Source organism: Phaseolus vulgaris, chromosome 1 (genome assembly GCF_000499845.2).
Source record: "Phaseolus vulgaris cultivar G19833 chromosome 1, P. vulgaris v2.0, whole genome shotgun sequence".
Taxonomy (NCBI): Eukaryota; Viridiplantae; Streptophyta; class Magnoliopsida; order Fabales; family Fabaceae; genus Phaseolus; species Phaseolus vulgaris.
Genome location: NC_023759.2, coordinates 28,286,295 through 28,358,383, shown reverse-complemented (window position 1 = coordinate 28,358,383; position 72,089 = coordinate 28,286,295). Strand labels below are relative to the sequence as shown.

Genomic DNA, 72,089 nt, shown 5'->3' with positions numbered 1-72,089 from the left:
GCCTAATTTTGGCCATTGTACTTGTTCTTAAGTTCTCCATAGGTTATTCTCCTTCAAGACTTAGCCTAGACTCTTTCCTAGTCAGTTGGCCTCACCTCTCACTCTTACAAATTTCTAACTCCATTTCAATCAATGGAAACTCCTCTTGAGTTTCTTTAATACTTCCGCTCCTCAAAACTCCTTCATCATCCATCCAAAGAAAAAATTACAAATATCACTATTAGAAGAAGAACGTTTTTCCATCATTTGGTATTCAGAGCTATGGTTGTAAGATCTTCTTCTATTTCTTTCTAATTTTCGTGTTGTTCATAATTTTCTTGAATGTTTACTGATTGATTTTGTGTTTTTTGTCTTTTTGTTCGATTCAAATTAATTGTTCTTACTTGAACCTTCATGTATGTGCTTTTAGGTGTTCTTTTGTTCACGTTCATGTGTGCTTTTGAATTTTTTGTGTTTTCTTCAAAATGTGTTCGGTGAAATTTTCTTATATTTGAGCCATTTTGATTTTATAATCATATATGTTTTGTCTAGAGTCATGTTTAATCCAAAAATTTTCATAAACTCCATCGGTTAAACTTTTTGAATTTTTTTTCAAATTTCTTTATAGATTAGAGCTCTTGAGTGCTTTTAATTTTTATTTTTGAGTTCATAAATTGCTACTAGATCATCAACAATTTTCTTTGAGTTAGCTTTCCATTATCATTCTCTTCAAAAATCATTTTCGAAAGTTCTCGAAATTTGTCCGAAAATTTTTCGTGGTTCAAAAAGAAAATCAAGTGGTGTGAGCAGTAATGTGAACTGTTTATGAAAATTGTTGGATCTGCGCTGCCAATAGCAGATTTGGTTTAGATTTTCAGATTTTCCTCAAATTTTCTCTGCGATTTGTGTTGCTGTTCTTCATCTTCTGAGTGTTCATGAAATTGGAATCGGAACAAGTCCAGTGTGAGTGAAATTGGTGCGCGACGCTTCCACAGTTTTCGCACTACAAGACTTCGGGAGTATGATTTCGTCTTCAACTGCGAACGGCGCCGGAGGAGAATTTGAATCTGGAATAGGAAGTCAGAAAACAGAATCTAAAGTTTCGGTTCCTTTCGTGCTTAGTCGGAATTGGTTCATGTAAGTTCTTCTTCTGCTTTCAATTCCGATTCCGAAAATTTTGGTTCTGCCTTTTGCGTTCATTGTTCTTCGTTTTCCTGGAGCAACTGTGAAGAAGCAAAACGGAGAAACATTGAGGTGTTGGAAGAATCGCGAACATAGGTTTTAGTGGTTTTCCGACAAACAGAATCAGTGCACGGAGAACTGACCGATTAACTTCGTCATCTCAAACGAAGAGCATTCTCAAAGGAATTATAATCGTTCGCGGATTAAGTTTCACATTCTGGCGAAATGTTGAAGATGACTGAAGTAGATGTTGATTTCGAAGCAAAACATTGATCTTGATCGGGTTTAATTTGATGAAGCAAAGCAGTGACGAATGAGTGAATCGCGATTTGAAAGGCGCTGAAGAATTTCTGCTGATGTACCGATTGAGCATTTGCTGGAATTGTTTATTCGTGATTAAAAGGTACAATTCATACATATGAAAAATCAGATGAATTCGGCATTACACTGAGTTTGAAAGTTTAATTCATTTGATAAAGATGTTTCAAAAAAAATTCTGATTAGAATCAATTCTTGTATTTTCTACAAATTAAAATTTCTTTGAAGCTTTCTAACAAACAGTTTACACGCTTGATATATTCAGTGAGCATAGCAATTGAAGTTTTGCACTTAATCAATTTAACGGTGCAGCTGAATATCAGTAAAATAGTTGTGCGGTTCTCCTTGAAATTCTGAATTTACGGTTCTGGAAATTATTGGCGAATGAAATTGGTTGATTGATTGAGAATCGTTTGGAAACGGAAGAACAATTAAGGTGGATCTGTTCCAAAATTTGGCTTCACGAGTGCAATCCACCATGATTGAAGCTCTGAGTTGTGCCACGAAATGATTTGGATTGCATGAATTTGGTGTTGAGTGCAAGTGTTTAATGCATTAAGGTGTGTGTGTCAACTGTTTGATAAAAGTATTGAAGGAGCTATTCGTGAAGTGATGGACCGAGAATTGGTGATTAGAATTGGTATTTAAAAAATAAATTGTGAGATTGAATTCAAACGGTGACAAATTTTCTGCAGTTGCAATTTTCTAGTTTTTGTTGGTGCAGTGATCATCTTGAATTGCAAATTGGTTGAAATTGTTGATCATTTTGGTGCAGTTTTTAATTTAAAAAAGGAGTATGTCTGCATTTGAATTCAATTTGTGAATTGCAAATTGATTGAAGCTGATGCAGTGAATTGTGGGGTCCGTGAATTTGAAGAATTTGATGAGAAATGGTGTGTCGAAGGTGCAGCGTGAATTAAGTACTAGCAAGGTGCGCAATTAATTGAAGAAATTAAAGTAGAATCAGTGAAAGCAAATGTATAAGCTAAATTGGTGAAAGCTGAAGCGTGTGCTGAAAGCGTGATTGTAGGTGCTTTTAACTAAAAAAATTGGTTGTGTTGAGTAATTAGAAGTGTGTATTGGCAGTTATTGGAATTTGCAATCACACTGTGGGACCCATTCTTTAAAGTTAAATTCAATTTGTTGAATAAGGGAGCCTAAATTTTGGTGAGAAATTTGGCAATTGGAGATTCTTTAGCGCGGGACTTGCGGGAATTGAATTCTTTGGACCAATCTACATGGGACCAGCAACATTTTGGATTTCATGCTTTACTAAGAAATTTGGTCATTCTTTATTTTAATTTTGTAATCCATTTTAGTGTCTATCTTTAGGTGTTTTCTTTTGAGTGCTTTCTTGAAAACCTTTAATTTCTTGCTTGTCTTGAGATAATCTTTGTGTTTGTCATCTCTAATCTCCTTTGAGTTTCACTCTTCAAATTGAACTTTTATTACTTTTATTATTAACCTCTTGAAGTGTAATATACCTTGAATTTGTTCTTTGTGAAAATTGAGCTAATTTCTAGGTAGCATCCTAAGAGAAGGCAAAGGACTTTGCAAGAGGTACTCACCTTTGGAGGACAAACAAGTAAAGGCTTGCAGAGAAACACTTGTGAGAGAACAGAACAGAAAAGAACTTTGAATATTATTTTTTAAAATTTTGTGTGATTTCAATTGTTTTGTAATTTGGCCATTATCTTTACTTTAGGTGTCCTGGAAGAGCCTTTGGTGTTCTTCCATCTCTTACAAATTTCTTTAATTTTCTTATTAGATACACGCTTTAGACGGTGAGTGTGGCTTGAAGGTTCATAAGTGCCAACAAGCCTCACCATTAGGAGTCGTCTTGTTTAAATTTTTGCAATTTAAATTCTTAGTTTTTAAAAGCTTTCTTTTAGTTTCTTTCTTTAGAAAACTCTTTGTTTGTGTTGAAGAAGTTTTCATTTGAAGGAGATTTGTGAAGTGCATTGAGATAAGTTATGGCTAGGAAAGACTTTGATGGAGATGTGCCTTCATATTTTCGGATTTCTTGATGAGTTGCGGAAGCTTCACGGATTGAAGATGGAACAAGGTCCTCCTAAGAGTGATGGTGACCTTGAAGGTGCATGAGAGGTAGGATTTGAGAGTGGTGAGGCCAACTCTACTTGGAAAGGGAAAGTTTGCGAAGATTAAAAGCCTAACCTAGGAGGTTTTGGGCAAGAAGTGAAATTGACACAATTTTGGCAGCAATTCACTAAAGTATTAATCTTGAATTTACATGACCCAAGCTCCTCTATATATAGCAAGAGAAGGCTGAATATGAAAAGAGAATTGGAGGGAAATTCAAATGTTGGCACATGGGAAGGTGACTCCTAAATTCAGCACATGTGAGGTAGGTTCTAGAATTCTTCCATGTGCTAGGAGATCTAGAACCTTACGCTCCACTTAGGCTAAATGTGGGTTGGACCTAAGTTTAATTAGGAGTAGGAAACTCTAATTAAACTTAGGTTAGCATTTTAGGTACCACTTTGCATGTTTCAACAAAAATACAAAAGAATTAAACTATGTTACTTTTGACAAAAATGTAAAAACTATTCTACACTAGAGTTTATGACATGTAAAATGTATCCTCTTGACCCCTCTTTGACCATAACTCTAGTGGTTGCCTCAATTTGACATTTTGGTGGCCTATTAGTGGATTGGTGCCAGGGCCTCTTCCATCATCCCCTCCCTCTTGAAAAAGGATTTGTCCTCGAATCCAAGGCTTCGTCATCGTCATTAATAGGGGGATGTATGTGGCTGGATAGTGTCCATCATCTCCTCCTTCTCGAGAGGATCTATCTGTTGAAGAATCCAAACCCTTTGAAGTTTGATGGAAGGCTGGATGTGCTTGTTGTTGCTGAGCTGTCTTTAGATAGGATCTGGGGTAGATTATATGTGTTAAATCAATTCTTGATTGAATCCAAAGCTTAAGCATTCTCAAACCTTTTAATTGAAAAGTGTTTTTCAAACTAAGTGAAAAACAAGTTGTTGTTTTGTCGAAACAACCGATTGTTTTATACTTAGGTGTTTTTAGAAAGGTTGAAAACTGTTTTTGATGGTTGACTTGCTGTCAAACCAAAACAACCGATTGATTCGAGCATTCAACCGATTGTTTGTTTTGGGACTATAGCAGAAAACTGTTTTGTGCTTTGACTGAGCATTAAATGATTTTATAACTGATTACGCTCCAGTTTTAAATGCTTTGACCAATCTTTGAATGCAATAAATAGTTTGTTCAGTTTATGTAACAAACAAGAACTGAGATTTAATAAAAGAAAAACAGATTTGAGTTTTTCACTGATTTTGCTTTTGAAGAGTTGGAGATTGCTTTGATCAAAGAGAGTGTGATATAAGATTTTCATCTTGTATTGATTTCAAATCTTTTCTGTAACAAGAGTAATCCTTTTGTACTTTGAAGAAACTCTGTGTGTGAAGATGAGAAGTGTTGTGTGTTCTTGAGGTTGTCAAGATCAACATTCTTAGTGGTGTTTGTGCTGAGCCAAAGGAAGTGTGTGTCTTGAGGGGATCAAGGTCACTTCTTTGATGGTGTTGTAATCTAGGGTTGATTGCTTAGTGGATTCCCTAGTCGTTTCTGGGAAGACTGGATGTAGCTCTTGGTTTAAGAGTGAACCAGTATAAACCTCTGTGTGCATTCTCTCTATCCCTTGAACTCTTTAATTTCAGTTTATATTTGTAAACTGGTATAAACAACCGATTGTTTATGCGAAACAACTGATTGTTTTTCTGGTGCTGCGCTAAATTGCTTTGTGTTTTTGGCAAACTGAATTCTTAATCAAGTTTTCTCGAAGTGATTTCATTCTAGACTTAAAAGTTTGCGAAAACCCTCTTTAAACCATTCATCCCCCTATAGTTTAAAGCCATACTTTCTTACACTATCCTCAGATCTGTTGAACCATGTGGTGTTCAATGTTTTGAAGAATCCAAATCCTTTGAAGGATGTTGAAGCCTTTGCTTTGCTTGCTGTTGCTGTGCTGGTTTAAGCTTTGTTCTGGGGTAGTTTAATGTTGTAATCCACCCTTAGATTGAATCTCAAGCAATTAGCATCTCAATCTTTATCAAAGTAAAATGTTTTTCAAACTAAGTTGAAACAACCGATTGTTTTGTCGAAACAACCGATTGTTTACACTTAGGTGTTTTGAGAAAGTTTGAAAACTGTGTTTGAATGGTTAAAACTATTAAGTAACAAAACAACCGATTGTTTGTTTTGTAACCATAACAGAAAAACTGTTTTCTTTGACTGAGCTTTAAATGCTTTAACTGAATACGCTCTAGTCATTAAATGCTTTGACCAATCTATTTTAAATGCAATTAAGAGTTTGTTAAGATTTGATAACAAACAATATCTTTGTACAATTTCAGAAAAACTGTTTTTAAGAAATAAGAATCTTGAGACAAAGTTTTTAACTAAGAGTTTTTCAAAGAGTTATGAGATTGCTTAAGAGTTTAGAGATTGATCAAGGTGCTAGAATAGGATTCTACTTGATTTGATTTCAGATATTCATCTGTAACAAGTGTAATCTTTGTAAACTGCTGAACAATTCGTTTGTGTGTTTTGCTGAGATTGGCTGTGTATTCTTGAGGTGTTCAAGATCAACAATCTTAGTGTTGGCCAAGGAGAGTGTGTTTCTTGAGGTTTTCAAGGTCATTCTCTTGGTTGTGGTGTAAGTGATCAAGTGGTGATTGCTTAGTGGATATCCTCAGGGTTTATGAGAAGACTGGATGTAGCTCTAGTTTGGAGTGAACCAGTATAAACAACTGTGTACAATCTCTCTATCTCTAACTCTTTAATTTCAGTTTGTTTGTTGTTTGCTGGTATAAACAACCGATTGTTTCGAAGAAACAACCGATTGTTTTTTCTAGTACTACAGTTTTTGCTTGCTGTTTTGGCTAACTGAATTGCTGAATCAATTGGTTTCTGAAATAAATTCATTCTAGCTTTGAAAAGTTTGCGAAAACCCCTTTAAACAATTCACCCCCCTCTAGTTTAAAGCCATCTTTTCTAACAAGATCTACATGGTCGATCTCGAATAACAGCCTTATTATTGAGTTGACAACTATACTCGTCCTCCTGGATTAAATGTCCATCTATGGGAGTCATCAAACAAAACAAATGAGTTAGTTTGAGCAGTTGTATAAAAATCAATTCTATTAAGTTGCCATGCCTTTTGTTTTTCTATTGTTTTTGGCAACTTAGCATAATATTTCTCTATTTGTTGTTGTATTTGTTCTTTAATCCTCTCATGCATTTTTTTAACAAATTCAGTTTTTGTTATTCCTTCCTTAGGCACAAATTCTTGTGGATTAGGAAATGGTAACAAATCAAAAGGAGAAATATTAGTAGTTATATGAACTACCCTATTGTATTCAAACTCAATATGGAAAAGATACTCATCCCTAGAGTTGTGGTTGTCTTTCATGATTACCCTAGGCATAATAGAAAGAGCTATATTTTCAACTTTGTTTTGACCATTCGTTTGAGGATGACTAGAAATTGAAATTTTCAACTTAGTTCTAAATATTTCCAAAAGAGTCCTCAAAGGATGACATATAACTTTTGGACCTCTATCCAAAACTGTGCTTTTAGGTAATCAATGAAATCTTACCACTTCTCTAAAGAAGAGTCTATTCACAACCATAAAAATGGAGTCAAAACCTTTTGTTGTCCTAGGAAGTTCTAATATAAATCCTATGCTTATGTCTTCCCATGGAGCACTTGCAAAAGGTGAAGGAGCATAGAGTTCATGAGACATTGCCTTAGAGTTAGTTTTAAAATAAGAAATGCATCTAGGGTAATGTCTTTGAACATCATTCCTCATGGGTGACCAAAAGAATTTTCCTTTTAAAAGCTCTAGAGTTTTATCAACTCTAAATTGGCCCATGAGTTCTCCTTCATGAAGAATTTCTTCTTTATGTGTGACGGTAGTCTCGTTGGTACGACCATGAAGCATGGAATTTTGAACACTTTGCAATGGTCGTCTCAATAAGACATGACAAGTTTCTTTAGAGCACTACATCACATAAAACTTTATCTTTGTGGGTGCCTATAGATAACACGACCTTCACTTGTTGGTTATTTTCTATTTTTATATTTTCTTCACTCTCACTATTTTCTTTGTCTTGGATACTATTGTTATCTTTGTCCCTTAAGATCAGATATCTTTCATTGGAACACTGAGATGCTAAATGATCATTACCAAAACATGGAATTTCTCTAGTTTGAGTGTGTGAGATATGCTCGTATTTGGGTAGGTTTTGGGAAGGTTCTAGAGATGTTTCTTTTATATGCTCTTCCCCTCTTTGGACCTTTTCCTTGTCATAAGATACAGAATTTGAACTTTGTTTTTTACTTGATTGTTTTCTCAAAATTTGTTTTTCAACATTAATGCTAAGTTGAATCAAGTCATTTAAATATCTATAAGGTAAAAGTTCAACTTTGTTTCTTATCTCAAGTTTGAGACCACTTAAAAACCTAGATATGGTGGTTTTGTTTTCTTCATTAATCTCTGCCCTTTTTATATATAACACCATCTTTTGCCAATATTCTTCTACACTTAGATTTTTTTGTTGGAGTCTTTGGAGCTTGTCCATTAACTCCCTATTATAATAGGAAGGAAGATGGCGACGTCTTAAGGCTCCCCTAAGGTCATTCCAATATTTAATGGGAGGGTCTTTATGAAGGCGCCTTTCTCTCTCAAGGGCAGTCCACCAATACATAGCATTTCCTTGAAAACTTAAGGTGGCTAAGGGTACCTTTCTTTCCTCACTTACTCTATGGCAAGCAAACAATTGTTCTACTTTCATTTCTCAATCTAGATATGTTTCAACATTTTCTTTTCCATAGAAATGAGGTAGCTCTACCCTAACCTCCTTTGGGTTTTCTTTTCTTTCCTTTTTAGCTTTCCTAGGGAATGGTTGATAGTATTTGTTGATCCTAATGCTTTGTTCCCCATATGATTCATTACCCCTAGAGCTAGATGGATGTGAACTCTTTTTGGATTTAGTGTATTCATCTTTAACCATTTTTAAATCATCTTGTATGTGAACAAATTGATCTTCATGATGCAATTGTCTAAATGAAAGTGCTTGAACATTTTGAGCAACTTTTTCCAAAAGTTTTTAAGAATTGTCATATCACTTACACTAGAATTGCGAGATGGAGAAGACATGGTTAAAGACTTGTGTCCTAAGTATTTTTCCTTAAAAAAGATAAGGATAGTAGTGAAGGTAGCTTTCCAGGAAAGAGAGGTGAGTCACTAGGACTTCTTAAGTACCAAGTCTTTCCTTGCCAAAAACTATCCCTCAAAACTTGTCTCGCACCTTTTTCTAAGTAAACTACGTGAGTCACAAGTAGAATGAAGACACAATTTTATGCAAAGCAATTAAAAATACTAGACAAGTAATTAAAGCAAAACAATTACTAAGCACAAATTAAAAATTGTTAACTAAAAAGCTTTAAACTAGACGATTCCTAAGGTGAGGCTTCTAGACACTTGGAGCCATTGAAGACACACTCACCGTCTACACGTAATTAATCCACTAATTAATTAAAGTTGAATGTAATTACAACTCAAAGGAAATACAAAAGAAATTGAATTACACAAAATAAAATTCAAATTTCCTAAACTATGCACTCCTTGGCTTGTGATTGATCTTCCTTGTTGTGTTCTACAAAGTGGGTGTATTTGTATTTGTATTTGCTGTAGCTCCTTGCCTTGACCTCTTATGGTTAGTGATGGCATTTCATGAAGGTCTTCTTGAATCATGTAAGAAAAGTGGTGCGGAAGCTATGAAGGTGTGTGAGCAAGATCCTCCTAAGAGTGGTGTTGATCTTGAAGGTGCATGAAAGGTATGATTATAGGGAGGTTCGGCCAGCCCAAGGAATGGTGAAGGATGTGAAGTTTAGAGCCTAGAATTCTAGGAGAAGCAAAGCTTGACACAAAATGGCAACATAACTTTACTCACAATAAACTTGAAAATACAAGGTGTAGGCTCCTCCTTTTATAGGCTAAGGAGGACCATAATGCAACCCTAATGCTAGCCAAATGAAATGTAAATGTGAAGCACATGGGTGCACATGGCACATGGGTGCACAAATGAGCACATGGGGAGGGGTGTGTCTAGCTTTTATGCTCACCCCCTCCATGGGCTTTCTAGACCGGCCTTGGTAAATTTAGAGGTTTTTTTAGAAACTCTAAGTTTACCTAGGTTGGTGTTTTAGGTGCCAAAATTAATTCTAAGAAAATTACAAATAAAGTTCCTATGCTAATTTTGACAAGAAATTAAAGTCTACTCTACACTAGAGTTTGTGGCATTTGAACATGTAAAAGAACGTCTTCTTGGATCCTCTTGGCCATAACTCTATGGTTGGCCCAAATCTACCCTTTGGTGGGCTTGCATGTGGGCTTGTGCTTGGGCCTCTTCCATCAGTTAGCCAATTAAAATCTTCAAAACAGTACCTACTAAGTAGGGATGGACTCACCACAAGGTTAATTTCCACTTAATCAAGCACCTATTTGAATTTTGTTCACCAACAACTTAGAGGTCAAGAAATGAAAGCAAAGAACAATTCAAATTTAAAATTAGGACAACAACAAATGAATTTGATTTATAGGACACAACTAGAAGGAGTATTGAATAATATTGGACAAGCAATAAAAAATAGGCACTCAACAAAAGGTGGCACACAAATTGAACCTAGAGAATGACACTAGAATTGATTAGAAAAACCAAAACAATACTACTAGAAGTTTTAGTTCCAAAAAGCGTGACTTATAAAATTTATGCTAAGTTGGCTATTTGAAATCTGATTCTGAAAATTGAACCACAAACAATTCAAGGTCTTAGCAAACTTTTGGCGCTGGAATCACACCAAAATTATGCACCAAATAATTGTGATAAATTTATTAAAATTCTTGTCCGATTACCGTTTCTTTTGGCATTAGGATGCACACTTTTTTTTGTTTGATTTATCATTTTTTTTTCTGTTTTGTCTTTTGATCTGATTCTTTTTTCTTGATTTTCTAATACATCAGTCTGTATAGATCTAGATTTTCATAATTTTTCTTCAACGTATTTTAATTTCATAACAAAAACAGCCAACACAGAATTTGAAAAACAGAGTATTCCTAATTCTGGAATTAAAAATAGATTGAAGAAACTTCAAAAACACAATGGAGTGGAAGTATATGAATTTATATGGATCTAACACACAAATATGAACTCAAACTAAAAAGAAAAATGCACCAAAGGATCAACAAACATAGAATTATAAATCTGGACTCAAATCAAATCAAGAAACCAACATTATCAACAAAATCAACACTACATGGAATTGATGACAAATTAGGAGAAACATGACTTAGACAAAACACAATTGGATTCAAAAATTTAAATGACTCAAGACACACAATATGAACCGATTAGAATTGCAAATAAGACTCAAATAAACTAAAAACAGAACAGCAACACAGTAATATATGGATTCCTACACAAATTTGAAAATTAGAAGCTCAAGAACAATTTGAACACAATGCACCGATTGGATTTCTCCAAACGCACCTAAATCAAATTAAAATGTAAAAAACAGCAAGACAGTATGGAGAACTTGAAGAAAAACACGGAAACAAGATGAACACACAAATTAAAATAAAATAAGGCACTTAGCTCTTGAAGACCATGGCTCTAGATACCAAATGATGGAGATGTGCCTTCATATTTTCGGATTTGTTGATGAGTTGCGAAAGCTTCACAGATTGAAGATGGAACAAGATCCTCCTAAGAGTGGTGGTGACCTTGAAGGTGCATGAGAGGTAGGATTTGAGAGTGGTGAGGCCAACTCTACTTGGAAAGGGAAAGTTTGTGAAGATTAAAAGCCTAACCTAGGAGGTTTTGGGCAAGAAGTGAAATTGACACAATTGACAGCAATTCACTAATGTATTAATCTTGAATTTACATGACCCAAGCTCCTCTCTATATATAGCAAGAGAGGGCTGAATATGAAAAGAGAATTGGAGGGAAATTCAAATGTTGGCACATGGGAAGGTGGCTCCTAAATTTAGCACATGTGAGGTAGGTTCTAGAATTCTTCCATGTGCTAGGAGATCTAAAACCTTACGCTCCACTTAGGCTAAATGTGGGTTGGACCTAAGTTTGATTAGGAGTAGGAAACTCTAATTAAACTTAGGTTAGAATTTTAGGTACCACTTTGCATTTTTCAACCAAAATACAAAAGAATTAAACTATGCTACTTTTGAAAAAAATGTAAAAACTATTCTACACTAGAGTTTATGACATGTAGAATGCGTCCTCTTGACCTCTCTTTGACCATAACTCTAGTGATTGCCTCAATTTAACATTTTGGTGGCCTTTCAATGGATTGGTGCCAGAGTCTCTTCCATCAGACTTGGTACTTAAGAGTGTCCATTGTGACTGACATCTCTTTCCTGGGAATTTACCTTGCGTGCTAAACTCACTTTCCTTATTGTATACTTAAGAGTGTCCATTGTATACTTCTCATCATAGTAGAAGTGATTCAAGTTCTCCATCAAAACAATTGAAAAATATTTCTCAAGAACTTAAGTCACTTCAACTGTGGAGGCAACAAGAGGTTATTCAACAAGAAAAGAAAAGAGAAAAAATGTTGATAGAAAAGGAAAGTACAAAAAATTCTTTTTATGGAGTTGAATCAGATATCGATAACATTTTATCTTCTCTAAAAAACCCTTGTGATGATGTGCTTGAAGAAAAATCTATGTTTGGAGCTGAACCATATATAGATATAAATATTTCCTCCACAGAAAATACATAAGAATGTTTGATTGAAAAAGAAGAAGTAGAGGAAACCCACAAAGAAGAAGAGTCTTTTATGACACCCTTGAAAGCATGCCTGAGAAAGAATCCTTAAAGGGGGGTTGTAATACTTTTAAGTCTTCTTTTCAATTATATAATGCTCATTCTTCTTTACAAAAACCTCAAAAACCAAACTTTGTGATGTTGTTGCCTAGCTTGGTCAATAAACAACACAAAGTGAACAAAAATATTTTTGAAAGGGCCTTATATTTTTCTTTCAAAAGAAATTTAAAGATAAATGGCCTTATTTTTGTTTAGTTTTCTTTTGTTTTAATTTTCTTTTAAAAATGAAATTTATCTCATGTTTGTTTGATGTTTATTATAGATTGACATTTGACCCAGGAGGAAAACATCAAATAAATAGAGGCTGTTGTCATTGAGCATCATTCAGATCTAAGGACATATTCTTTTCAAAAGGGAGGGGATGATGGAAACTGTCCAGCCTCGAAACTTTCGGCCAAGAAGATAGACTAAGATTGAGCTTTAATGAAGAGTTTGTAGAGTCTTTTTCTTCTTCTTAGCCTTGTAAAAATTGTATAGAGTAGTTAGGAAGTTTTGGGCCTTGTATTTTGGGCCAAAGTAGAGAAATATGTAAATAAAAAACAAAGTAAAGTGTAAAATAGTAAAATAGGGGTGCAAATAGAAATGTAGGCAAGGAAGGCATGAGGTTCCACATGTCTTCTCCTAAATGGAGAGGATTTGCACCAATAAGGTGGTGACACTAGTCACACTCTTATTTGAGAGTTTTTTAGAGACTTTCTCCTATAAATAGGAGTCTCTTATACATGTATTTTTTAACTTGGAATTAGTAATGAAATGCTCTCTAATTTTGGCCATTCTACTTGTTCTTAAGTTCTCCCTAGGTTAGTCTCCTTCAAGACTTAGTTTAGACTCTTTCCTAGTCAGTTGGCCTCACCTCTCACTCTAAAAAATTCCTAACTCCATTTCAATGCATGGAAACTCCTCTTGAGTTTCTTTAATACTTCCGCTCCTCAAAACTCCTTCATCATCCATCCAAAGAAGAAATTACAAATATCACTATTAGAAGAAGAACATTTTTCCATCAGATGAGGAAGCTTCATGGATTGAAATGGACAAGGAGATGACGTAGAGCTTGTGGATTCCTTGAAGGTGAAGGCTAAGTACGGAGAGTGATAGGTGAGGCCTAATCACTTGATCTAGTGGAAATTTGAAGACTAAGTGTCTATCCTAAAGAGGTAGAGACAATAGTGAAATTGGCTTGGAATTTGGGCAGCAATTCACTCATTTATTAATCTTGAAACACTAGTGCACAAAGACGAAACAAATGCGGCTATTTTAAATTTATAAGGGTGGCTGTATAGCCACATTTGATCAGCGCACACTTGTAAATCGAAGAGATAAGAGTGCGGCTATTTCTTATAGCCGCACTTGTATATGTCAAAACATTTAAAAAATAATTCAAAAAATTTAAAACACCGCCAATCTTGTGTGAAGGCAACATTGATGAAAAGTGGCACGGGAGCGCCAACAACGGCAACGGAAGCGGCGACGGACAGGGAAGCAGCGACGGAGCAAACCAAAAAACCCACAAGAACCCACGAAGGCAATGAAAGAGTACTGAGCAATGCAAGAAACCAAACAATGTAGGAAAAACGAAAAAATTTATACATGAAGAGTGGCACGAGAAACATATAAACATCTATGCATATATTTGTGAAGAGGAAGAGGAAGAAAGAGAGCTCAAGAAACTTACATTGGCACAAATGGAATGTAGATGCAGCAGAAGGAGATGAACTCGGAGCGCAAATTCGAAACGAAAGCAAGGACGAGAAGGAAAGTTTGAAACTGTGTGTGGCGCGCTTCAAAATTTAGGGTAAAAAAGAATTTACGAATGCGGCTAAAGGTAAAACCGCATTCGTAAATCAAAATATTTTGATTTACAAGTGCGGCTATACAAATAGTCACATTCGTAAATCAAGCGTTTGATTTACAAGCGCGACTATACAAATAGCCGCATTCGTAAATCAAAGCTCTTTGATTTACAAGTGCTGCTATACAAATAGCCACATTCATAAATCAAAATAATTTCAAAAATGCCATCGCGTTTTTTACGAAAGTGGGTAGCGCAAAAGGCGCACTAAATAAAGAGTATCCTTTTCTTCTTTTTGCACTAGTGAAATCACATGAACCAAGCACCTCTTTATATAGCACGAGAGAGATGGATTTGAACAAGTAGAAATGGTGGGAAATTTCAAATGAAATGGGTTTGAATTTGGCACCTAAAATGAGCTCACATGGAAGGTGTGACATGGTGTGTAACATGTGCTCATTTTAGATCTAATGGGTCGGCCCAGATTAATTAGGAGTTTTCTAGAAACCCTAATTTAACCTAGGTTGGTATTTAGATGCCTAATCCAACCCTAATTACAATTAAAGAAAAATACAAGTAAAATTCCTATTCTATTTTGACAAGAAAATAAATTCTACTCTACACTAAATTTATGGCATCTTTGAACATATATTGGGAGGTTTCTTTACCATTAGTAGATGTATCCCATTTCTTTTGAATCTTCTTTTCCATAGTTCTAGTAGTTGGCCCTGATCTTCTATTTGTTGGGCTTGTGATTGGGCCTCTTCCATCATCCCCTCCCTTTTGAAAAGGATTTGTCCTTAAATCCAATGCTCTGCTTCTTCATCTTTACTACCTACAAAAGGGGTTAAATCCATAACATCGAAAGTAGTATGTACTCCATATTCTTCAGGCAGGTCTATTAGATATGCATTATTATTGATTCTTTTTTAGGACATGGAAAGGACCATCTTCTCGAGGACTAAGTTTGGATTTCCTCTTAGTAGAGCATCTATCCTTCCTAAGGTGAAGCCAAACCCAATCTCTTTCCTAAAAAATTATCTCTCTCTTCCCCTTATTGCTATGTTTCAAGTATTTCTATGTTTGTTGTTCTATTTGTTCCTTAATCCTTTTATGCATTTTCTTAACAAATTCAGTCTTTGTTACTCCTTCCTTATGCACAAATTTTTGTGGATTAGGTAGAGGTAACAAATCCAAAGGAGTAAGAGGATTGAATCCATACACAACTTCAAATGGAGAAATATTAGTAGTTTTATGAACTACTCTATTATATGCAAATTCAATATGGGGAAGGTACTCATCCCTAGATTTGTGGTTGCTCTCATGATTGCCCTAAGCATAGTAGAAAGAGATATATTTACAACTTCACTTTGACCATTCGTTTGAGGATGACAAGAAATTTAAAATTTCAACTTAGTTCCAAGTTTTTCCAAAAGAGTCCTCAAAAAATGGCCTACAAATTTTGGATCTCTATCCAAAACCATGCTTTGAGGTAAACCACGAAGTCTTACCATTTCTCTAAAGAAGAGCCTAGAGATATTGTTAGCGTCATCCATTTTATGGCATGAAATAAAATGTGTCATCTTGCTAAACCTATCCACAACCATAAAAATAGAATCAAAATCTCTTGTTGTCCTAGGAAGTCCTAATATAAAATACATGCTTATGTCTTCCCATGGAACACTTGCAAAAGGTAAATGAGTATAGAGTCCAAGAGGTATTGCCTTAGATTTAGCTTTTAAACAAGAAACGCATTTATGGCAATGTATTTGGACATCTTTCCTCATGTGTGGCCAAAAGAATTTTCCTTTTAAAAGCTCTAGAGTTTTATCAAGTCCAAAATGGTCCATGAGTTCTCCTTCATGAGACTCTTTAAGAAGTTTTCTATGTGTTCCTTTATAAAGCAAGAGGCCTGAAGGTTGTTCAGAAAGAGGTATCTTTTCAATTTAGTTTTCAAATTTCTCTTCTTTCTGAATGACCTTGTGGGAAGGAACACTCTTCTCCCATGCCTCTTTTTCCCCAAGGGCTTTTTCTTGGTTTTCTATTGTTTTTTTTTCTCTTCCTCTCTCTTTTTCTTTATTTGTACTTGATCCATTACCACTTGTGAATGTGATAAGGGATAAAGTACAAACTTTTTTCTTTATGAGTGAGAGTAATCTCATTGGTAAGACCATTGTGCATAGTTTTCTTATCAAATTGCCAAGGTCTACCCAACAAAATATGACAGGACCCATGGGAACTACATCACATAAAACTTTATCTTTATAGTTTCCCACAGAGAACTCGACTTTCACTTGCTTATCTTTAGTTAATTCCCCGTCTTTATTTATCCATTGCAGTTTATAAGGTTTAGGATGAGGTATTAATTGTAGATTCAACTTCTCAACCATTCTAGTGCTACAACAGTTGCGGCAAGAGCCACTGTCCACAATGAGAGAACAAACATTTTCTAAAACTTTACATCTTGTATGGAAAATGTTCTCTCTTTGTGTCTCTTGGTTCACGCTAGATTGGTTGTTGAGGGTTCTTCAGATCATCATTAACTCCCCCTCACATGGATATGCTCCCTCACTATTTTCTTTTTCTTTCACCCTACTAGGCTCATCTTCTTGGCTGCTATACTCATCCCTCCCTCTTAGGATCATAGTTCTCCTATTTGGGCATTGGGCTTGGACATGGCCTCTACCAACACTTAAAGCATTTGTCATCTCTACTGCGGGTTTGTGGGTTAACACATCTTTTTCTATATTCTTGGGAGTTTCCTTTGATTTTTCCTTTGATAAGCTTTCCTCCCTTTTATACTCCCTTTTGGGATAAGAGGTAGAGTATGAGCTTTCCCTATGACTTGATCCTTTTCTCAAATTTTGTTGTTCAACTTTGATACAAAGTTGGATCAAATCATTCAAGTCTCTGTATGGAAAAAGTTCAACTCTATATCTAATCTCAAGGTTAAGCCCACTTAAAAATCTTGCTATGGTAGTGGTCTCTGATTCCCTAATTGAGGCTCTCATTATATATAGCTTCATTTTCTGCCTATATTCCTCTACACTGATACTCTTTTTTTGGAGTCTTTGGAGCTTGTCCATTGTTCCGTCCGGTTGACCTGTGACGTCTTTGTGCGCAACCTCAACCGTCAGCTAGGGACTCCTTCCCACTGGTTACCTGTGGATTCCTGCAAAAAGAGGACAAAAGGGCGCCCTAGCGGCCGTTTGCACTCCGACGCTCAAGTCAGCCAGCAAGAAACACCAAAACTGTGCACCTCCGTCTCTGAGCACCGCGTATGGCACTCTGAAGGTGGTAAAAAGAACTGTGTATTGTGTGTATATTCTCGCTCTGGCAAACAACCTCTTTTCCAGTCCCTTGTGCGTAGCCTCACGACTTCGAGCAAGCAACTGAAGTGTATTCTGGAAAATTTGCCAAAACTTCCAACCCTGTTCCCAACATTCTCAGCGCTATTTAAACTACCCAAGCATTTAAAGCGCCTTAAAGCGCTTTTAATCACAAACGTAACGCGCTCAATTAAGGTGTCTAATTAGAAAACGTAGCACATTTAAGACGTTGAAATGCTTGGGAGCCATTATAGTACCTGAACGCTCGAACAGAAACTGTATTGAATGACTTTAATTACCTGGTACCTGACTAAAGGGTGTTTCTATTCTGACCTGGCTGTCGTACACGTGGAGGGCCTCACGACGCCATGACCCCATCTGGGGGCGTTTCTGCCCATCTGGGGACGTTTCTACGTGTGAGTCCTCCTGCCTGGGAGTGCTACTGCGCAAGGGGTGACTTTTTGGGTGCCAACTCATGCCCCCAATCATCTAGTCACTCACTCTGAGAGCGTATCTGCCTTCCTCTCGTACCCTGCACCCGACTACCCTGGGCGTGACCTTCCTCTTGAGTTGTATCTGTCCCAAAGGCGTCTCTGGGGCGGCAGGGGTACTTCACGAGTCAGGATGCCCTACACTGGTGTTGTTACTATGGCCTTGAAGCCACCTTTCTCTTCTCTTTATCACTCTCCCGGATCATCGGGACCTGAGGCCTTCCCACGGCGTCGCTCCCTTCATGGTCTTTCCTACCCATGGATATCGGGGAACTACACTATGATTGCCTTGCCTTAGTAATATTTGATCTGGGCGACGCCCTGGTTGGGCGACGCCCTCACCTAGGCAACGTCTTGCCTTGTCGATGCTTCCTCTTGGCGTCACTGGTACGTGGCGCCTCTTTACCCAGGCGACGCCTTATGTTGACCTTGACTCCTGGTGTTGACTTTGACCTTGACTTAGTCAACGCCCGGCTACGAGACGGTACACAAGCCCCCCAGTCTTAAGCCGAAGACTTGTCTTCAGTGCAAAGACTAAGGCCTCGCCCACGCCGTCCACGTGCCACCCTGATGACGTGTCACTCCCTGCTGACTCAACAATTCTCGAATTATTGACGTGACACTCTCTGAACCATAGGAGCGCTCTTAATGACTGATTGGACATCCTCTGAAACGGGGAAAATAACACCTTTTGGGGCTACCCTTGATCGCGCGCCACGTGGCCCATCGTACGGCCAGCCTCTAGAGACCCTTGCGTTTCCCCTGGGCGATTGATCCTTTGACACATTGCACGATCTCACGGCTCCTAGTTAGCGCCTCTTGGGTTGCAAATGTAACGTTCAAGTTACCCCCAAACCCCGCGCTCACCCCACTGTTACATTCATTCCCTCTGCGTCTCTGCACTGTTCATCGCCTTCAACCCTTTTCTCTGCAATTTCTGCTCTCTCCCTCCCGTGCTCTCCTTCCGCCTTCACTTTGACAGCAAAGGTATGATTTTCGCATATCTACGACTCTTCCCTTTCGTCGCATTGCATGATTTATTGAACTGCCTGGGACTGTTGATATTTACGCATTACTGCGCTCTTCCGCCTCTCCTTCCTTCTCTGTTCCCTTCTCCTTCTTTCTAGGTTTTCTCGCGTGGGTGGTGTTTCCTGGGGTTCACTCCCCTTCCTGTCATGGCTGCACTTGTTAAAACCTTTTTCCTCTCTTCTTTCTCCAGCTATTTATTCACACCATGACGCGCACGAACGCGGAGTCTGATTCCTCCCCCAAGACCCCCAAGTCCAACTACAAAGCCTACTACCCATGGGCCCCCGACGAGCTCCTGAACGAGTGTACCAGCCTGACTACCTTCTAGGACCTGGAAGCTCATCGTGGGGATCCCCACTTGTATAACTTTAACGCTTTCTGCCGCACTCACGACGCTCACATATCCGTCCGTCCCGGCAGGCCTGGGGAACCTGTCTGCGTGGACGACAGACCTAGAAAGGGGAACCCTTTCTTCTTTATGTACCAGACGGTGTTTAAACGCGTAGGGGTGCGTCTCCCATTCACCCCCTTTGAAAGGGAACTCCTCACCGAAATTAATACCGCCCCCGCCCAGCTCCACCCCAACAGCTGGGCATTTGCAAGGGGTTTTCAAATTCTCTGCGGGCACCTGGGCATCCTTCCCTCCGTAGACGTTTTCCTGCATTTCTTCGAAGTGAAGAAGCAGGGGAAAAGCTTCTGGGTGAGCTTTTCCGGGATCGCGGGCAGGATCCTCCTCTCCCTCTTCCAAAACTCTTACAAAAACTAGAAAGGGAAATTCTTTAGAGTGTGCAGCGCCAAGCACGACCCCACAGCCTTGGACGACTTTCCCCTTTATTGGACGGAGCGCCCTAAGCTGCTTAGGGCCAAAGCCCTGGAAGAGCTATCTCTTGCTGACAAGGAGGTAAGCAAAGCCTTGGCTGGGCTGGGGATCGTTTTTGATACATTGAAGCTTGTTGCTAGCGAATACAATGCTCACGCCCTGACCACATACTTTGGTAAGGAAACTCTCCCCTCATCCTTTTTGTTGTGAACACCTTGCTACCGGATGTTTGTTCCCACAGCCTCTTCCCCCTGTTTTCCATGGTGCCATGTTATTTGCATCTCACGCATCTATGCGCTTTGTAATTTTGTATAGTTGCTTTGGCCTTGATTTCTGCTGCTTGGTCTATCTGGATGTAGGATCGGTGATGGACGCCTCTAAAAGGATGATGCTGGCGAAAGCGATGAAGGAGGCTCGTGCTGCCAAGGCGGGCGCCTCCTCTGTCCCTGCCGCTGATCCGATTCCCCCACCAACTCTGCCACCGCCACCACCAATCACCACCGAAGCCCCCCTAGGCTCATCTCCGTCATCCCCACATAGCCCCGAGGCGCTTCAGACTCCCGACTCTCCTCTGCCCATCGCCGCCGTTCCTCTAGCCGTGGCCTCGTCGCCGGCTCCAACCCCCCTTGACAAAGGGAAACGGGTCTTGGAGATTTTATCGAATGATGAGGACTCGGAAGGTGTGGCACCCTTCAAGAGGAGGAAATCTGCACGGGTTCCCCTTCTGCCAGAGGCGTCGCCCCAGGGAGGGAACTCCTTCATGGATAACCCTCCAAGTGCGACCTCACTTCCCCCCACAACAGTCCAAGGGGAAGGGGGCGAAGGCGTCGAATCTGCCCCGCCTCCGCCACCGGCAGAAGTCTCTGCTTCCCCTGCTCCCGTCGTTGCCGCCCCCGATCTCATCGCCATCCCCCCTCCAATCATGCATCTGATGAGGGGCTTCAGTGGCGGAACTATGCCAGAGGGCACCGACAGGAAGGAGGGCATGCCTTTCTACTTGGGGGCCTTCTTGGCGGTAGCCCTTGAATGGTGCGCCCAGGCCAGAAATGCTGTCCTGCAAACTCAAACCCTTCAGGCCTTGGAAACAAGGGTAACTGCCCTGGAGGAGGAAAAGAAAACCCTGGAATGCCAAAACAAGGCCTACCAAAGCACTCTGAAGCAGGCTCAAGAGGCCAAGGAAAAGGCTGAAAAGCAACTGGCAGAGGCGATGGGGTTCCAGGCTGACTTTTATACTCAGGAAGTCGCCCTCCAAGTTCAGTTAACGGGCCTTCAAGACTTAGTCAAAGCTGACGCGGAAGTTCAAAAGGACTTGAAGGACCGTTGCTGTGAGCAGGCTAACGAGATGGAGCGGATGGAGGGGGAAATGGCTACCCAGGCCAAAGCTATGGGCCTTCTCCAGGCTGACTACGACAAACTACAGGTCGAGGTCAGTCGGCTTCGTGTGGAAAAGGAGGCTTTGGAGAAGCAGGTAGCTTCTGGGGACGCCACCGTTGAGGAGCTAGAGAAGGACAAAAAGGCCCTCATCCAGGACATGGCGGGCACCTTCGAGGAGGGATTCCAGGAAGCTCTGGCCCAAGCAGTCTGCATGAACCCGGGGATCGACATTTCCAACTGCGATTCCACTCACCACATTGTTGATGGAAAGGTCGTGCCTCTGGAGATGAACGATTGAGCCGCCACCCTCGATCATCAGCCCATTCCTTCATACTTGTTTTAACCTTCTTTGATAAACTTGTAATTCTTTGAATCGTCTGCACTCTTGCTACAACTCTGGGATTTTGTATGATTACTTTCGTGTCCTCGCAACATAGAATTCTGCCTGTGTGATCTTATTCTCATTCTTTGCCTTCGCGTGCTTCGGTTGTTTTGCCTGTATTATACCCGTTTCTTTCACTTCGTTGGCGGCCTTGTATGCCCGGGAAAGGTCACGCGTCGATGCCCACGCCCATGGAGAGGCTCACCTAGTGGAGCCGTATCGTCCACGGGGTGTCTCTAACACCAAAATGGTCCTTTCCTTGATCCTTAACGCTCGGCGCCCACGCCTAAGGAGAGGCCTGCTACAGCAGCGCCATATCGTCCCCGGGTGTCTAAAACGCCGAGTGCTCCAGGGGGGATCGTTCCCTCCATGGTCTTTCCTTCCCATAGGTATCAGGGAACACCCTACCAGTGACTCGCTGGCGTTTGGCAGTCTCGTCTCCCTCCACAGTTTTTCCTACCCGTGGGTATCGGGGAGGCGACGCCAGTGACTAACTTTGCCCTCTTCGATTTCGTCTCCCTCCACAGTCTTTCCTACCTGTGGGTATCGGGGAGGCGGCCCTGCTGATATTTTGGTTGGCGACGCCTGCGACGTCTCACGCTGGCGTCGCCCTTTGCGTCATTCCAGGCGACGCCTCGGGCGTCTCATGCTGGTGTCGCCTTGGGCGTCATCTTTACCTTGACATTGACTTTGACCTTGGCCTTGGTCGACGCCTGAGGACAGCGAAGAGCTCAAGGTTTTGCCCGTGCCATCCACGTGGCGCTTCTTGTATGGCTGATGGGACATTCAGTCATTCGACTTGATCCACGTGGCGCTTCTTGTATGGCTGATGGGACGTTCAGTCATTCGACTTGATCCTGACCCCTACTGTGCCCTTGACCCACTTTCAATGGCGCATCGTACCACTGGGCATTCTGTCGATACGACGTGTTCTGAGTTTAACCAGGGATGCCAGGGCCATCCTTCCATCTTCTGCCACGTGGCTCGATCGTGCCGTGCATCCATTCGCGTCGTTTAGCGCTCTAACTGCAATACCTCCACGTGCGTCGTTTGGCGCTCTAACCGCTATATTTAATTCTTCAAGACTTTGAAACTGCACTCATCATTTTTGCGCCTTTCGTAACCTAACTGCACCCTTTCTCCTCTCGCGAAGAGTTCTTCCAGTGTCTGTTCCCACCGGCGTTTTACCTTTGCCGAAACTTCAAACCTCCCTGAGTCTGTTCAAGAATGTCGTCTCGTGCTACTCCCCCCAGGGTCGACCCCAAGGACCTGTATCCGTGGGCTTCGAGGGAGCTCCTTGACGAATGCTCCTGCTTACTCTCCACCAGGGCCATAAGGGAACACAAAGGGGATTTATGCTCCTATGATCACCGTGCCTTCGCGAGGAGGCACGACGACGACATTGCTGTGCTCCCTTGCACTCTAGGGGAGCCAGTATGCGGAGATGAACGGGTCAACGATGGGGTCCCCTTCTTTTACTTCTACCAGGTGGTTTTCAAGACCATCGGCGTGCGCCTGCCCTTCTCCTAGTTCGAGAAGGAACTGCTGACGGAGATCAATGCCGCTCCGGCCCAGTTATACCCCAACAGTTGGGCCTTCGTCAAAGCCTTTGACATCCTCTTCGGGTTTCTGGGTTGTGCACCCTCGGTTGACCTCTTTCTTCACTTCTTTGAGGTGAAGAGGCAAAGGCACAACCTCTGGGTAACTCTCAGTAACGTTCCTGGGAGAGTTCTCCTAACCCCCTTCCAAAACTCATTCACCGGGTGGAAAGGCCGGTTCTTCAAGATCTGCTGCACTGACCTCATTCCCACCGCTCTGGATGGTTTTCCACTGTACTGGGTGAGAGAGGCGAGGGCCCTCAAAACCAAACCCTTCAAGAAGCTGGCTCCGAGTGACCAAGTGGCTTGCCGGATTCTTGCTGAGGCGGGAAGTTTTGACTCCGCCACCTTGATCAGCTTGGAGTTCAACGCTGGAACTCTCGAAAAGTATATATGTATGAGTCACTGCCCTAGAAATTTCCGCCTTTATTGCTTTCTATCTGTGCATGTTTTGCTTCATGGTGCCTCTGACACATTCATCTCCCTTGGTGCAGGTTCGAAAATAAACCAAGAGAGGAGGACACGACTTACCCGAGCTCTGCGGGCTGGGATCGGGGCTTCGTCTTCCTCCAGTGCTGACTCCGATGGCCACTGAGAAGTGGCTCGTTCGTGTTTTTGCATGATTTGTAATATTTGCCCCATTCGCGCTACTCCCATTGTATCGAACATTGCTTGTAACATCAACTTTTCTATACCATACTTGATTTTTTGCAACACCGCTTTACTTTGCATACGTTTCGCATATTGTGCGCTTTTCCTTCGTCGCGTTCCTCAACGGCGCCTGCGCTCAGGCGACACCTTCTCTCTTGGCGACGCCTTCACCTAGGCGACGCCTTCTCTCTTGGCGACGCCTTCATCTAGGCGACGCCTTCTCCTAGGCGACGCCTTCTCTCTTGGTGACGCCTTCTCCTAGGCGACGCCTTCTCTCTTGGTGACGCCTTCTCCTAGGCGACGCCTTCTCTCTTGGTGACGCCTTCACCTAGGCGACGCCTTCTTTCTTGGCGACGCCTCACATTACTTCAAACGGAGAAAGATAAAAGCTGAAAACCAAGGCACGGCTTTTTCTCAAACTTGTTTTTTCTTTTATTTGGGTGACCTCATTAAAAAACCCCCGAAGGGGAAAAAGAGCGTCCCCTTTATCAAGACTGTTACATAGCTGCTTTACATAAGTCAACTAAAATAAAACTTCAGATTGGCTGCATTCCAACTGCGCGGGATAGGACCTCCATCCAAGGTCTCTAGGTTGTACGAACCGTTGCCCTTAGCCTCAGTAACTCTGAAGGGTCCGGTCCACTTAGGAGACAGCTTATTCTCCAGCTCGTATGGGTGGGCTTTCCTCATCATTAGGTCGCCGATCTGAAACTGTCGTGGCTTTACCTTAGAGCTATATTGGTGCTCTACCCTTCTCTTCACTGCTTCAGCTTTTATTCTGGCTTCTTCCCTGACTTCGTCTAGTAGATCCAGGTTTACCCGCCTTTCTTCGTTGGATTCCTCCGCCACAAAGTTTTGAAAACGTGGTGAGCTTTCATGTATTTCTACCAGGATCATCGCGTCCGACCCGTACACCAAACTGAAAGGCGTCTCCATGGTAGAAGATTGGGGCGTGGTGTGGTATGCCCATACGATCCTTGGAACTTCCTCCGCCCACGCCCCTTTGGCCTTCTCTAACCTTCTCTTTAGCCCCCTCAGCAGAACTCTGTTTGCTGACTCCACTTGCTCGTTGGTCTGGGGGTGTTCGACTGACGCGAACACTTGCTTGATACCTATCTCAGCGCACAGATTTCTCAACTACTGACTGGCAAACTAGGTCCCGTTATCGGATATCAAGCGCCTAGGTGCGCCAAAGCGCCCCACAATGTTCTTCCACACAAAATGCTGGACCTTGTGCGCGGTGATCTGTGCCACGGGCTCTGCCTCTATCCATTTGGTGAAGTATTCGATGGCAACGATCAAGTACTTCATCTGCCTGATTGCCAGTGGGAAAGGGCCCAGGATGTCGATTCCCCATGTATGGAAAGGCCACGGGCTGTATATGGATCGCAATTCTTCTGGCGGCGCCTTGTGCCAGTCGGCGTGCTTTTGGCATTGCCTGCAGCGCTGGGCGTGTCGCACGCAATCCTCTTTTACTGTTGGCCAGAAGAAACCTTCGCGTATCACCTTGGAGGCTAAAGACCTTCCCCCTACGTGGCTCCCGCAAATGCCTTCGTGGAGCTCCGCCATTATCCTGGTACACTCGTCGCCACTTACGCACGTTAGGATAGGGTGTGTGAACCCGTGTCTGAACAACACCCCATCCACCAGAGTATATCTTGCGGCATTTCTTTTGACCTTCTTACCCTCTTCCGGCTCCACTGGAAGAGTCCCATCCGCCAGGTACCTTTTGTATGGCGTCATCCAGGTGTCTCCCTCGGCTAGGACACATACCTGCATCTGCCTTTCTTCTTCAGGCGTGTCCGCGTATGTGCTGATGCGGGGCGTCTTCAGCGTATCTTGGATTAGAGAGCGATGATTCCTTGGACTCTCTCTTGATGTACAGATCTGGAGGACATTCACCCTGTTATCTTCCACGAACTTACACGGAGCTTTGAGCGTCTCCTGGATCACTGTCCTCTGCCTACCCTCCTTGCCTGAGCTGGCCAACTTGGCAAGCAGGTCGGCTCTGGCATTCTGCTCCCTTGGGACATGTATCAGCTCAAGAGCGTTAAATGCTCCCTTCAATAGTTGGACATATCTTAAGTACGCCGCCATCTGTGGGTCCTTCGCCTGGAACTCACCTGACACTTGCCCCGTAATAAGTTGGGAATCGCTTTTCACTAGGAGGTTCTGCGCGCCCATCTCTTTGGCCAGGAGCATTCCTGCTATCAGGGCTTCATATTCTGCCTGATTGTTACTTGCCTTGAAGGCGAAGCGTAGGGCCTGCTCAATCAGCACGCCGTTGGGTCCCTCCAAGACTATTCCCGCACCACTCCCTTGCTGGTTGGAAGAGCCATCAACCGAGAGCAACCACTGCGAGCCCACCTCCACCTCCTGTTCTCCTCCGGGCGAGAGTTCTGCTACAAAATCTGCATACACTTGCCCTTTGATGGATCCTCGAGGCTCGTATTGGATGTCGAATTCTGACAGCTCCACCGCCCAGCGTACCATTCTCCCCGCCACGTCAGGCTTCTGCAGCACCTTCTATATAGGGAGGTTTGTCATCACTACCACCGTAAAGCTGTGGAAGTAATGACGGAGCCTCTTGGCTGAAAATACCACCGCCAGCGCTGCCTTCTCCAACGCCTGGTATCTGGTTTCGGCGTCTTGTAAGGCCTTGCTTACAAAATAGATGGACTTTTGAATCTGGTCCTGCTCCTGGACTAGCACTGAGCTGATAGCTCGTTCCGTTACTGCAAAGTACAGCCGGAGGGGCACGCCTGTTACCGGTTTGCGGAGGACTGGTGGCGTCGCCAGGTATTCTTTCAACTTAATGAAAGCCGCTTCGCATTCGTCAGTCCATGCGAAACGACTATTTCTCTTGAGGCACTGGAAATATGGGTGCCCCTTCTCTCCCCCGGTAGAGACAAATCTCGAGAGTGCGGCCATCCGCCCTGTCAGCTGCTGCACTTCCTTCACCGACGTCGGGCTTCGCATGGCGATAATCGCTGCGCATTTGTCGGGGTTCGCTTCTATCCCCCTCTCTGTGAGCATAAAACCCAAGAACTTACCGGCCTCTACCCCGAAGACACACTTCTCAGGGTTTAACTTGAGGCGGTACTTGGATATTGTGACGAACAACTCCTCCAGGTCCGCCATGTGCTGCGCCCTATCCTGCGACGCCACCACCATGTCGTCTACATAGGCGTACACATTCCTTCCGAGCATGGGCGGCAGGACCTTGTCCATTAACCTTTGGCATGTGGCGCCCGCGTTTTTCAGCCCAAAAGGCATCACCTTATAGCAGTAACTGCAAGTCTCAGTCATGAATGCAGTTTTATTCTCATCCCTCGGGTGCATCTTGATCTGGTTGTACCCTGAGAAGGCGTCCAAGAAACTCAGCACCTTGCTGCCGGACGCGCTATCCACCAAGGCGTCGATGCTGGGCAGCGGGTACGAGTCCTTTGGGCACGCCTTATTCAAGTCCGTGAAGTCCACGCACATCCTCCACTTTCCATTCGCCTTTTTCACCAAGACGACATTGGCCAGCCATTCAGGGTATTGAATCTCCCTGATGTGGCCAGCACTCAACAGCTTCTGCGTTTCGTCCTTCACCACCTGCTGTCGCTCCTCATTAAACTTTCTCCTTCTTTGGCGCACGGGGCGGACCGTGGCGTCCATGCTGAGGTGGTGACACAGGAAATCATGGTCGATACCGGGCATATCCGAGGCGGACCATGCGAAGGCATCTAGGTGGCGCGAAATCACTTCTGCCACCCGTTCCTGTTCTTCTGGGCTCAGCAAACTTCCTAACTTGAATGTCTTGTCGCCAATCTCCCTCTCTACGGCGTTGGCCGCCGGTTGTTCCCTGCTATCCTCCTCGACGGGTGCCGCCTCCTCCACGGGCGCTGCGTCGTCAGGGCCTTCCTCCATGTCTGCATCTGTCTCTAGCGTCGCCTTCGCGGGTGCGGCCTCGCTAGGCGTCGGCGCAGCGGGCGTCGCCTCAATCATCATCGTATCTGCACGCGACGGACGTTCGTACACCATGAACACGCCTCTCTTCGTCTTCAGGCAGTTCTCATAGCATTTTCTTGCTTCCTCCTGATCTGACTTGATGACTATCACCTTGCCACTGAGGTCTGGAAGCTTCATCTTCATATGGCGTGTGGAGGCCACTGCGTTCAACCGGTTCAACGCCGGCTTGCCCAACAAGATGTTGTAAGCGGAGCTGGCGTTCACGACCAAGTACCGGATACTTTCGGTACGCGAGGCCTCTCAGTTCGTGAACGTAGTCCTCAATTCCAGGTAGCCTCGGACTTCCACCTGGTTGTCCGCAAACCCATACAGGCACCCTGTGTAGGGCCTCAGTAGGTCGGTGGATAATCGCAACTTATTGAATGACGACCAGAACATTACATCTGCTGAACTCCCCTGGTCGACAAGTACTCTGTGCACCTTTCTTCCCGCTGTGACGACTAAGATGACCACGGGGTCATTGTCGTGCGGCACCACGATATCCGACTCCCACGGCGCACCCGAGAGTCTTTCTTTGATTGAGTTAACCCCCCTCGCGTATTTCTTCCGCTGGGAGGCGGTGGGACCTCCACCGGAAAATCCTCCAGCTATGGTATGGACCTCGCCGAGAACCGGCGTCTCGTGTGCTGGCTCTTCCGCCGGTGGTGGCAAGGTGGCGGTCGTTGTGGGCTCCGCGACATAATCCTTCAAAAACCCAGTTCTCACCAACTCATCCAGCTGGTAACCCAACGACAGGAAGTTATCAATGTGGTGACCGAAAGCCTCGTGGAACTCACACCAAGTGTCTTTCCGAGGCCCTAACACCTTATCGGACTTCGCCGGCCGCCTCAATCTCTCAGCTATATTAGGCACGGCGATCAGGTCCTTCAAATCCACCACAAAGTTGTATCTCGTTGGCCTCGTTCTTTCTCTGGCCGGGCGATCGCCTCCCGCTGGACCCCGGGGCTGGGGCTTTCTGGCTTCGTAGGGGCGTCTCCCTCGGGCTTCTTCCTTCCCGTCGTGGTCTCATTGACCCTGGCGGGTTGAGCTCGCGCCGGTCCCCTCGGGCGTGAGGGTACGACGCTGATGCGCTTCACGCACACCTCTCCCTCAGAAGCGATATGCTCTACCGCCCGACGCCGTAGTTCTGCAAAAGTACTAGGGCGGTTGCGAATGATGGATTCACCGAAAGGACCGGGGCATACGCCTTTCACGAACGCGTACACAATCATAGGTTCCTCTGTCGTACCAACCTTAACCACCTGGGCCCCGAAGCGGTTGATGTATTCCTTGAGGATCTCCCCTTGATACTGTTTCACATTAAACAAATCGTAGGAGACCGGCGGCGGGGCTTTGTTTGCTAGGTATTGCTCCCTGAACAATCGTGACAGTTGTCGAAAAGATGTGATATGACCGTCCGGGAGGCTGATGAACCAGTCCATAGCCATCCCGGTCAGGGTGCTCATAAAGAGCTTGCACTTGGCAGCGTCAGAACCGCCTACCAGGACCATCTGTGTTTGAAATGCAGCGAGGTGCGTCTCAGGGTCCTCCATCCCGGTGAAGATCACCTTGGGCCCCGCGAACGTGTTCGGGATCACTGCATCCAGAATCTCCTGCGAGAAGGGAGTGGAAAACTCCCTTGGCGGGGAGTGGTTCTCCATCTCGTCATGTTCACGTTGCCCTCGATTATTTCTCAGACCCCGGCGCAACTCCTCGTTTACGCGGCGGAGCTCTTCATTCCTCTCATGCGAGGCTTCGAGATCTGCCTGCATGCGTTCCTGTTCCAGCTTCGACTCCGCCATATCCTCCTGCAGCCCCCGCATTATCTCCAGGACTTGTTGCATGGATAGTTCTGCTCGGGCTGCGCGTGCCGTACTTCGTCTGGTGGGGGCCATCGTCACGGTCTCTTCCAACTTCCTCAAACGTTACTGTAACTTGGTAGATCTCTCCGAACTTGTGATGGGACTGATGTTTTATATCGGCCCCACGGTGGGCGCCAAATGTTCCGTTCGGTTGACCTGTGACGTCTTTGTGCGCGACCTCAACCGTCAGCTAGGGACTCCTTCCCACTGGTTACCTGTGGATTCCTACAAAAAGAGGACAAAAGGGCGCCCTAGCGGCCGTTTGCACTCCGACGCTCAAGTCAGCCAGCAAGAAACACCAAAACTGTGCACCTCCGGCTACGGGACAGTACATCCATTAACTCCCTATTATAATAGGATGGAATATGGAGGTGTCTTAAGGCTCCCCTAAGCTCATTCCAATACTCTATAGGAGGGTCCTTATGAAGACGCCTTTCTCTCTCAAGGGCAGTCCACCAATACATAGCATTACCTTGAAAACTTAGGGTGGCTAAGGGTACTTTTCTTTCTTCACTCACATGGTTGCAAGAAAACAATTGTTCTACCTTCATCTCCCAATCTAGATATGTTTCTACATTTTATTTTCCATAGAAATGACGTAGCTCTACCCTAACCTCCTTTGGGCTTTCTTTTCTTTCCCTTATAACTGTCCTAGGTTGAGGTTGATAATATTCACTCATTTTAAGGCTTTCCTCTCCATATGATTCACTCAACCTAGAGCTAGAGGCATGTGAAGATATTTTTATTTTTGTGGCGTATTCATCCTTTTCTTTAACAAGTCTCAACTCTTCTTCTATTTTAGCAAAATGAACATCCCTTTCTTTTAGTTGGGCCTCATGTTGCAATTGTTGATATGATAATGCTTGAAAGTCTCTGGCTAGTTTTTTTAAAAGAGATTTTGTAGACTTTCTATCACTTTCATTTGGACTAGAAGAATGAGAAGACATGTTTAAAGTTATGTGTTAAAAGTAAGTTACCACAACTAAGATGGGTGGAGTAATGTAGGTAGATTCCCAGGAAAGGGAGGTGGATCACTTAGATCACTTAAGTACCAAGCCTTTCCTAGCCAAATTCTATCCTCCAAGATTTTCACAAACCTTTCTCTAAATAATTCACTTAGAGCACAATCAAGAAAGAAAACACAAATTTTATGCAAGAAAACAATGCAAAGCAAGAAAACACACAATTGAAAAATTGCTAACTAGAAAGCTTTAAATTAGGCGAATCCTAAAGGTGAGGCTTCTTGGCACTTAGAACCTCAAAGACACACTCACCGTCTAATTGCACCATTAATCCACTAATTTTTCAAGGTTTAACAAAAATTACAACTCAAAGAAAATACAATGAAAATAGGATCAACAAATTTTAGTAAATCCTATTCTATGCACTCCTTTCTTTTTGGCACTCCTTCTATTTGCACTCCCTCTTTGTGTAGACTTTGTACAAAATGGCTATTGTCCTCTTGCTATACCTCTTAAGGATATTCAACTTGGAGTATTCAAATATGCACCTATTGGAGTATTCAAATCTCACTAAAGATGTTAGCTCCAAGAAAGAGGTCAACAAAATTTTAAAGCAACAAAAGTTCAATTTAAAATTGGACTACAGCAAAGAGAGTTGATATATGACAAAACTTGAAAAAGTATTGAATGAAAATGACAAGCAAACAAAAATAAGGTACTCAATAAAAGGTGGTACACAAATTGAACCTAAAGAATGGCACTAGATTTGGATTTAAAAAACCAAAACAGTACTACTGAAATTTTGAGGTGTAAAATGCGTGACTTAAACATTTTATGCTGAGCTGGATAATTCAAATTTGAATTTGAAATTTAAACCACGGAAAGTTAAAGATCTTAGCTCAAATTTGGCGCTGGAATTACACCAAAATGATGCACCAATTAATTTTGATAAATTTTTCAAATCTACTGTCACTTCATCGTTTTTTTTTTCGCGTCGAAATTGCACACTGATTGTATTTGAATTGTCATTTTTTTTTATTTTGAATTTTGATTCACTTTTTTTCTCACTTTTTTCTAACACTTTAGTCTACTCAGATCCAGAGTTTCAGATTTTTTTTTTACGAAATTAATTTTCACAAACAAATTCAGCCAACACAATTTCAGGAAACCTAATATGGAATTAAAAACAGTACTAATAAAATTCAAAGACAAAATAGAACTGATGTATAGGAACTTGTATAGATCTAGCACACAAACATGAACTCAAATCTGAAAATTAAAATGCACCAAAGGCTCAAAAACATAATTATAAAACTGCACTCAATTTTAAAATCAAACAACCAAAATTATCAATAAAAGTACTACAAAGAATTGATGACATTTTAGGAGAAACATGGCTTGACAAAACTTATATGGATTCAAAAATCAAAAGGACTCAGACATAAACAATATGAACCGATTAAAGCATCAAGAAAGACTCAAATAAAGCAAAATTAAAACAACAACACAAAAACTACATGGAATCCTACACAAAATTGCACACGGATTGCTCAAGAACAATTGAACAAGATGCACCAATTGGAATTTCCAAACAGAACACCAAATCAGTTTGAAAAATTAAAAAACAGCAAGACAATATGGAAGTGATGAACAACATGGAATCCATAATCAACACAAAAATTTAATATGAAAAGAAGAAGGCACACTTAGCTCTTAAAGAACCTTGGCTCTAGATACCACATGATGGAGTTGTGCCTTCATTCCGATTGGATTTTCTTGGTGGAGAGATGCGAAATCTTCATGGATTGAAATGGACAAGGAGCTCACGTAGAGCTTGTGGATTCCTTGAAGGTGAAGGCTAAAAATGGAGAGTGATAGGTGAGGCATAATCACTTGATCAAGTGGAAATTTGAAGACTAAGTGTCTAACCTAAAGAGGTAGAGACAAGAGTGAAATTGGCTTGCAATTTGGGCAGCAATTCACTCATTCATTAATCTTGAAATTACATGAACCAAACACCTCTTTATATAGCATGAGAGGGTTGGATTTGAACAAGTAGAAATTATGGGAAATTTCAAATGAAATGGGTTTGAATTTGGCGCCTAAAATGAGCTCACATGGAAGGTGTGACATGGTGTGTAACATGTGCTCATTTTAGATCTAATGGGCCAGTCTAGATTAATTAAGAGTTTTCTAGAAACCCTAATTTAACCTAGGTTGGTCTTTAGATGCCTAATCCAACCCTAATTACAATTAAAGAAAAATACAAGTAAAATTCCTATTCTATTTTGACAAGAAAATAAATTCTACTCTACACTAGATTTATGGCATCTTTGAACATATATTGGGAGGTTTCTCTGCCATCAATACCTGTATCACAGTCCTCTTGAATCTTCTTTGCCATAGATCTAGTAGTTGGCCCTGATCTTCTATTTGTTGGGCTTGTACTTGGGCTTGAGCTTGGGCCTCTTCCATCACAACCCCTGAGGGTACATGAAGCAGTAACCGAGAAGAGGTCGGACACACGGCGAGCACCTTACACACCAAGGAAGAGTCAACCTCGGACGAAAGCGAGAGATGGCCTTCCTTTCCAACCAAAATTCAAGATGACATACAAGGAGTTGTTGGCTATTTCGGGAATGGCAGACAAAATAAGGTTCCCCTCGAAATATGACAGGAGTTTGGTGTTGATCAAGAGTGATCAAGTGCTTTGAAGAATCCAAATCCAAAGTGTTTGATGAAAGGTTGGTGTTGTTGTTGCGCTTGGGTGGGATCTGGGTAGAATAGAATGTGATCCACTCATTTGTTGAATCTAAAACTGATGTGATTTAAAACCTTTTTGAAATCAAGTGTTTTTCCAACTAAGTGAAAAACAACTTGTTGTTTTGTCGAATCAACCGATTGTTTTACTCTTAGGTGTTTTGAAAAGGTTGAAAACTGTTTTAGTTTGGTTGACTTAACTGTCAAACCAAACAATTGGTTGTTTCGTGGTTTCAACCGATTGTTTCTTTGAAAAGCCTAACAGAAATTTGTTTTGACTGTTGAATCCGCTTTAAATGTTTTTCAACTGAATACGCTCCTTCATTAATTGCTTTGACCAATATGTTGAAAGTATAAATGATTTGTTTATGTTTTCATGTCAAGAAGAAAAAACAATTTTGAGTTTTCAGTTTGAGAGATTTTGTTTCTAAGATTTGAACATTCACATCAAGCTTTGTTTTTTCAAAGAGAGTGGAATAGGATTGCAATTGTATTGATTTCAGTTTGTACTGTGAACAAGTGTAATCCCTTCTAAACCTTCTGTATTTCTGGTGTGTTGTGTGTTCTTGAGGTGGTCAAGATCAATACTCTTGGTGTGTTTTGCCAAAGGGAGTGTGTTCCTTGAAGGGTTCAAGGTCACTACTTTGGTGGTTTGTGTGTTGTAATCTGGTTTGATTGTTTAGTGGATTACCTAGTGGTTTTTTGAGGATTGGATGTAGCTCTTGACTTAAGAGTGAACCAATATAAATTGTTGGTGTATCTCTCTCTTACTCTGATAACTGGTGTGTGGTCTAGGATCCACCTCTCGTGGCCCAGCTGTGTTGTTCGGGTCCCGATGTCCGACCTCTCCACCCTGTCTAGCGACACATCGGTACATCTTGGTGACCGATGTCTGACCACTCTTTGGTTCTTTGTCGCACGTGCTTCGCGAGATACTGGCCCACACTGCTCATGGGACCCCACTTACTGTTAGAGTTAAACAGTGTCTAAGTTCAAGAGGGGAGGGGTGAATTGAGCTTATCAAATTTTCGCAAAAGAAGCTTATTTACAGTGTAACAGAGGTGAAAAGAACAGATTGATTTTAAACAAAACAGATTTTTTTTACAGATGACTTTAGCACAACCAGAACATGAGCAACACGGTTAGATCAACCAGCAGTAATACCATAAACAAATTGATTAACTTTCACAGCTTATAAAGTTGCAGTTTGTAGCACAAAATTAATCAATTTTACTTAACACAAGGCATCTAGAGTAATGGACAAATGTCACAGTTCAGTCAAGGAAAACAGTTCACCCTTTTGCCATATTACAGATTCACACAGCAGCTTGATCTATGTTTAGAAAATTGATTAACAAGCTAGAATGGCATATTAAATCAGGTCCAAAATTAACAGATTTAGATTCAAAAGAACATATTCCTTTCTTGACAGATTATGTGAAAACTCATAATTAAGTGCAGGGATGAGAAGAGAAACACAAGAGAATTTTTATACTGGTTCACTCATCAAGAGCTACGTCCAGTTCACCTTACTCCAAGGTGGAATCCACTAAAACAGATACAATCAATTAGAGCACACACAGCAGTTCTTAAACCCTTGAAGAACTTTAACAACCAAGGCTGAAAAACACTATTCCAACATACCTTGCACTCCAAGAAACCCTATCTAGAGTGACTAAAACTTATACCTATTACAACAATGAATAAGGGAAAGATTACACCTGAAATTGTGTTGCAAGAACATAAACCAGTTGTTCTATTTGCTCCACAACAGTACCAACACCTTCAACCAGTACAAAGTTCTTCAAGAACAAGCTCACATGTATTTTACTTTTGAAAAACCTTTGCAGAACCTTTTCAATTCTCTTTTTCACACACGAAATGTTGTATCTCTGTCAAACTGTGATTGTTCAGCATCCCTTCACGTGAGAAGGGCATTTTATCTTTATAGAGAACAGTTTCTAACCACTTTTCAAAAAACAGTTACAGAGCAGTTTAAAAAACAACAAATTCTAAAAACAACAGGTTAAATGTTGACAAAACTGCCAACTCAGCATAACTGAAATAACAGACTGAGCTTTACTTTTGGTGCCCTAACAGAATTTCTAAAGGCCTTTAACAGAGAAGAAATAAACTGATTACTTCTCAATAAAACAGATTTATTTTTGTACTGAATCAAACCATTTAAGAAAACTTTAAAAAGCTTTTCCAAAACCATTTAACCACATCATGAGCTTGATCTTACTACCTTGATTTGGCATCTAGGATGGGTCATGCAGCAAAAGGCAACCTTGACAACACACAAGCCTAAAATACAGAATCATCTAAGACACATAGCAACCTCCAAAGCAACCTAGCTAAAGACTACATCAAACACACCAATGCAAGGTTGAGATGAGCTTCATCCATCTCCAACACTTACATGGCCCCAATATCACCAGTGGTCAACGATGCCCGAGGACTGGTCGATACAGTATGTATTCAAGAGAGAAGTGTAGCGCCACGCTGAGGGTGGATACGTAAATAGATTGGACCCCTGATGTTGGTACAAGAGTTGGTATTGTGGTGGTTATTTTGTTATTCTTTTATGCATTCCCTGAAGGAAAGATTTCGTTCTGTTGCAACACCGTGAAGGTGTGCCCTGTTGATCAAGAGTGATCAAAGGCTTTGAAGAATCCAAATCCAAGTGTTTGATGCAAGGCTGGAGTTGCTGTTATGTTTAGGATAAGATCTGGGTAGTTTATTTGTGTAATCCACTCTTTGTTGAATCTAAAGCTAATGTGTTTTTAAAACCTTTTAAGTTTAAAGTGTTTTTCAAACTAAGTGAAAAACAACCTGTTTTTTTGTCGAAACAACCGATTGTTTTACTCTTAGGTGTTTTTGAAAAGGCTGAAAACTGTTTTGGTTGGTTGACTTGCTGTCAAACCAAAACAATCGATTGTTTCGTGATTTCAATCGATTGTTTGTGTGAAAATCCTAACAGAATTATGTTTTGTTAGTTGAGTGTGCTTTAAATGATTTCTAACTGAATACGCTCCTCTATTAAATGCTTTGACCAATCTTTGAAAGCTATAAATAGTTTGTTTATATTTTACAACAAACAATAAAAACAGATTTGAGTTTTTTAGTTGTGAAAGATTGCTTTCAAGTTTTGAACATTCACATCAAGCTTTGGGTTTTCTTAAGAGAGAGTGGAATAGGATTACATCTGTATTGATTTCAGATTGTTCTGTAAACAAGTGTAATTCGTTCTGAATACTTTGTAAATTCTGGTGTTGTTTCCAAGGAGTGTTGTGTGCTCTTGAGGTTGTCAAGATCAACATTCTTGGTGTGTGTTGTGCCAAAGGAAGTGTGTTTCTTGAAGGATTCAAGGTCACTTCTTTGGTGGTTTGTGTGTAATTTGTGTTGATTGTTTAGTGGATTGCTCAGTGGCTTCTGGGGACTAGATGTAGCTCTTGGTTTAAGAGTGAACCAGTATAAAATATTTTGTATCTCTTTCTTCCCTCAAAACTCATTTAAATTCAGTTGTTATTTTTTTGCTGGTCTAAACAACCGATTGTTTTTCTGGTACTTTGTTGTTTTGTGCTTTATATTTTGGCTAACTGAATTTCTGATTGAGTTTCATACAAAGGATTTTGTTCTAGCCGAAAAAGTTTTCAAAAACCCCCCTTTAAACAATTCACCCCTCCCCCCCCCCCCCCCCCCGCCCTCTCGTTTAAAGCCGTATATTCTAACAATTGGCATCAAGAGCTTGGTACTTGAAAAATACTCAAGTTTGATCCTAAAATCTTTTTTCAGTGGCTGAAAAACTACCTTTTGGGGAGGGTGCCTCAATTAACATACCACCTCTGTTCTGCGATTTGAATTATCAATTCTGGAAAGTTAGAATGAAAATCTTTGTTGAATCTCTTGATAAAGGAATTTGGGATGCAATTGAAAATGGCCATTTTATTCCTAAATTTGAAAAGGATGGATCTTTTATTGAAAAACCTTAGTCCCAATGGACTGATGCTAAAAATAAAAAGGCCAAGTTTGATTGTATTGCCAAGAATATCATAACATCTGCTTTGAATTCAGATGAATTTTTTAGGATATCACAATGTTCATCGGCCAAGGAAATGTGGGACACTTTGGAAGTCACCCATGAAGGAACAAATGATGTGAAGAGAGCAAGAAAACATACTCGAATACAAGAGTATGAGATGTTCAGAATGCGTAAGGGAGAATCTATTGCTGAAGTGCAAAAGAGGTTCACTCACATCATCAACCATCTAATGAGCCTTGGAAAAACCTTTGATAAAGAAGAACTAAACATAAAGATTCTCAAGTGCCTTGATATATCTTGGCAACCTAAGGTAACAACAATTTTTGAATCAAAAGATTTGGCATCCTTGACAATGGCTTCATTGTTTGGTAAGCTTAGAGAACATGAGTTAGAGATGAATAAACTCAATGTTCAAGAAAGTGAAGATAAGCATGTGAGAAGCATTGCCTTGAAAGATGCCAAGCACAAAAGCAAACAAGATTCAAGTGATGAAAGTGAGTAAGAAAACCTTTGGTTGTCATGCTCTATCAAGACATTTTAAGATCTTGATGTTCAGCTCCTTTTTATCAAACGTCTTGTCAAGGCTCATAAGGTGATTGATGATGTGTGTAAACCTTTTCTGCACTTCAGCTATGGTTTCACCTTTCAGCATTCTAAACATCTCATACTCTTGGATGAGAGCATGTTTTCTAGCTCTTTTCACCTCATTTGTTCCTTCATGAGTGACTTCCAAAGTATCCCACATTTCTTTTGATGATTTGCATTGTGAGACCCTGAAAAACTCATCAGAATTTAAAGCAGAGGTTATAATATTTTTTGGCAATGCAATCGAATTTGGCCTTTCTACTTTCTGCATCAGTCCATTGAGACCATGGCTTCTCAATGACAGAACCATCTTTTTCAAATATTGGGATAAAAGGACCATTTTCAATTGCATCCCAAATTCCTTTGTCAAGAGATTCCATAAATATTTTCATTCTAACTTTCCAAAATTGGTAATTCAAACCACAAAACAAGGGTGGTCTGTTTATTGAGGCACCTTCCCCAAACGGTAGTCTATCAACCATTTTGAAAGATTTTTAGGATCAACTTGAATGACTTACAAGAACCAAGCTCTGATACCAATTGTTAGAAAAGATGGCTTTAAACTAGAGGGGGGGTGAATTGTTTAAAGAGGTTTTCGCAAACTTTTCAAAGCTAGAATGAACTTATTTCAGAAACCAATTGATTCAGCAATTCAGTTAGCCAAAACAGCAAGCAAAACTGTAATACTAGGAAAAACAATCGGTTGTTTCTTCGAAACAATCGGTTGTTTATACCAGCAAACAACAAACAAACTGAATTTAAAGAGATAGAGATAGAGAGATTGTACACAGTTGTTTATACTGGTTCACTCAAAATTAGAGCTACATCCAGTCTTCTCAGAAACCCTGAGGATATCCACTAAGCAATCACACCTTGATCACTTACACCACAACCAAGAGAATGACCTTGAAAACCTCAAGAAACACACTCTCCTTGGCCAACACTAAGATTGCTGATCTTGAACACCTCAAGAACACACAGCCAATCTCAGCAACACACACAAACGAATTGTTCAGCAGTTTACAAAGATTACCCTTGTTACAGATGAATATCTGAAATCAATACAAGCAGAATCCTATTCAGCACCTTGATCAATTTCTCAACTCTTTTGCAATATTAGAACTCTTTTAAAAACTCTTCTTGTCAAAAACTATGTTTCAAGATTCTTAATATATCAAAACTGTTTTTCAGAATATATCTAAGAATATAGTTTGTTATCAAATCTTAACAAACTCTTAATTGCATTTAAAGTTGATTGGTCAAAGCATTTAATGACTGGAGCGTATTCAGTTAAAGCATTTAAAGCTCAGTCAAAGAAAACAGTTTTTCTGTTATGGTTTTAAAACAAACAATCGATTGTTTCCTCGAATCAATCGGTTGTTTTGTTACTTAACAAAAACACCATTCAAAAACAGTTTTCAAACTTTCTCAAAACACCTAAGTGTAAAAAATCGGTTGTTTCGACAAAACAATCGGTTGTTTCAACTTAGTTTGAAAAAGATTTTGCTTTGATAAAAATGAGATGCTAATTGCTTTGAGATTTAATCTAAGGGTTGATTACAACATTGAACTACCCCAGAACAAAGCGAAAACCAGCACAGCAGCATCAAGCAAAGCAGAGGCATCATCCTTCAAAGGATTTGGATTCTTCAAAACATTGAACATCACTTGGTTCAACACCTCCATGGTCGTTCCTACCCGTGGGTATCGGGGGGTGACACTACTCAGGTACGGGCACATTCTTGGTCCGGACCCAGTTAACCCCCGAGGCCGGTCAACGGCTGAGGTCGGTCAACACCCGAGGCCAGTCAACTCCCTTGTTCATCCATGTGTTGACCCTGATGAGTCCCACCATGTGTTGACTTTGGTCAACGCCCGAGGACGGGTCGGTACAATTATCTTGTTAGAACTGTGGATAAGCTTTCAAAGGGTAAATCCAACTTTGAGAATGTATTGGCATCTCAAAATTGTGTTTTTGGAAGAGCTGGATTAGGTTTTAATCCACAGAACAAGCAAGATAAGTTTTCAAAGACTTTTTCAAAACTGCTAGGAAAATAATTGATTGTTAAGTCGAAACAACCGATTGTTACATGCTTTTATTGCATGAAAAGAGGCCATTCAGTCAGATTCTGTAAAATAAGGAAATATTATGTTCCCAGAGGTTTCATGAAATGGATTCCCAAAGGTTGTGAGGTTTCAAATGACAAAAATAAATCAAATGGACCCACATTTGTAAGGGGACCAAATATTGTTGCTTGAATTCATTTTGATGTAGGGATACTAGAGAAACATGAAGCTCTAAGTTATCTGATCTAGTTCTTGGAAGAAAAGGATTGTGACTAGAACTAAATTGAGGGTGTGTACCAGTCCAAGCTATTTCAAAAGCAAAAAGAAGCATTCTTGATAAAAAAAAACAATGACTCATTGTAGGGACTTCATAAAAGGATAAGACATTCCTTATCTTTGCTTTTTAATTACTGATTCATGATTAATTTTTTCTTCTTTTTCAAATGAGCAATTACATCTATTTTGAACCTTTCTCAATCTATGCTTGAAAATCACATTCTGTTAAACTGCTGCAGAAAAACAACCGATTGTTTCCTCGAATCAACCGATTATTTCTCCTCTGACAGCACTGTGAAGAATTGATTTGATTTCTCTATACATTATGTCTGTTGCAGATCTCAATAATGAAGGGATCTTGAGTCAATAAAGCAGTCTTGAAAGCCTGATTTGCTTCTAGAGGAAGTTACAAGTTGTCATAAAGGAATATATTCCATATCTTGGAAATTCAAGAGCCTTTATGTCTAGTCAAAAGTCACATGTGCTGACCATGTGTTTTTCTGCTCTATGCTGACGTTTTCTATGCAGAGCTTGGACCAGTTTTCTTTCTTGAAGACTGAAACCCACAATCACCAAAGGATCAAAGAAGGTTTCTGCTTTGCTATAAAATCTGTTGCAGCTGTTTTCCTTCACAAAACCAACCAATTGGCTCATCTCTCGCAACATCTCTTTCTCTCCTTGTGTGTGTGCCTTTGCCTCATTTTGCTGTCATGGATTCCACTCCACCTACATCCAAGAGGATCAAAATGAGGGTTGTCAAGTCAGGAGGAAGGCTTGAGGGCTGGTTTTCAGGAGATAATGATTTAATTGAAAGGTATCGCTTTGAGACAAGTACAAAAGTGATTAACAATCCAAAAGTTGTCTCCTTTGATTGGTTGAAATACCAAAAGCTGGACAATGTGAGAAGGCTTCTCAAGGATCAGCTGCTGAAGAGATTCTTGGAGATGAAGGGGAACATTTATCCAGATTTAATTCGGGTGTTCTACACAAACTTAAAGTTTGAAGGAAACAATCTTGTTTCACATGTTAAAGGTGTAGACATGGAGATTACCCATGATGTATGGGCTGCTGTAACTGGTTGAAGTATGCTGGTCTTAGAACCAATAAAGGAAACATTGGTTTTGTGGAAGATTTCAACAAGATTCAATACTACAAAAGTTGTTTGAAGAATCCACAAGCTCAAGTAAGAACTTGTTCAGTTGGAGGATTGAAATTAGATGAGAGGGTGTTCGCTCTCATAGTCACTTGGATTCTAACTCCAAGGGGGAGCAACCATTATGTTTTAACAGAAGAAGATCTTGTCTATATCTACTGCATCATGAAGAAAGTCAAGACCAATTGGATTCATATCATCAAAGAGCATATGCAAAAGTCCATGAGGTGAAGTGACTACCATTATCCCTATGCTGTTTTAATTTCTAAATTTCTACTCTATTTTGAAGTGAATCTTGAAGATGAAACCTATGAGTTGGTAAAATCAACACAAGAAGTGAATAATGGTTCACTAAGCAAAATGGGTTTCACCAAGATAAATGGAAGATGGGTAAGCAAAGATGGTGATCATGGTGGTTCCTCAAGTGTTGCAGCTGCTGATTTTGGTGAAGAAGATCAAGTTGTTGATATGAATATTCACGATGAAGAACAACCTGCAACTGACTTTGATGCTGGAACAAGTGTTGGACATCAAGGGGATGGGATTCCCTCAATGTCTTCTTTTGAAAGATACATGGTGGATAGACTTGATAGCTTTGCTGAAAATCAAAGAAATCTCCATGATCTTTGTGTTACAAATTTCCAGAACATTGACAACATATTCCAGAGCATGGACACTCTCTTTCAGACCCTGGATGAACATATTGAAGTTGTTCAGAACCAGATCTTTGAGCTGCAATATGGCAAGGATGACTGAAGAAAAACAACCGGTTGAATGCTTGAAACAACCAATTGTTTTTGCTCTGTAGAAGTTTTACTGCTCTTTCTTTTTATATTTTGTTTTATCTGGAAAATTTATGTTTTATCTCTTCCTAAAGTCTATTTGTGAAGACAAATAGGGGGAGAATTTTGTGTTGTGTTGTCTAAAACTCTGCAAACTCTATCTGCTTAAGTGGTTTTTAATTCTACTACTGCTGCTGATGTTTTATAGTTTGGAAGTGGTTTGCCTTTTTGGTTGGTTTTCTCTGTTGTATTGGTTATGCAGAAAACAAGCTAAATGTGCTATTCTAATCGGCTGCTATAGATGTTGTGTATTGCTTAAGCTTTGTTTTGCAGGAACTGCTTCAGATTCAAACAAAGTCCAACACAAGCAATAGGGATTTGTCTTCATCAAATAGGGGGAGATTGTTGATCAAGAGTGATCAAAGGCTTTGAAGAATCCAAATCCAAATCCAAGTGTTTGATGCAAGGCTGGAGTTGTTGTTGTGTGTAGGATAGGATCTGGGTAGTTTATTTGTGTAATCCACTCTTTGTTGAATCTAAAGCTAATGTGTTTTTAAAACCTTTTAATGTGTAATCTGTGTTGATTGTTTAGTGGATTGCCTAGTGGCTTTTGAGGACTGGATGTAGCTCTTGGTTTAAGAGTAAACCAGTATAAACTGTTTGTGTATCTCTTTCTTCCCTTAAACTCATTTAAATTCAGTTGTTATTTCTTTGTTGGTATATTGTTTTGAAGAAACAACCGATTGTTTTTCTGGTGCTTTGCTGTTTTGTGTTTTATATCTTGGCTAACTGAATTTCTGATTGAGTTTCATACAAGGGATTTTGCTCTAGCTGAAAAAGTTTTCAAAAACCCCCTTTAAACAATTCACCCCTCATCTCGTTTAAAATCATATATTCTAACAAGCCCTTGAGTAGAATATTTTCCTGTTGAATATGCTTTCAGTTGAGATTATATTCTCGTGATAGAAAGTTGTTACAAGAGGTAAACTATAAAAGGGACTTCAGATTCCATGTTAAGGTATGTTGTTTCTAAGACTGAAACTAATTACTTCTTGTTTCTTATAAGCCATGTACTGACTTGATCGTCGGAGTGCAATCAACAGGTAGGGGCCCCTCTGTTTCAACGGAGCTACGTTCCAGTACACCAAGACGCAGCACAGATTCCATAAGAGACAGACGGAGCTAGAGCTTGTTATTAAGGTCAACCAGCGAGCAGGTCAACCGGTAAGAATAGTAAGGATTTAAAGTTTACACTCATACATAAATACCTAAGTTATTATACTTCATATTTTATTCACAATTCTTGTTACTTCGTTTCTTCTGTGTAGTATTCTTTCTTCATTGCGTGAGACTATGTCAAATTCAGATTAAATTACCATTATATTTTTTCCAGATTATGCTAACTTAAAATTTTTTGTTATGTGTAGGCTGCATTTGAGGAACACTTTGAAGAACTAAGTGCCAAAGTTGTCAATATTGTGACCTAGAGACAAAACAATGGACTACCATCCAATATTAATAAAAGTTTTAAATTATTCAAATCTTAAATAAATACATATCCTAAATTATTTAATGTCATCTTAAATAAAAATATAAAATTAAAAAAAACTAAGTTTTTCAAAATCCTAAATAAACATAAATCCTAAATTATTTTATTTCCTACTTAAATAATAATATAAAATTTTGAAAATTTCATATATCCTAAAACAATTTTGAAAATTTTACATATACATTTATATTTATATTTATATTTATATTTATATATATATTTAATTATATAAATTATATTTTTATACAAAATAATGAAGAAACCGTGTCAAATAAATCAACAAAAACTTGGAGCAGGATGGAACAATTTATGTATGTTAAATGACTTCAAAGAAGACGATAAGATTGATAAGATTATTTTTGAAGCAGATGTTAACCTATGAAATTAATAAATTTGAGTTATTCGCCTTTTAGGAGGAATCATTTTTTTACATAATTGTTTATTGTTACTTACTTTCCTCAAAATATGTGTTAGTTTGTTAATACTTGAACAATTTATTTATTTACGTGTATTATTTGTCTTTATGCATTGTTTATATTAACTTTAGTATGTTTATTTTATTTATTTATTCTTATATACCAATGTATATTTCTTATATACTAATATTTTATTTTTAATTAATTTATTTATTTTCTTATTTACATTTATATTTATATATATATATAGTTTAATAAATTATATTTTTATACAAAATAGTGAAGAAAAGGCATCAAATAAATCAACAAAACTTGAAGCGGGATGGAATAATTTAAAGATGTAAAATTATTTCAAAGGAGACAATAAGATTGTTTTTGAAGGAGAGGTTAACATATCAAATCATGAAATTCGAGTTATTCGTCTTTTATGATGAATCCTTTTTTTTACATAATTATTTATTGTTACTTATTTTCCTCTAACTTTGTGTCAATTTGTTGATACTTGAACAATTTATTTACTTACGTGTATTATTTATGTGTATGCATTGTTTATATTATTTTTTGTATGATTAGTTTTTTTATTTATTCAAATATACTGATTTGTATTTCTTATATATTAATATTTATTTTATAATTTATTTATTTATTAATAGATTAATAATACTTCATAAATAATGAATATCTTGCATTCCTTTCCAGTGCATAGCACGGGTTGAAAACCTAGTTAAAGACACTCGTAGAGACAAATAAACCCTCAAATACTACACCCTACTCAAAGATTCCTCGGACATTCATTTGGGCACAATACCCAATCCGAGTATGAAAATTTAGCATTAGGAATTTTATTCAGTTGTGTCACACTAAAAACTTCTAGACCATCTACTTTTCCTTAAAAATAATCTTATTTTTGTGGTTCCAAATCATGTTCACAATAGCTATCCAGACACTCTTCCAAATATTATTTTGTTTCACATTCAGATCCATTAGATTAAAGTTTAGAAAACGTTGTTACGGGTCATTATGGTGAACAAGTTAGATTTCAACCCATCTATCACGCATACATCATATGAAATAAGATACCTTGCATGGTAGGAGAAAGTGTGAAATCTTTTTCTCTAATTACAAAATTCACATAGTGTACCAGGTAACCAGACCCCTGCTTACCAAATTAATCTTTGTTAGTACTTTATCCTTAAGTAACCTTCATGCCACATGTGTAGCTACTGAGGAAAAATTTATGTTTCACATACTAGGGGTAACAATTATATTTGTCTACTGCAACTTGGTTCAACCCATATCTACTTTTTCATTCTATTTGTATAATTTTTTAATTTTCATTGTGATCACATTATAAAAAGAAAGAAACATATAATAGACGATCTACTGATATATCTCCTATTTTAAATTCTAAAATGGAAAGAAAATTAGCTGATCAAACTTATAATTATGAGATGCAATGTGAGTCATATTTTCAGCATCCTTGGCATTATAATCCATATTGTCAGTAGTCCCATGAGCAACCTCAACGACAACCATATTATCAACAATTTTATTTTGACGAACATGAGCAAAGTCATCCACCCTTTCAACAATTTGTGTAGCCTAACATTACTCCTCCTACTTTTAAATAACCAACTTTAGAGGAGATATTGAGGTAAATGAATCAGAGAAGCATAAAATCTCATCAAGAATGGAACACTAACAATATTGCATGGGAGGCTAACAATATTGCAATTAATAAAAAAAGCTTGATCAAATAACTTATCGCATAAATGAGACTGTTGAAGCTGAGACTATGGCACCATAAATAGTTTTCCAACCTCTACCGATGGGAAGATAAATCATTGCTTAATCAAGAGAGCATTAAATGTTGTGACACATGAAGATCATTCAATGCATCAAATAAACACTAAGGATGAAAATGTGCTTGAGTTTCCAAGAGATTTTAACTTTTCCAATCCAAATAAATGTACAAAGGCTGATGAGTTCCTAGTGTGCACTAACCTTGTGTTGTAGATCTTGATACAAAAGTTGTTTATGTTGCTATACCTTCAGAATCTACTGAAATAGATTAGGCACTACTAGCAGATGACTTTGATAGGGTTTTAGAGGTAATACAAGAGAAAGAAAAGCATATATCTTTTTCAAGTAGACATGTTAGTCAAGAAGAAAAATGATATTATTCTTCCATAGCTTCAAAGAATACAACCTTCACTATTTAAGTTGAAGCCCATATCACTCATTCCATTATCTTCACTGGCTACACCCTCTATCATAGTTAGAACATGCACTACAAGAAATTGTCCATTTACATATTGATTATTACATACAAATCTAAATCTGTATGTAAAGTGAACAATACATACGAATATTTACATACAAATTTAATTCAGTAAGTAAAGAGACATTACATACGGATTTTTCCGTATGTAAGCCAAAAGTGATTACATATGGATATTTACATACAGATTTTTCCGTATGTAAGCCAACATTGATTACATACGAATATTTACATATGGATTTTTCTGTATGTAAGCCAAAAATAATTACATACAGATTTATTCAGTATGTAATTTTGGTGCCATGAAACGAGAATAATTACATACAGATTGTATCCGTATATAAAGTATTACATATAGAATATTTTTAATAATTGTAATAATAATAATATTGATATTAATGATAATATTTTTATTAATATTAATAATAAGAATATTAATAATAATATTAATAATCATTATTGTAATATTAGTAATAATAATATTAATAATAATAATAATATTTCTAATATTTCTAATGTTTATAATATTTCTAATATTTCTAATATTTCTAATATTTCTAATATTTCTAATATTTCTAATATTTCTAACATTTCTAATATTTCTAATACTTCTAATACTTCTAATATTTCTAATATTTATAATATCTATAATATCTATAATATCTATAATATAATATTTATAATATTTATGATATTTATAATATTTATGATATTTATGATATTTATAATATTTATGATATTTATGATATTTATAATATTTATGATATTTATAATATTTATGATATTTATAATATTTGTGATATTTATAATATTTATGATATTTATAATATTTATGTATTTATAATATTTATGATATTTATAATATTTATGATATTTATAATATTTATAATATTAATAATATTTATAATATTTAATAATATTAAGAATACTTAATAATATTAGCAATATTTAATAAAAATAATAATATTATTAATATTATTAATATTATTAATATTTATAATATTTATAATATTAATAATTTTTATAATATTAATAATATTATAATATTTAATTATATTTACAATATTAACAATATTTAATAATATTAATAATAGTTATCTTATGAATAATCTATACATATATATAAAGAGGATTGAACTTTAACGACTCTAAATTGTTTTCTTATTTTATCCTTGCTTAATTTTTTTTTTATTAATTTATTTTGGTTATTTGGATATTTTATAATTTTAGAAGTTAATAAAACAATTTTTTAATTTTATTTTATTTGTTCTCACTTAACTACTGACAGGAGAGTGGAAAGATTGTTATGTTAATTTTGTTTTGTTGTCACCTAACTAACCGGATGAGCCTGGAGAGATTGGTTACTTTTCTATTTTAAACTGATATTCTTTTTTATTAAATAAGAAGTTTATTAGAGAAGAGTGGAGAGAGATGGGTGAAATGTGGGTTTATGGACGATTACTTTTTTTTAGGCAAAAGAGTGATATATAAGAAGACTGTTAGGGAGAAAGAATATAAAAACATCTTAAAAACTGTTTTCTAGTGCTATTTGATATTCTTCATATAGTGCCCAAGTAAGAGCCCCAGGTGCACTCTTTCTACAAAGCCCCATGTTTGCGCAAATTCAACAAATTCAATTCTGGTGCGTTTTTTTTTTTTTTGCAGATGGTCGAACCCACCAAAATCCTCCGGTAAGAAACCTTGAAACAAACCAGAGTCATCAGATGGGAACCAAGGATTGAAACACCACCACTACATTGTTGTACAAAAATGATATATTGTTTGAGATATTCAAAAAATTATTCAAACTATCTCTATCCAATCCAAGTTTTGCATAGAGAAAAGACAACTTACATCTACAAGATCGTCCCAATTCGTATCATCTTTCTGGTAGACAGATTATTCCACTCATTGATTTTTGTTCTTTGTGCAGAGCCCTAGGTGCGCGGAAATTCAATTTTGGTGCCTCTTCTTTCAAAACAAAGGTATATTTCTCAAGCACACAAGGAAGAACTGAAACCCTATCGGTGAGTCAAAAATCAAAGTGAGTGAAGACGAGAGAGGAAAAAATCGAAAAGTTCAAAGTTGTGATACACCACTGCGTAAGCAAATGCCCTCATTGTTGACCCAACTATTGTGTATTACTGTTCATTTTCACATTTCATCACCGCCTGATGTAAATTGATTTTATGTTGATTCATTAGGTGACACTTTTTAGAATTAGGATTGAAATTCTTAAGCAATTAAGGTGAGAAATCTAAGGAAAATCCACACTAGACATTAACTTAACAAGTGTTAAGTATATGTGAAGGTTCATTTCCAAAGATCAAAGGAAATTTGTATCGTAAATTTAAAATTTATTTAATTTGATTAAAATTTATATTTAATTAAAATAAAACTAAATTGAATAATCGGTAAAGTTATCATATATTACTAATTTGTTAGCTATGTTTTGATAAAATTTATGTGTCTTTTCCTTTATTAAAATAAACTGTAAATTTATATTGATAGTATAAGTGTGTGAATTATAATATCGTTTATTCAATTTTAATATTAAATATAATTATATATAAATGATAAAAATAAAAAAAAATGCAGATACACAAGCACGTCAGTGCCTGTGTTCCCGCTAGTATAAATTAATAATATTAATAATATCAATAATATCAATAATATCAATAATATCAATAATATTATAATAATATCAATAATATTAATAATATTATAATAAAAATCATAATATGACAAAAGATCTTGTCTGGTGTAGTGGTTAAAACTTCTTTGGTCATTCAAGGGACTTAGCTTTGAGTTCCACCCCAGTAGTTTGTTTCTAACATTAATAAAGTTTAATGAGGTAGACTCAGTTTCTCCCTCTTTTTTTACTTATATTGTCATTTCAATTTTTTGTTCTTATATTAAGGACAATGTATGATTTAAGTGTGAATTATAGTTTAGAATTTTTTATTTTTTATTTTTGCTTTTGTTTAAATAAAATAAATCAACTTTCTAAGACCGTCTAATGGTTGGTATGTTCATAATTCTTGCAAATCTTGGTTTCTAGATCTTTGTTGTTTAGATTTCCTTAAAAATTGAAAAGTAAGTTTGTTATGAAAAAATTTGGGTTGAATCTTTTGAGATAGATTGTTCCTGGTGAGTTTTTGAGACTTAATTGATATATCGTTTAATATTCTTTTTATCGTGTTTTCACTCATGTATGCTTATACTCTAGAACTTAGTTTGATTCTTTGTTTTGCAATTGTGATTTACATGCATTAACTGATATGATTGAGGCGTTCTTTGATTAACCTACTTGCCATATTAGCCTACCTTCACGATAATTTAGTTGTTAGTCCTTTGAGCCTTTAACCCTCATTATAAGCTCTGAAATAAAAAAAATAAAAAAACAAACAAACCATGTTTGCCTTTACCTTAGAAGATAAATGAGTTTTATCAATTTGGGAATAGGTTCTTGAATAAGTGTGGGGTGTACCTCATTTTCATAGTTTATCTCCTTAGTACCGAAAAATATAGAAAAAGAAAGAAAGAAAGAAAGAAAGAAAGAAAAGGAATAAAAAAGAAACAAACCATCTAATACACTAGTTAGATTGCTATTGCATGAAAAAGCAATAAAAAATGATATCTTGAAATAAAGAGAGAAGTTATGCCTAACATGAAAACTTTTTATGAAAATAAAAATAAAGAGAGAAGTGGAATTGTCATGATACTTACACTTGTTTGTAGACCTATCCTCCATTACTCCTTTGTTTTTCTATAGCTTTTAAGCCTTTTTACCTCATTTTACCTACTGTTCCTGCCGGTTGACTCGATCACCTTCGTGCATATCTACGAGTTGCGTTTCAAGGACTCCTTTGCCTTCTTTCCAATCTTTACCCTTCGTCGCCGTGAATACCTGAAACAGAGAGACAAATGGGTGCCCTCGTGATCGTTTGCACTCTGACGCTCAAGTCAGTAATGGCAGAAAACACCGTCTCACCGCCGTAACAGAACACTACGAACACTGTGCTCAAGGAAGCGCGTAACTGAATCGTAACTGAATTCTCTCTCCTTCTCAAATTACTCGTGTGTAAAGTCTGAAAACGTGTAAAACGTACCTTAATCTGTTAGCAGCGAGAGCTTATATACCTTTCTGGTGCTTCTGCCACGTGTTTCCTTCTGACATTAGGCCTATCTGTAGGTGCAGCCTTACGACACTGTAGCCCCTAACTTAGGGAAATCCCAGCGTGTAAAGCTCCCCTCTTGGAGTACATCCTACGCGGGGGGTGACTGCTTGGGTGCCAACTCATGCGCCCAAGATCCTGGTCACTCGCCCTGGGAGTGTTTATGTCTTCCTCACGTGCCATGCATGCAGATTACCCCTTGGGACGTGGCCCTCCCATGGGTCGTCTCTGTCCCGGTGGTTCTCTAACGGTGGCGCGTACTGCCGCGTCCCCACGCCTCATGCACAGATACGCCGTGAGTTGGGTCTCTCCCTGCTGGGACTGGGGGTGTGGTTTGGAAACCACCTTTCTTGTCTATTATTACTCTTCAGGGTACCGAGGCCCGAGGCCTCCACGCCCTACCGTGCCGCCTCCTACTGTGCCGCCCCCTCCACGGTCGTTCCTACCCGTGGGTATCGGGGAGTGGCACCACTCAGATATGAGCACTTCCTGGTCCGAGGCCGATCAACGCCCGAGGCCTGATCAACCCCCTTTCTTACCTCATTGTGCCCCTGATGGGTCCCACCATGTGTTGACTTTGGTCAACGCTCCGATGACGGGTCGGTACACCTACCTTTACCTTAGCCTCATTACATCCCTTTATAAAGTCCTCTTAAATATTAGAGTTTTGTTAAACATATGGTAGTGTTTGTTTGCATGAGTAATGTAAATACAAACCATAAACACTTGAGAGTTGGAGAGCGTCTAGTGAAAGTTCTATCATTCTTAATTTAACCTTTGACTAATAATAATTAATAATATTAATAATATTACTAATACTAATACTAATAATAATATTATTTTATTAATAACATTAACATTACTAATAATATTAACAATTTATTAATATTGTTAATAATAATATTAATAATACTAATAATAAAATTTATAATATTATTAATAATAAAAATTATAATATTAATATTATTAATATTTTTCACAATAATGTTAATAAAATTTGTAATAATGTTAATAACAATAATACTAATAATAATAATATTAATAATAATAAATTATTAATATACTAATAATATTAATATTATTATTTTTGTTATTAAAATAATATTAATATTAGTAATAATATTAATAATAATAATAATAATAAGATTAATAATAATAATGTTAACAATATTAATAATATTATTAATAATATTAATAATAATATTAATATTGTTAATAATTATACTAATAACAATTTTAATAATATTAATAATATTCAAATTAATAATAATATTATTATTACTATTAGTAATTTTATTAATAATATTAATAATAATAATAATAATAATAATAATAATAATAATAATGTAATTACCTGTTATATGTAGTATCCGTATATAAAAATTTGTAGGTAATACTCGTAGATAATAATTTGTAGATAATATTCGTAAGGAACAATTTTCCATCTCAATCTATCAAAATTGCATACAGAATTTTTCTACGAATTTTTCTCGTCAGACTATTTTCTTATTATACACGGCAAAATCTGTAGGTAACTCATTTTTACCTACAGATCCAAATTCGTATGTAATTATCAGTAGGTAATAACAAATTTTATTGTAGTGATTGCTTAAGGAAGAACTGGACATAACTTGTGAGTTTGAGTGAATCAATATAAAATTTGTTGTTTTGTTTGTTGGATGGTCTAGTCTAGTTCTCTGTAAGAAGAGTTTAAGCTCTATTCAATCCCTCCATTTAGAGCTAGTCATTCCAACAAAGGAAATTATTGGTTGTCATGACTCTTTATCTCACTTATGTATGTTGTTTGGTATGCTCGATCAGCCGTTTTTTAGTGTTAGCATCATCTTGGATGTGAGTTATCCATGATTTAGTAGGTGTGGCAAAGTGTGACGGGCCGACCCGCGACCTACTGAAAAAAAACGCGGGACGGGTTGCTTATTTCAACCCGCTAATTCGCTTAGAACCGCCCCGTATAACCCGCAGCCCGTGCGGGCCAAGTGCAAGGCGGGGCAGGTTGGCCCGCATAACTTTAAAATGTAGAATTTTTTTTTCTCCATCTCCATATTTTCTTCATGTAGTCTCATATTTCACATTTTGAAAATTTTAATAATATCTTACTACGCATGTCTAATGAAAATAATATTATAAGACCATTTACCTAATGCATCTAAATAATACAAATTCAAATTTTTTATTTAAAAAATATTTCTTATGCAGACTGGCCCGCGGACCCGCGAGTCAACCCTTAGGTGAGGTGGGCTACAAAAATCAACTCGCAAATTCTATACAGGACGAGCCAAGTGCGGGACAAGCTTATGCGGGACGGATAAGCAGCATTGCAACCCTATGATTTATGATTTAGTGACAAGCTCCATGTCTCGTCTCGTGGATCATGACTTTGTCAATTGTGCTTAATATTGTGCGGTTATTGCCAATCACGAACTAATAATCAATATATTCAATTGGTCACGTAGGGTTTGGAGCTCGGCCTAATGTAGTTGCCGAAAAAACTCCATTTCTTTGACTAGTTGAACTTGGAAGTTGTTTTCACTCTTGTGACATAGTTGTACTTTTATTTTCCATTGTTTCATCGTTGTTATTGAATAAGATGTTCCATATGTAATGGTGAATCTTAATAGGAGTGCAGGAGCCTTAACTCTCTCAAGCCATTCGTCGGATCCATTATTTATGATGTTTCTTCTTTTAAGAGCAAAGACAGGGGTCATTGTTATCGGTGATTAAAGAGGATACAATTGATCCATATCATTTGTTCACTTGCAACGTGAAGGTGGTGCACTGGGCCATTGGAAGGAAGAGAAACTTACTCATACTACCTTGGGGTGTGAAAAATGAAGTGCAATGACTTTATATGGAGATTAAGCATTAAAACTAGACTTGGTTTGTATATATTAGTTTAACCTTCCAAAATCTATCATTGTACATATGTGTTTTGAGGTCAGGTTGTTCATTATTACTTAAGGATTGATCTTATCATTTGATAAAAAAAATTGATATTTTAACTATTAGTAAGAATTATAAATCTAAGTAGCTTTGAAAAATTGTATGCGATTCCTACACTGAACTAGTCGCTAAATATATTCAATTTTTCAATTCTTTTAGTTGGATTCATTATGTTTTACTCAATTGATTAAGGTATTGAGTACTTGATCCGAACCCTCTATTTGATCCAGTTATGCGAAATAGATAGTTATTATTTCTCTTCCAATAAAATAAAAAAATGGGTAGATACTCAATAAAATAAATAAATATATAAAAAGTATTGCTATATATTTTCTATTTTCTTCTTTTCTTGTAATTTTTTTTTCAACCAAACAAACATAATGTAAGTAAAGGCGGTGTGTGCCTTACAAATATAAAACATATTAAGGAATTTTTTTTTTTCTTCACATGAATATTTAACAAGACATAAATTGAATATTAAATACACTTAACTACAATTTTGGCCATTATTTGTTATTTTACAAGAACTAACCAATTTTATTAAACTCGATCAGTTCAAACGTGTTTTAGAAAAAAATTATATCTTATAGGAAAAACATCTCATTAAGGTCGTTTATGATAAGAATTTGATAGTCTTTTCAATTCATATAAAAGATTATTTCATACCACTAATACTATAAATGAAGAAAACACAATTTAGCCTACAAAATCTCAGAGAAAATAACGGGCATTATACAAGTTTACTTCTCTTTTAAAACATGATAATTTTTTTTAATATTTTTATTTTAAATAGACATAAATACATTTTTAGCAATTATAAAATTAGAAAATTTTAATTTTGATTTCTATTAAATTTTTATTTTATTCTTATTCTTATAAAATTTGAAATTACTTGTTTTAATTTATAATATATATATATATATATATATATATATATATATATATTTTAGTTTTAGTCCTTATAATGTTTTTTTAATTTTTGTTATTCAAAATTTTAAATGACTGTTTTTAGCTTCTAATATTTTTTAAGATATATAAATAAATAAAATTATTAATCTTTGCAAATTTATATTACAATATTAGTATTTGTGATTGAAATAAATATTTTTTTATTAACATATAAGTTATTAATTAGTATTGTAAGGATGGAGAAAAATAGTCTTAGAGTAGAAGTTGTAAAATTAAAATGACACCTGAATATTTTATTATTAAATTTAAAAGAGCATATAAATAGAAATTTTGTTATTCAGGTTTCATTTTAAAAAGAACCACCATCTCTCTAGAAAGTTCTTTTCCTTTCCTCTCCCTTCTCTCTAAGATTTTGACTTCCTCGTTCATCAGTTCGACGATCAGAGTCCACCATCAGACTCTGTCAGTGAGTACTACAAGATTGTCCGATCAGAATCTCTGATAGAGTAAGTTCATTTTTGCTCTTCTCTTTGAGTCAAATTTGGAACTTGTTAGGTTGTTTTCTTCCTTGCTTGCATGTGACCCTTTTAGCTTCAGGGTTAATCTCTGATAGCTCAGGATCTTAGTGATATAGTTAGATTTTTTATTAGTGATATAGTTAGATTTTTTATTAGGACTCTGTGTTACAGGTTAAGTTACCTTTGGGTTCTTGATGGTTTTGGAGCTCTTAGCGAATATCTACTAATTTTCAGGTAAGGGAAGCTAGCCTTAATTTCCAATAGAACACTAGGCTAGAAGATTTGAAGGTGAAATTGGATATATGGTTGTTGTTATACAATTATAATGTTGTTGAGTATTGGTTGTTGATGTTGATTAGAATAATTTTAGCTATAACAGGGACTTTGTTAATTTGGGTGCTATCTGGTGTGATTTCGATCAACCTAAAATATTTTCGTTCAAACCAAAATTCCTGGGTGCTCTCTGGTGTGATTTCGATCAACCTAAAATATTTTCGTTCAATCCAAAAATTTGTATACATATTTGAATATTGCTATTTTATTATTTTAGCATAGTTTATTTTAGATTACTATTGTTAAATAACTTTTTGGATATATTTGGATTGTTAGAAAGTTTAAATTATATATTATGATTGAATGGTGTATTGATGTGTTAAATGAAGTGTGCAATGATCTAAAAGTGTGATCAAGACATAGTATTTTCAGGAAAGGAAATATCGTGTTGAGATTGTTGTTAGGGTGTATTGATCTGTCAGGCCCGTAATGAGACATCCTGACTCTACTGATATAATGGAATCACATAGATGAAGTTATTCAGTTGGTGAGAGGCGATGAAGGTTCATATGACTTTGTCTGGGGTTTGAAATATAATCTGGTCTTTCAGGTCATATGAATTTACCTTGGCATACGAGATGATGAGATATTGAGATGTTTATGCGCATGGTTGTGTGGATTCACAACGAGTAGTATGACAGGTGCAGGTCTCAGGATTCTAATTTCAATACATGAGTCTTCTGGAAGTAGAGTCAAGTGTCTGTGATATGAGTCAGTGGAAGTCTGACATGTGAAAAATGAATATTGAATGTTAATAGACACTTGATGATTTGAGAATTTGTGTGACACTTGATGATTTGAGAATTTGTGTGACACTTGATGATTTAAGAATTTGTGTTGATTTGAGAAATTGTATGAAACTTAATAATTTATGTTTATTAATTTCAAATTGAAATTTTATATAGAATTTTGTTTTATATAGCTAGCTTACCCTGTTATTTGTTTGTGTTGTTTCTTATCTGTGATGATCGTGTATTTACACGGGAGCAGATGATGTTACAGGTGTTTGAGCTCCTCCTTAGTGAGAAGCTGGATGATGAAATTATTTTAGATGAAATTTGAATATTTGTTTTAATTTTATGTAGATATTGAAGTTTTATAAAGAGAGTTATGTTTGTAATATTTTAAGAAAGAGTGGTGGACATATTTGTATTATGTTTATATTTTATTTTTAATATTTTATACAGATTTTAGTTTTTAGATGTGTGAAAATCTAGGGATGTTACATTTGGTATCAGAGCAGTTCATCCTTAGGATGACCTGAGGGTAATGAGTTCATTGTGTTTCTTCTGCTTATAAATAATTGTTGGAGTCTTAATTAAAGATATAGTAAAAGGTTTTCAAATTGTTTGTTTTTAAAAGTTTCTGAAATCTGGTTTGTGATATAATAAATGTATGTTATAAATGAAAGTTTTAGTATTAAGAATGAAATGATCTTGATAAAGTAGTGAGGGTGAACACTCGTAACTGAATCGAGATGATTCTCTATCTTAATTCTAAAAGTTTGAAGTTGAGATTATATTAAATTCTTGTGTGATTTAATTCATTTTATTAAGTGTTTGTGTATTTAATTGAAAGTTGTCTTTTAGATTAACAGTTTTACATCAATAATTATTTTGGCGTAATACTTTTTATTATAAGTATTATGATTTGGTTGATAAACTCAAATTCTAGATGATTTTGAGATGCTTGTTTTGTAAGATCTAGATGTTATCTTCAGAATGAATTGATTCTTTAATTGATTTCATTCTTATAGTTGTAGGAATAGAAGAGAATAGTTTCAAAATCTCTAGGAAATACAATGGATAGTTGCTCAACAAGTGTGGAGCAAGTTGCAAGTTAGATTTAGTTGTGTCATGGTTTAGTTTCAGAAAGATGTAAGTTATGAAGAGCAGTATGTTAAAGATTTAAAGATTTAATTAAGCATGTGTTTCAATAGGAAGTACTAGAGTTAAGTTTCAAGATGAAAGTAAGAATCTTCTTTGATTTGGAGCTTGGAATATGTTAGTATCAATAACACAACATAAGATGGTTCTAGCTGAACAATAGAGCTTAAAAGGAAATTTGGAATTTGTGGAGAATAAGTTTACATGTTGATTACATCATATTGAGAGGTATCAATGATTTTGGAAAAAAAATAAAAAATGGGATATCTTAATTGTGTTAGGTTACAGCTAGACAAAGAAAATTGTTGAAAGACAGCAGATAGAGAAATTGCTTGGATAGGATAAAAAGTTTCCCATAAGATGGATGTTGTGTAGTTGGTATGATTCTTTTAAAAAGCATTTTGTGATTTGGAATCGACATACTCCTTTATGTCAAGTATATAGGAGACGAATTGGATGTTATTCTAGAAATAGATTTGCTATCTGCCAAGTACATTTACATATATTGTGGTCAGCAGAAGATAGTGTTTCCAAATTTCTAGTGAGTCAAAATTTATGTCTACTCAAAAAGTGTGGTCTAAATTGAAGGAAGGATCAAGCTGTTTTATAATCTTAACTCAGATGGGAGTTAAGAATGAAGATGAGATGAGTAGTATACTTGTAGTGAAGGAATACGTAAATTATCTCCAAAGAGAGAGGTGGAATGTTCCACTGAACTGGTATCTGGAGTTAGACCAATGTCAATGGGACTTTACAAAATGCCTCCAGCTAAGTTGATTAAATAGAAGAAACAAGTGGAAGAGTTGTTAAAGAAGCAGTGCATCAGACCAGTATATCTCTATGGGGTTTCCATGGTTAAAGGAAATATGGAGAGTCTCGGTTGTGTATGGACTACAGGCAGTTGAATAAGTTCACCATCAAGAACAAGTCTTCTCTACTCAAAATTGATGGTTTGAGGGATCAGTTACATGAAGCCTCGGTGCTCTCAAAGTTTGATTTGAGATTTAGATAGTAGCAGATTTTGATAAAGGCTGAAGATGTGCAGAAAACAATTTTTAGGTCTCAATATGGACTTTATGAGTATGTATGATATTGTTTGAAGTAACAAACGCTCCAGCTCTGTTCAGGGATTACATGAATAAGAAATTTCTATTCTTTCTTAGATAAGTTGTTGTGGTCTTTATAGATGACATGTTTATTTATTCAAGGACCGGAGAAGAACATGCAGAGCATCTGAAGACAATGTTGGAAATTCTGGGAGAGAAGAAATGGTATGATAAATCCTATAAGTGTGAGTTTTGGCTGAAGTAAGTTAACTTTTTAGAGTATGTGTTATCAGTTCAGGGGTCTCAGTGGATCCAGCCAAGGTGGAGGTAGTGTTTCAAGGGGGACGCCCTAAGACAGCCACAAAGATAAGAAGTTTTGTGAGTCTAGGTGTTTTCTATTAGAGGGTGGGTAGAGTTTCATAAAGCTGAAGAAAAGGTTGACAAGTGCTCCAATGTTGGTAATTCCTGATACAGGAAAACCTTTTGAGGTTTAGTATGATGTTTCACATCAAAGATTGAATTTTGTCTTACTGCATGAGAAGATAGTAGTTGCATATGTTTCAATGCAACTCAAAGTTCATGAGAGAAATTATTCTACTTATGACTTAGAGTTGGCAATGGTGGTGTTGCTTTGAAAATTTGAAGACATTATTGTATGGAGCTTAGTTTCAGGTATTCAGTGATCATAAAAGTCAGAAATACTTATTTGACCAAGGAAATTGAACATGAGGCAAAGAAGATGAGTGGAATTTCTGAAAGATTATGAATTCCAGTTGATGTATCATCTAGGAAAGGTTAATGTAGTTGCAGATGCTTTGACCAAGAAGTCAGTACAAGTGTCAGTCATGATGATTGAAGAGCAGAAGTTGTTTGAGCAGTTTAGAAATCTGAATTTGGAAGTACAATTTCATGTTGATCATATTGATTGTAGTAAGTTAAATATAACTAATGATTTTTCATGGAATGATAAAGGAAAAGAAGTTAGAGGATCCTAGTCTGAAGTGTACGGTGGATTTGCAAGGTACAAATAAGGCTAAAAGACTTGGTGATGGGGGAAGATGGACATTGAGATTCAAGGGAAGAACTTGTATACTTGCAAATGAAGAGTTGATGAGAATGATCCTAAAATAAGGTCATAAGGGTCATCTTAGTCTACATACTGATATGAATAAGATGTACCAAGGTCTAAAGTAGTTCTTTTGGTTGTTCGACATGAGAAAAGAAATAGCTTGGTATGTTGTGGCAAGTTTGGCATGTCAGAAGGAAAAGGTAGAACATTAGAGACCTAGTGGTTGTTGCAGCAGTTGGATTTTTTACGAGTGGAAATGGGATGACACCACATGAAGCTTTGTATGAGAGGAAGTGTAAGACTCTTTTATGTTGGTATCAGAATGGTGAGACAGTTGGTTGGGCTATAATTAATACAACAGATCATTGGGAAGGTGAGGCATATGTATGATATAATGGAAACTTCTTAGAGTATGCATGACTCATATGCAGATCAGAGGAAGAAGCCTTTGGAGTTTACAGTTGGAGACTATGTATTCCAGAGAATATAGCCTACCAAGGGTGTAGGACGAGCTATCAGGAAGAAGTTATTTCCTGAAGTTTGATGGACACTGTCAGATTATAAACATGCATAATGTTTTTCATGTGCCTCAGCTAAGAAAGTATATCCAAGAACCTAGTCATGCATTGAAATAGATAATGTGCAAATCAAGGATAACATGTCTTTTAAAGTAAAACCAGTTAAGATTGAAGATCATCAGAGTACATAGCCTAGAGGCAAAATCATTAGTACGGTGAAGGTAGTATGGGTTGTTAGGTTTGGTGATTCATCTAGGGAAACAAAAGGAACCATGAGAGAATCCTATCTCTATCTCTTTTCTCGCAAGTCAATTTTCGAGGACGAAAATTTTCTTGTTGGGGAGAATGAAAGGATTGAGAAAAATAGTCTTAGAGTAGAAGTGGTAAAATAAAAATGACACCTGAATATTTTATTATTAAATTTAAAAGAGCATATAAATAGAAATTTTGTTATTCAGGTCTCATTTTAAAAAGAACCATCATCTCTCTAGAAAGTTCTTTTCCTTTCCTCTCCCTTCTCTCTAAGATTCTGACTTCCTCGTTCATCAGTTCGACGATCAGAGTCCACCATCAGACTCCTGGCAGTGAGTACTACAAGACTGTCCGATCAGAATCTCTGATAGAGTAAGTTCATTTTTGCTCTTCTCTTTGAGTCAAATTTGGAACTTGTTAGGTTGTTTTCTTCCTTGCTTGCATGTGACCCTTTTAGCTTCAGGGTTAATCTCTGTTAGCTCAGGGTCTTAGTGATATAGTTAGATTTTTTATTAGGACTCTGTGTTACAGGTTAAGTTACCTTTGGGTTCTTGATGGTTTTGGAGCTCTTAGCGAATATCTACTAATTTCCAGGTAAGGGAAGCTAGCCTTAATTTCCAATAGAACACTAGGCTAGAAGATTCGAAGGTGAAATTGGATATATGGTTGTTGTCATACAATTATAATGTTGTTAAGTATTGGTTGTTGATGTTGATTAGAGTAATTTTAGCTATAACAGGGACTTTGTTAATTTGGGTGCTATCTGGTGTGATTTCGATCAACCTAAAATATTTTCGTTCAAACCAAAATTCCTGGGTGCTCTCTGGTGTGATTTCGATCAACCTAAAATATTTTCGTTCAAACCAAAATTTCTGGGTGCTCTCTGGTGTGATTTCGATCAACCTAAAATATTTTCGTTCAATCCAAAAATTTGTATACATATTTGAATATTGCTATTTTATTATTTTAGCATAGTTTATTTTAGATTACTATTGTTAAATAACTTTTTGGATATATTTGGATTGTTAGAAAGTTTAAATTATATATTATGATTGAATGGTGTATTGATGTGTTAAATGAAGTGTGCAATGATCTGAAAGTGTGATCAAGACATAGTATTTTCAGGAAAGGAAATACCGTGTTGAGATTGTTGTTAGGGTGTATTGATCTGTCAGCACTAGTACAAAATTCTTCAATGACGACACCCTTCAAAGACGGTTTGAAAATAACTGTCGTAAAAAACGAAGCGGTGGCATTCTCGTAATTTTTTTAAATTTTTTTTGCACTTTTAACGACGGTTCGCCCCAGACCCGTCGTTAAAAGCGGACCCTAAACATACAACGACGGTTCGCGCCAAGAACCGTCGTTAAAAGTCGACTTTCCAAGACGGTTCTTAGAGAACCGTCGTTAAAACCCAACTGCGATTCCGCACCAACCGCCGACTGCGCGCGACAGCAGCACCCTCGCCACCGCCGCCCTAATCCCTCGCGACCGTCGCCCTAAAACCTGTTTGACTGCCGCCCTAAACCCGCGCGCCCACCGCCGTCCAGAGACTAGTACCTTCCGAGTCGTGCTCTTTAAGGCGCGTCATTGTGCCTACCCTGCACTCCGATTGCACTTCCGCCACTTTTGAGGTTAGTATATTTTTATTTATTATTAACTATAATTTGAAAGTGTTTGTTTTGAGTTAGATATTGATTATCTATATTGAACGGATTGATTCTGAGTCCGAAGGTGTCCGACCTTCGGCAGTTTTGATTTAACTTTCAATGATTATATATTGTTTTGAGATATTTAGCGTGCATTGGTTCTGAGTCCGGAGGTATTTGACCTTCGGCAATTTTGATTTATTTTTTAATGGTTATATATTGTTTTGATATCTTGAACGCACTGGTTCTGAGTCCGGAGGTGTCCGACCTTCGGCAATTTTGATTTATTTTTTTATGATTACATATTGAACGCATTGGTTCTGAGTCCACATTGGTTCTTAGTTAGCAGTTCAATGGATCGAAGTTGGATTAATACACCACGAATAAGTGATACTTACGAAAAAGGGGTGGAAGAATTCATACAATTCGCAGAACATAATGCCGTTAGTTGTAATAATGGAGTAAGGATAAGGTGTCCTTGTGTGAATTGTTTAAATGGAAGGATATTGAGTGTTTCCGAAATTAGAGAACATCTTTTGTGTGATGGATTTTTGAAAAGTTATACAACATGGACGTGGCATGGTGAATTGCTAGACTTGCCAAGTGTGCACGGAGGTTCGGAGGAAGTTCATTTCTCAATGGATGATAGATTAGAAGACATGATTCGTGATGTGGGAGCAGAATCATTTGCTAATGCAGTTTTCGAAAATATGTCTAATGATGCAGAGACTCCTTTGTATCCTGGTTCAACTAACTTCACACGATTATCAGCAGTGTTAAGGTTGATGAATTTGAAGGCAATGAATGGATGGACCGACAAAAGTTTTACAGAATTGCTTCAATTGCTTAAGGACATGCTTCCAGAAGGAAATACCTTGCCCAATCGAAATTATGAGGCGAAAAAAATACTTTGTCCAATGGGTATGGAGTATAGAAAAATACATTCATGTCCTAACGATTGTATTTTATACAGAAATGAGTATGAAGATTTAAGAAGATGTCCCAGGTGTGGTTTGTCACGTTATAAGGTTAAGGTTGGTCAGAATGATGAAATTGATGAATTGACAAAGGAAGGTCCTCCTGCTAAGGTTGTTTGGTATCTTCCAATAATTCCAAGGCTTAAGCGTTTGTTTGCAAATGCAGATGATGCTAAAAACCTTAGGTGGCATGCAGATAATAGAAAATGTGATGGATTACTTCGTCATCCTACTGATTCTTTGCAGTGGAAGAATATTGATAAAGAATTTCCTGAATTTGGAAAAGAATCAAGAAACTTAAGACTTGGATTGGCAACTGATGGAATGAATCCCTTTGGAAATTTAAGTAGTAATCATAGTTCATGGCCCGTTTTGTTAGTGATTTACAACTTACCTCCTGCTTTGTGTATGAAGCGCAAATACATGATGTTATCTATGATGATCTCTGGTCCAAAACAACCTGGAAATGACATAGATGTTTATCTTAATCCATTGATTGAAGATTTGAAATTATTGTGGAATGAAGGGGTTGATGTGTTTGACGCGTTTAAAAATGAATCTTTCCGATTGCATGCGATGTTGTTTTGTACTATCAATGACTTCCCTGCATATGGGAACTTGTCAGGTTATAGTGTGAAAGGCCATAGAGCATGTCCAATATGTCAAGACAAGACATCTTATGAGCAGTTGAAACATGGAAGAAAAACCGTGTATCTTGGGCATCGTAGATTTCTAAAGAAATATCATCCGTATCGTCGATTGAAAAAAGCTTTTAACGGATACCAAGAACATGACATTTGTCCCACTCCCTTAAGTGGTGTTGAAATTTATGAAAAAATCAAAAATGTTAATGTGACTTTTGGAAAAATGAAAAAGAAGCAAACTGTGAGTGAAATATGGAAGAAGAGATCAATCTTTTTTTATCTTCCGTATTGGTGTAAGTTAGATGTTAGACACTGTCTAGATGTAATGCACGTAGAGAAGAATGTGTGTGACAGTCTAATAGGAACACTTCTGAACATTAAAGGCAAAACAAAGGATGGTGTGAATGCACGTCTGGATTTGATTGAAATGAATATACGAGAGGAATTGGCACCGAGAGAAGTTGGTAAACGTACATACTTGCCTGCAGCGTGTTACACTTTGTCAAAGAAAGAGAAAACAAGTTTTTGTGAATGTCTTAAAGGTGTTAAGGTACCACAAGGCTACTCTTCAAATGTGAAGAGTCTTGTATCTATGAATGATTTGAAACTAATTGGCTTAAAGTCACATGATTGTCACGTTCTAATGCAACAATTATTACCAGTGGCTATTTGTGGAATCTTGCCCAAAAATGTTAGGCATACAATCACTCGACTATGTTCATTTTTCAATTCCATATGTAGTAAAGAGATTGACTCTCAGAAGTTAGATGAACTTGAAGAAGAAATAATTGTTATCTTGTGTCAACTCGAGATGTTTTTTCCTCCATCTTTTTTTGATATTATGGTACACTTGGTTGTTCATCTTGTAAGAGTAATCAGATTGTGTGGGCCAGTTTATATGCGATGGATGTATCCAGTTGAACGATACATGAAGATTTTGAAGGGATATGTGAAGAATCAATGTCGTCCAGAAGCTTCCATTATTGAAAGATACATTTCAGAAGAATCTATTGAGTTTTGTTCCGAGTACATGTCAAAAGCCAAATGTATAGGAGTTCCTGAAAAAGGTTGGCACTCTCGTAGATTCATAAGTAAATCTTCAAGAGGTGTACATGTCATAAGCAAATCTAGAGAAGAGGTTCTGCAAGCACACTTGTATATCTTGAATAACACTGATGAGGTGTTACCATACTTAGATACACACAAAGACATTGTCAAATATAAAAATCCAAGACAATCAGAAAAATGGGTGTTAATTGAGCATAACAAAACTTTCATGTCATGGTTTAAGCAACAAATAATGAATGATCCATCAGCATCTGAAACATTAACATGGCTTGCAAACGGTCTCAAATTTGATGGTTTATGTTGTTTTGGCTATGAAGTAAATGGTTGTTTGTTTTACACAAAGTCTCGAGATGATAGGAGTACAGTGCAAAATAGCGGAGTCACCTTGGAGGCAGAGTCTATGCAGTTTTCAACTGCAAAGGATCAAAATCCTGTTGTGGGATCAATGCCTTATTATGGTGTCATAATAGAGATTTGGGAAGTTAATTATACCAAGTTTACTGTACCTGTTTTCAAATGCAAGTGGGTTGACAATAAGACTGGGGTCAAAGTTGATGAATCAGGAATGACTTTGGTTGACTTTCGAAAGATAGGTTATCATGACGAACCATTTATAATGGCACATCAAGCTTCCCAAGTTTTTTATATCCAAGATCCTACGTCTAACCACTGGTCTGTTGTGCTACATGGAAAAAAACAACATAATGACCCAGAAGATACAAACAATGACATTTGTGAGATTGAATCACTTACAAGAACGACCATCAATAAAGAGTACGAGGATGTTGCTGATGTTGTACATGCAACTCGAAATGATCATGATGAAGGAATATATATTTGTATGTACATGTCATTCATGTTTAGTTTTACAATATATTTCATTTTCATTATATTTCATATTCTTGATGCTTATTATATTTTTTTGATAACAGGAACATGGCAGATGATAAAGTTTCCCATTCAAAATCTGGTAGAGGACCTACAAGATTGAAGAATATGTTTAAGAAGATAACTAAAGATGACAAAATACCTTTGTCTATTGATATCCACACTGGTGTGCCCACTGGGCAACATGCAAAGAAATATAGGAGTTATCTCGGAGTACTATCTCGTGAAAGGATCTCTATCTTAACTCAGTCCTGGGATCACGTGACTGACCACGAGAAAAACATGATTTGGCAAGATATTCTGATATGTAACTGTTTTTACTTTGCTCAATCTAAAGTTCTTTTATACTTTGTTTTTGTTCATGAACTAATTCTTTCAAACAATGTAGACGCATTACAACATCCCGAATGTGGAAACCTTGAAAGCGAAGGTTCTTTCAGATGTGGGTGTCAAGTTTCGTCAGTTCAAATCAAAATTGACAACAGATTATATATATGGGAAAAGGAAAGAAGAAAATCCTTGTGCAAAATATGCATCCATTGATGAAGAAACTTGGCAGCAGTTTGTCAATATTCGACAAATTGAAAAATGGCAGGTTAGTATCACTTTCATATTTGAATATAGTTTATATTAACGTATTACTAAATTTTGAGTGTTATGATAGGAGGTTCGGAACAAAGCAAAAGCCAATCAGGCACATAATGATACCCCACACTTATTGTCTCGTGGTGGTTATAAGTTGCTAGAGCAGAAGATGCTTGAAGAAAAGATGAAAGCACGTTCTACTTCCATTGAGGAAATGAATAGTGTAGATTCTTTAAGACCTCCATCCCCACCACTCCGACATGAGATGTGGAAGGGTGCCCGTATAAACACATTAGGGACATGGAGTTCTAAGTCTACAGAACAAACAGTTGAACGCATTGTAAGTTTGACAATTTCTTTTCAATGTGTTATTTTAAATTCTATGTGTTATTTTAAATTCAATGTGTTGAAGTTTGTCAATTTCTTTTCATTTGTTTTAGGATTCTCTTAATGAGCAATCAACACAGGGGACTTTTAAACCATGTGGTCGCAATGATATTCTTAATGTTGCTCTCGGACGACCTGAACACCCTGGACGTGTTCGTGTAGCTGGATATGGGGTTGGGATTCGGTCATACTTTGGAGCTCCATCACACAGCAAGGAACAATTTTCCAATGAACCTAGCCAAGAGTATTTACTACAACTACGTGAGCAGTTAAAGGCTGAGGTAACTCAAGAGCTTAAAGAAAGCTTCATGGAGGAGTTTAGTGTGCGAATGGAAATGGAGTTCAAAAAGCGGTTGGAGGGTTTAGGACACTCACAGCAACCACCTACTATGGTAGATGATGAACCACCTCCGCCTCCTATTAAGAAAGTCAGCACTAAAGGGAGTTGTTCGGCAGTTGATCTATCAGGGGATGACTTTGGCTCAACTAGCCAATGCGAACTATATGTTGAGTGTAATTCTTTCACCCGATTCGTTGCCTTGGGTAAGTGTTATGAAGGGGTCACAATGTTACACAATGTGCCTCTTCCTTCTAATTTCATGAAGGTCACGGTGGAGAAGGTCCTTTATGGTGATCTTGCAGTTCCTGTGCCGACATCAGAGGTGACAATTGTGGCAGCGGCATTACATACTTTCGTTGCCTGGCCTAGACATCTCGTCAGACCTATAGACTCTATGGTATATATTTGCACTAATATTAATAGAATTATATATCAGATATATTACATTCTAACTAATTTAAGTATTTTTTTGTTTTGATGAGTAGCAGGAACCTAAGACAAATCTGCCTCTGGGAAAGAAGAAAATAGTCTCCATTGATGATCCTCTGGCGGCATTGGTAGAAGTTGCTACAGCTTTAGATACAACCGTCTTAGAGGTTCCATGGGATGCCAATGTTTTTGGAAGGCATAGTAATCTACCGTTGTACGTTCACATGTCTGATTTGTTGGACCTTGCATCCGGAGATCAAGAGATTAACATAACAGTTCTGCAATTATGGATGATGTAAGTTCAAATTTTAAATTATTTATACTTTTGATTTATTAAATATATTAGTACTAACTTATTGAAATTTAGGTATCTTTTTGGATTATGCTTTGATGAGGGGAAACATAATATATATGGGTTTTTAGACCCTCAAATCACTCAATCAATTGGAAACAAGAAGTCGGAAACACAAACATACATCACCACTGCCTTAAAGAATGGTGGAAAACACATTTATTTTGCTCCGTACATCCATGAGTAAGTTCTTATTTATTAAATAAGTTTTAATAAATTATTGAAATAAGAGAAACTAATTAACTGATTTGTTATACAAGCGTCATTGGCAACTATTGATCATATCTGTTCAAGATCATACCGCTGCATGGTTTTGCTCCTTGCATAAAAAACCTCCTGCCTATTTTAAAAACATTATAGATAGGTACGACAGTTTCATTTAACATTTATTATTACTTATATATTATATAATGTTATGTATTCTAACATGAAATCTTATTATTTTAGTGCTTACTCTGGATATAATATGTTGTGTGGGAGGAGAACTTCAAACGCACAAAAACTCACTTGGATGTACCTTAAGGTATTTAAAGTATATTTGTTCACTTAATTTAATGTGTTTCACTCATTCATTTAATACATTTATTTTCACATGCAGTCCAACAAGCAACCTCAAAATTATGAGTGCGGTTATTATGTTATGCAGTGGATGTTGACTATTTTGCAAGCTGAAATTAAGAAAGGTTGGGATCAGGTAATACCTCAATACAATAAACACTTTAAATTTTGAGATTTATTAATCATGCACTAATTCAAAATATTTCAAATGTCACAGTTGTTCAACGACCAACACCCGCTAGATTTAGAAGCATTGGAGTATGTGAGAACAACATGGTCAAAGTATTTTGTAACCATGTATAACACTCTAGTATAGATAAATCATTACAATGACAAATTTTTTCATATATTACCAAACTTTTTTGTATTATGTTATAATTTGTTGTATGTAATTTTTATATTTAAATTATGATTTGAAATGTTTTTATTTTCTGGAATTGAAAACTTTATGCAGGTTATTTGAGATTTTTTAAAAAATAAAATTTTTTATTTTTTTTTAAACAATACATATAACGACGGTTCCACTTGGAACCGTCTTTAACAGGCACACTTATAACGACGGTCCGTCTTTGAAAGTCACGTAATTTTTTTTGGAAAACAGAAACCACCTTTAACGACGGTTTTCACAACCGTCATTATAAGTCCATACCTTTTAACGACGGTTCCCAGAACTGTCGTTAAAAATTCATACCTTTTAACGACGCCTGTAATAACGACGGTTCTGGAACCGTCTTTAAATGTCGATTTTAACCGTCGTTAATTTATCTTTTTGTACTAGTGCAGGCCCGTAATGAGACATCCTGACTCTACTGATATAATGGAATCACATAGATGAAGTTATTCAGTTGGTGAGAGGCGATGGAGGTTCATATGACTTTGTCTGGGGTTTGAAATATAATCTGGTCTTTCAGGTCATATGAATTTACCTTGGCATACGAGATGATGAGATATTGAGATGTTTATGCGCATGGTTGTGTGGATTCACAACGAGTAGTATGACAGGTGCAGGTCTCAGGATTCTAATTTCAATACACGAGTCTTCTGGAAGTAGAGTCAAGTGTCTGTGATATGAGTCAGTGGAAGTCTGACATGTGAAAAATGAATATTGAATGTTAATAGACACTTGATGATTTGAGAATTTGTGTGACACTTGATGATTTGAGAATTTGTGTGACACTTGATGATTTAAGAATTTGTGTTGATTTGAGAAATTGTATGAAACTTAATAATTTATGTTTATTAATTTCAAATTGAAATTTTATATAGAATTTTGTTTTATATAGCTAGCTTACCCTGTTATTTGTTTGTGTTGTTTCTTATCTGTGATGATCGTGTATTTACACGGCAGCAGATGATGTTACAGGTGTTTGAGTTCCTCCTTAGTGAGAAGCTGGATGATAAAATTATTTTAGATGAAATTTGAATATTTGTTTTAATTTTATGTTGATATTGAAGTTTTATAAAGAGAGTTATGTTTGTAATATTTTAAGAAAGAGTGGTGGACATATTTGTATTATGTTTATATTTTATTTTTAATATTTTATACAGATTTTAGTTTTTAGATGTGTGAAAATCTAGGGATGTTACAAGTATTATATAATACAAGGAATTAAGTAATAATTTTTAAATTTAGAAAAATAAAAAAATTACTTATTTAAGCTTTTTAAATAATAACTATTAATATAAAATTTATGGAGTATAAGACTTTTTAATTTTTCTTTATAAATTTTTTTGCACTCACTTTACTGTAGAATAAAAAAGAGTTTTACTAACAATACTTGTGAAATGATGTATTTATTATTGTTTTTAACATCTAAACTTTATATCTGTTTTACTAACGAAAAATAAGCATTTTCTTCCCTCTTCTTCACATAAAAAGAAGTAAATATAACATTATGAAAAAGTTATTAAATAAAAATTAATTTTTAAAAAATAATAATTAATTATTAAATTTACTTAAGTAATGGATAACTAAGATCTTCCTAGTTAATTAAATATTAATTTAAAACTAATTTATAAATTTTATTAATAATAAAAATTATTTTAATCTTTTATATAATATTCAATTTAATCAATTTAGTTAGTAGTTTTTTTTCTTTCTAAAACTTGTTGTGAAAACTAAATTTATTAAAAAAAACGAATATAATTGTTGGAAAAAAAATGTTTTCAACCGTCCAAAACAAAACAAAAAATCTAAGCAAATAGAAAGTACAGTACCACACATAATGATATTCATAAATGTTAAAGAGTGGAAGAATTCTTAGTTGCCACGACATGAGCTTCCACCATCACCACACAAAAAGGTGAAAGGAAATATGGCTAAACCAGAGAAACCTTTCCTTGCCATTCATCATCCATGGCTCTTCTTCCTTCTTCTTCTCTCATAACTCTTCTCCATATCTCATCCCAATCTTATCTTAGCTCCATCACTCTTGCACCATCTTTCAAACCACTCACTCATTCAAAGCACCACCTGAACCATAGAAGCTGCAACTCCAAGCTCTTGGCTTTTTCTTACAGGTATTTCATTGAAGAAGAAGATGATGATGACAATGATGAGAACCACACCTTTGATGAAGCGGTGGCTCTCTTCAACGGAGGAGAGTACTACAAATGCCATGACTATCTTGAATCCCTTTGGAACAATGCAGAAGAGCCCACCAGCACACTCATTCATGGAATACTGCAATGTGCTGTGGGTTTCTACCACCTCTTCAACCAGGTTTTCATACACAGTCATAACTTTATCATTTTATATATTGTTTCTGCACATTTACATATATTTTTAAATTACCTTCATTACTTTTTGCCCATGAAAAATACACAAAATAACCAAAATTAAGTTCAATAGAGATATTTGTAACTTTATAGTAAAGAAAATGTAAATAGAATTATCATTAGAGTAAATTATGGTGATGTATTTTATGAGGTTTTATCAAATTTATTATGATACTTTTTTCATTCTTTACCTCTATTTAATATTCTTTAATTACTTGAAATATAGTACAGTGACACTCCCTCACCTTACAGTTTCACCCTTTCGCCTAAGAAACATAACATGCCACGTATCCGATAAGATGCTGTCACAAGCATTACAAGATTTTTTTATTGATAACGTGAAATACACTACAAGTAAAAAAGTCCTTAGCAATTTATCATCCTTTTGTTGAATTCTTGAGAGGGCAATCGAAGTCACTTCATTATGAACTTTTGGATCATGGTAGAAAACTGTAAATAGACTGGTTTGGCAATTCGGTAAACCAAGCTAAGACATCTCCTCTCAGATTTGTTAGCATCATTCTACACAACATTGTGTCTTCATAAGGGTATAAATTCATGTGTGTAATGAGTTCACATGTTTATGAGTCCAAAGTCCCATCAAATCTCAATGTAGAAAGAGGTTTATATCCTTTAGGCAAAGCAACATCCAATATTTTGTCCACAAATAGATGACATAAGGCAAAAGAAGTGGATTTATGTGAAGGGATCTATGTCCTTAATAATGTAATAAATTACACCAGAATCTCATGACTAATATGCTATATTAATTGATAATTAAGGATTTTCATTATAATTGAACTGATAATAAAAATTCTGTAATGATTAAGATCTTCGTAAAGACCAAACCCTCAATTAGATGAGTGGTTAACTACTTGACCTATGCAGTACATCTTTTATTGATATTACAGTTTTGCTTGATCATGAATTATATATATTGTCTTGAAAAATAGTTCTTTGGTTTAATAGAACCACAGAGGAGCCATGATGGAGTTGGGGGAAGGACTATGCAAATTGAGAAAGATGGAATTCTCAAATGGGCCGTTTCATAAGTTTGAGAGAGATATTTCAGCTGTTCTAGATTTTATCTACCAGACACAGATAGAGTTAGCTGCATGTGAGTGCTCCTAACCTTGGAAAT

General features: G+C 37.3%; 3 protein-coding genes and 1 long non-coding RNA gene across 5 annotated transcripts in view; all 4 read left to right on the top strand.

The window, feature by feature from the left end:
* The first annotated feature begins 682 nt into the window (after window positions 1-682).
* On the top strand, window positions 683-2,943 carry LOC137813839 (uncharacterized). 2 transcript variants are annotated; one of them, XR_011081513.1, is made up of 2 exons: window positions 683-1,564; window positions 1,745-2,943. It is a non-coding gene; the product is annotated as an uncharacterized lncRNA (long non-coding RNA). The 2 variants fall into 2 exon arrangements; XR_011081514.1 differs by having other exon boundaries at window positions 695-1,564; window positions 1,792-2,943.
* Window positions 2,944-20,839: 17,896 nt separating this feature from the next.
* LOC137815822 (uncharacterized) lies at window positions 20,840-38,016 on the top strand. The gene is made up of 2 exons (XM_068618935.1): window positions 20,840-21,209; window positions 37,547-38,016. The coding sequence occupies exons 1-2, from the start codon at window positions 20,840-20,842 to the stop codon at window positions 38,014-38,016; spliced, it is 840 nt and encodes a 279-aa protein (XP_068475036.1).
* A 24,279-nt stretch (window positions 38,017-62,295) lies between these two features.
* LOC137815821 (uncharacterized) lies at window positions 62,296-66,153 on the top strand. The gene is made up of 4 exons (XM_068618934.1): window positions 62,296-62,698; window positions 63,026-65,365; window positions 65,575-65,780; window positions 65,908-66,153. The coding sequence occupies exons 1-4, from the start codon at window positions 62,296-62,298 to the stop codon at window positions 66,151-66,153; spliced, it is 3,195 nt and encodes a 1,064-aa protein (XP_068475035.1).
* Window positions 66,154-70,405: 4,252 nt separating this feature from the next.
* LOC137813838 (uncharacterized) overlaps window positions 70,406-72,089 on the top strand; it is a 2,442-nt gene continuing 758 nt past the window's right edge. Inside the window, exons 1-2 of the mRNA XM_068616281.1 lie at window positions 70,406-70,892; window positions 71,918-72,065. Of these exons, the coding sequence (XP_068472382.1) occupies window positions 70,527-70,892; window positions 71,918-72,065 (514 nt within the window). The 5' untranslated portion in view covers window positions 70,406-70,526. The remainder of the gene's footprint in view (window positions 70,893-71,917; window positions 72,066-72,089) is intronic.

Excerpts from the sequence above, each read along its gene's own strand:
- LOC137815822 (XM_068618935.1), top strand. The coding sequence starts at position 20,840 with ATGCCAGAGGGCACCGACAGGAAGGAGGGCATGCCTTTCTACTTGGGG. Across the intron at positions 21,210-37,546 it reads GGACTTGAAGGACCGTTGCT|ATGAATTTTTTAGGATATCA; the intron begins GTGAGCAGGCTA and ends CTTTGAATTCAG.
- LOC137815821 (XM_068618934.1), top strand. The coding sequence starts at position 62,296 with ATGGATCGAAGTTGGATTAATACACCACGAATAAGTGATACTTACGAA. Across the intron at positions 62,699-63,025 it reads GTATCCTGGTTCAACTAACT|CTAAGGTTGTTTGGTATCTT; the intron begins TCACACGATTAT and ends AAGGTCCTCCTG. Across the intron at positions 65,366-65,574 it reads AGATACAAACAATGACATTT|ATGATAAAGTTTCCCATTCA; the intron begins GTGAGATTGAAT and ends GGAACATGGCAG.